Source organism: Salvia miltiorrhiza, chromosome 5, assembly GCF_028751815.1.
Source record: "Salvia miltiorrhiza cultivar Shanhuang (shh) chromosome 5, IMPLAD_Smil_shh, whole genome shotgun sequence".
In the NCBI taxonomy this organism is placed as follows: Eukaryota; Viridiplantae; Streptophyta; class Magnoliopsida; order Lamiales; family Lamiaceae; genus Salvia; species Salvia miltiorrhiza.
In genome coordinates, this window is record NC_080391.1 from 28,019,299 (window position 1) to 28,091,387 (window position 72,089).

The 72,089-nt window shown below is 37.4% G+C and overlaps 4 protein-coding genes, 1 long non-coding RNA gene and 1 other non-coding gene across 7 annotated transcripts in view; 2 read left to right on the forward strand and 4 right to left on the reverse strand.

The window, feature by feature from the left end:
• The window catches only part of LOC131026311 (vesicle-associated membrane protein 721-like), a 3,134-nt gene extending 805 nt beyond the window's left edge, over positions 1–2,329 (reverse strand). Inside the window, exons 1-4 of the mRNA XM_057956156.1 lie at positions 1,826–2,329; positions 1,101–1,242; positions 873–993; positions 386–448 (exon numbers count right to left, since the gene is read on the reverse strand). Coding sequence (XP_057812139.1) covers positions 386–448; positions 873–993; positions 1,101–1,242; positions 1,826–2,030 — 531 coding nt within the window. The 5' untranslated portion in view covers positions 2,031–2,329. The remainder of the gene's footprint in view (positions 1–385; positions 449–872; positions 994–1,100; positions 1,243–1,825) is intronic.
• A 24,653-nt stretch (positions 2,330–26,982) lies between these two features.
• LOC131026328 (uncharacterized) lies at positions 26,983–36,952 on the reverse strand. The gene is made up of 5 exons (XR_009102241.1): positions 36,533–36,952; positions 35,765–35,829; positions 27,438–27,560; positions 27,284–27,358; positions 26,983–27,196 (listed from the first exon to the last, which is right to left on the reverse strand). It is a non-coding gene; the product is annotated as an uncharacterized LOC131026328 (long non-coding RNA).
• A 564-nt stretch (positions 36,953–37,516) lies between these two features.
• Positions 37,517–38,925, reverse strand: LOC131025744 (uncharacterized). Its single transcript, XM_057955530.1, has 3 exons — positions 38,180–38,925; positions 38,073–38,079; positions 37,517–37,876 (listed from the first exon to the last, which is right to left on the reverse strand). The coding sequence occupies exons 1-3, from the start codon at positions 38,923–38,925 to the stop codon at positions 37,517–37,519; spliced, it is 1,113 nt and encodes a 370-aa protein (XP_057811513.1).
• Positions 38,926–42,226: 3,301 nt separating this feature from the next.
• TRNAK-UUU (transfer RNA lysine (anticodon UUU)) lies at positions 42,227–42,299 on the reverse strand. The gene has a single exon. It is a non-coding gene; the product is annotated as a tRNA-Lys (tRNA).
• A 57-nt stretch (positions 42,300–42,356) lies between these two features.
• Positions 42,357–46,978, forward strand: LOC131026295 (uncharacterized). The gene is made up of 16 exons (XM_057956120.1): positions 42,357–42,690; positions 43,435–43,479; positions 43,690–43,730; positions 43,824–43,905; positions 44,109–44,153; positions 44,305–44,361; positions 44,528–44,587; positions 44,660–44,787; positions 45,156–45,417; positions 45,505–45,571; positions 45,676–45,746; positions 45,848–45,937; positions 46,073–46,181; positions 46,274–46,365; positions 46,457–46,562; positions 46,658–46,978. The coding sequence occupies exons 1-16, from the start codon at positions 42,556–42,558 to the stop codon at positions 46,783–46,785; spliced, it is 1,518 nt and encodes a 505-aa protein (XP_057812103.1). The 5' UTR covers positions 42,357–42,555; the 3' UTR covers positions 46,786–46,978.
• Positions 46,979–66,236: 19,258 nt separating this feature from the next.
• LOC131026286 (exocyst complex component EXO84C) lies at positions 66,237–70,893 on the forward strand. 2 transcript variants are annotated; one of them, XM_057956098.1, is made up of 7 exons: positions 66,237–66,588; positions 67,252–67,346; positions 67,842–68,886; positions 69,138–69,662; positions 69,928–70,116; positions 70,255–70,391; positions 70,468–70,893. In XM_057956098.1, the coding sequence occupies exons 1-7, from the start codon at positions 66,484–66,486 to the stop codon at positions 70,721–70,723; spliced, it is 2,352 nt and encodes a 783-aa protein (XP_057812081.1). In that variant the 5' UTR covers positions 66,237–66,483; the 3' UTR covers positions 70,724–70,893. The 2 variants fall into 2 exon arrangements, with proteins under 2 accessions (XP_057812081.1, XP_057812082.1); XM_057956099.1 differs by lacking the exon at positions 67,252–67,346 and having other exon boundaries at positions 66,289–66,588.
• The last annotated feature ends 1,196 nt before the right edge of the window (positions 70,894–72,089 follow it).

The window sequence follows — 72,089 nt, forward strand, 5'->3', positions numbered from 1 at the left end:
AGTGTAAGATTTGCACAAAAAACGATGTAAGACCATCAACACATCAAGTTTAATTTGGGCATAGCATCAAGTTTTTATATAAAAGTGGGCATATTTAATTAGAAGTTATAAATGTGGGCCTTTTTACCCATCAACACTTTAATTCGAAGAAATGAATTTTTATGTAAAAAGATTAGAGTTGAGTTGAAAATTGGATAGTCACTTCTTTATTGTAGGACATGCGTGGAAAGAATTTTAAAGGCCAAGAGACAGACAATGCATCAGAGATTAGAGTCTCAATAGGAATTATTAAAGCAACCAGTATCACAGCCAAGACCAAGACTGCAGTGGCATCAACATTGATACACCAAACACAAAGCGCAGACACATACACACACAGATATACCTGATGATGAAGATTTTCAGTCTTATCCACAAGAAGCTCTATCTTCTCACCACGATCTAGAACCTGCATTAGATAATTACATGAGAATGAGATAGTATCCTACTTTCTAGATACAGCTATTGTTGATCAAACAAAAATGGACACTAATAGTTCAACACAAACAAGAAAACTAAAAAACCAAAAGATGCCCATAATCCTGCAGGCTGATAGTCATACTAATAGCTCTAAATAAAGCAATCAATCAACCGATAAGCTATCAAAACATATGAAATAGTAGTATCTTTTTTTTCTTCATTTTGTGTTGAGGATGATAAGTACATCATGCAGTCAAATGTAGATTTAACAAACATACCAAAATGAACATAAATAGTTCAACCTGCAAATGAGCTATGTGATGTCCCAATCAAAGAGACTGACCAAAATGCATTAATTGAACACACAACACCTTGAGTTCAGGTTGTACAAGATGCAACAGTGGCCTCTATACCTTCTCGATATTTTCCATCATAACACCTTTCACTTCTGAAACCTGAGCCTTGACCTTTGCGAATTTGCTAATCTCCTCAGGGTGCTCGATGCAGTATTGCATTTGTTCCTTCAACTTTGGCCTGCAATACATGTTTTCCAAAACAAAATATTTATATAGACATATTCAATCAGAGAACAAATACAAAACACACATTATATTTGTTACTATTGCTAGAAATTTATGCACCCAAATTCTTTGTTAAGGCCATTCGCAGGAGCTGTCGCAGCCTTCCCACCACCATATTTTGCTACAAAGTCGTCCTTTATGCGTTCTAGAAAAGCCATAGGAACCTGCCTTCCAGCTGACTCTTCAGCAACAACACAGTAAGCTGCATAGAAAGTAGAAACTACCAAGTTAGAGCTACAATTCAACTTGATTGCTAGATAATGCCCTTGTTTCTCCCACAGTATAAATCAGGTGCCAATTTGGCATATATAGCAACAATGAAATGATGACTCATTATGAATGCTTCAATCCCTTCGGCAAAGGTGGAGCTATATTAGATTAAGTTCCAAAATCAATTTTATGAATCAGTTAAATCAACCAGCGCACTGTAAGTATAAATTACATTTTGTCTCATGAATCATGAATCGTGTATACAGCAAGACATAGAAACTTCGGACTAACCATACGTCTGCCTTCAATTATTAAAGACTACAATATAATCAAGCGTGGAATCAGTGTATGAATCAACAGCTAACAAATTCACACGACCATATAACAAAACAATCGCGATCTAAGCGAGCAAATAGAATTCCAACAAAACAAATAAAAATCGAGCATCTTCCGATTCAAACCGATCAAAACGACAAACGGCATCAAAGCAACTAAGCTGTACGATAATAACGATGAACGAAAACTACAAACCGCATCAATCAACTAAGTTTAACAACAACGATTATCAAACTTACTGAATCCATCGTGAACGAGGTAATTGAAGGTGTGATTGTCGCAGTTGTAGGTGAACTTGTTGTTGGAGGCTGGAAGCTTCTGGAGGCACTGATAGGCTATAGAATTGAAGTTCCCGCTGAACTCCGTGTACTCCGCCAGCACCACCGGCGGCGTTCCACGCGCCACCAGCGCGTAGATCAGCGTCTTCCGGCTGTTTTGCCCCATTTTCAACTAAATTCAGAGTCGTAATTCAATTGGCACCGCTGAGTTAGGGTTCTTCTTCTCGGCCTTACAAATTCCTTCCTTGCCAGATCTCGAGTTGGATCACTTTAGTTGAATTTTAAGAGAGCGGAACCCCTTTTTCTGCTTCTCTCTCTACCGCTTTCGTTTGCTTTTGTATTTGGGAAAGTAGAGTGAGAGAGATAAACGAGACTCTCGACGCGGGCAACCCAATTAATGATTTTGCTCAACTTTGACAAACGTAATATTAATATATAATCCCCCTGCTTAAATATTTTTAGATACAATAAATCTATGCAGCCACATTGTGGCCACCCACACACTAATATAATAAGGATAATCTTGATTTATTTAATTTATTTTTTAAAATAAAAATAAAATTTAGTTATTTTATTATATTTTCTACATTGTACTTATTTTTTTAATTTTTTTTTGCATTTTTTATTTTTTATTTATTTTTTAATAAAAATAAAAAGTTACCAAAAAATTGCAAAAAAATAACTATAATGTATAGAATATGATAAAATAACTAAATCTTATTTTTATTTTAAAAAATAAGTTAAATAAATTAAATTATTTTCTACTTAAGTAAATTGTGGATAGCCACAATGTGGCTGTTTAGCATTACTCTTTTCGATAATCTTGAATTGGCAAATACTAACTTTGACTTCAACTTTTCCAAATTTATTGCTTCTTTCTCTTCACGACGACCTCGTCATCAGATTTAGGTATGGATCCATATACGTAATTTTATTTTAAAAGTTATGTATTATCCTCGGTGCGTAATTTCTTGAGATTCAACCTAGAATCACTTTATGTTGTAATTTATAAATATAAATTTAAAAATAATTGAAAATTTTATTTTTGAGTGATAAATTTTGAGTAAGTGTTATATGAAGGATTATCTTGTTGATAACGCCAAAATATCGATGTCCTTCAAGATTTTTGAATTGAATACAGTAAGCAATATATATTGATACATAACTTTTATTATGACAACAATATGCGTCTCGTATAAGAATAATCGTCTGATAATGTTACATTAGCTTCTCCACCACCAAGATTATCACCTCAAATAATTTATTGTTTGATAATCGATGAAGATTAATTTTTAAAAAGGGTTAATTACGCCAAAAACCATGAACTATACCCTAATTTTTAATTTTTCCATGAACTTTTTTTTTTTATCAAAAATTCCCTGAACTTAATGTGTTGAACAATTTTTCCATATTTTTTTCTCCGGTGAAGCTCCGGGCTAACTTGTCGCCTACGTGGTAATATCGAGCTGGCGTGGCGTCTATTTGGACTAAAAATTGACACTTGGAAAAACAAAAAACCATTATCTTTCTCTTTCCCCCTTCCATGTCCGGCGAACACCACCGCCCCACCAGATCCGCCGCCCCCTCTCTCTCCACCGCCCACCGCCTTCCCTCCTCCATGTCCGGCGAACTCCTCCTCCATGTCAGAAATAGTTACACATGTATTCTCTTCGTTTGCACGGTGGTGGTCAGGTTGTTGTCCAATCGAAGCGCAGAGGAGGCGTAAGAAGGTGGGGGATCTGGAGCTCTGCATCGACAACCCTATGGCTGTGCAGTCGCCGGACTTCGAGGAGAGGGGGTAGGGTTTACAGCAGGGCAGAGCAGAGTAGAGTAGAGCAGAACATAGTAGATCGGAGCAGAGTAGAGTAGAGTATAGTATAGAAGAGTAGAGCATAGTAGAGCAGAGCAGAGCAAAATAGAGCGGCGTTGGCTCTTCGCCGATAGTCGTCCGAGGGCAGAGCAGAGTAGAGTAGAGTAGAGCAGAACAGAGTAGATCAGAGTAGAGTAGAGTAGAGCAGAGTATAGAAGAGTAGAGCAGAGTAGAGCATCGTAGAGCAGAGCAGAGCAGAATAGAGCGGCGTTGGCTCTTCGCCGATGGTCGTCCGACCGAGAGAGCGAGAAAGGAGGGAAGAGAGGGGGCGAAAGCAGATCCGGCGCCCCAACCTTAATTTCGTCTCTCCCGTTTCCCCCACCCCCAAACCCTAATTTCACCTCCTTCCACCCGCCGCCGCACCAGATCCGGCGCCCTTGTCGCCGCCCACCCCCTCAGATCCACCCCTCTATCCAAAATCGAAGAGACATCAATTGTTGTGATAAGGTTAGCGTCTGGCGCCGCACGAGAACGGGCAATAGCAAACCAGCACCGCGCGAGGTCGCTGCTGCAAACCAGCACACCGCTGCACTGCATCTCCGGCACTAATCCTCCGCCTTCGCCTCCGCCAATTTCCTCCGCCTTCACCTCCGTCGAAATTAGGGCTCAGAAAGGGGGGCTGATGTTAAACAACGTCGTTTACCTCCAATTAAACGACGTCGTTTCAATTCTCTGCCAGCGATGCCATATCATATATCCGGTCACTTAAAACATGCCATGTCAGCTATGAATTTGGGGATTCTTGAAAGTTATGGAAAAATTGTTCAACACATTAAATTCAGGGAATTTTTGATAAAAAAAAAAGTTCATGGAAAAGTTGAAAATTGGGGTATAGCTCATGGCTTTTGGCGTAAAATCATTTGGCGCAATATATTTAGCAATTGTAGGGACTTCTATTTTATTTTTTGGGTGAAAATCTTGAGTTTTTTTTTTATTATTTGTTTATTTACCTCTATTAATTATCTAATATTTAGAGAGTTATTGTCGAAATGTGCTGACGTCAGGAACCCGAATAAAAGATAATGTTACTTTGTCCACGTCCTGAACTTTTATATTAATACTTGCTAATTATTCGAACTCGTCTAAATTTATAAAATATCAATAATCAAATATAACTTGTTACAGTAATTATTTATCCGTCTTATTAAAAATACGAATATTACAAAGTAAAGCAAAAGTAGTAGTATAAGATTAGAAATTCAATTTAAATTTTCAATTAGAAAAGTATACAATATGAAACCTGTTTAGATTATATATACGACTTGTACCCATCTCAAGCTCTATGTAAAATTGAATTCAAAAATTATATTTCAAAATTCTAAATATCCGGCAAACATTTTATTCTATTTATTTGCTCAAATATTTAGCATATGGAGACATACAATTCTACATTTCTTCCATTTAGGCCAACTTAATATTTTGTAAAATTAAATATTTAATAATTAAAATTAAATCATTTACTTAGTCAATTAGTGACATCTAATATGCTGGGGCCAAAATAATTGGTGACATCTTAGTCAATTAGTGACGTCTTAATAATTGGCCAAAATAAAATTTTCCATTTATTGGCCAATTACGGTACCCGTCTGAAGCTCCATGTTTTTTACCTCTATATACTTTTCATTTTTCAAATAATGATTGTCCAATAATGGGAGAGCTATTGTCAAAATGTGCCGAGGCCACAAATCCGAATAAAAAATAATATTAATTTGTTCTCATCCCGAAATTTTGTATTAATACTTCCTAATCATCCGAACTCATCTAAATTTATAAAATATCAATAATCAAATATAATTTGTTATAATAATTATTTATCCGCCTCATTAAAAATACAAATATTGCAAAGTAAACATTAGTAATTAATACTCCCTCCGTCCCATGAAGCGTGACCCATTTCTTTTCGGCACGGGAATTAAGAAATTGGTATTTTGTGTGTTAAGTGTGGTAGGTGAAAAAGTGAAAAGGTGAATAAAAGGTAAATTTTTTGCCATTTTTAGAAACAGGTCAAGCTTCGTGGGACAACCTAAAAAGGAAAGTGGGTCACGCTTCGTGGGACGAAGGGAGTAGTAAAAATAACAAAAAATTATAAATTAAATTTAAAGTTTAACTTAGAAAACTATACAATCTGAAACCCGTTGAGATTGTATATACTACCTGTATCCGTCTCAGGTTGTAAAATTGAATTCAAAATTTATAGTAAAAGTAAACTTAAAAGTAGAATTTAGAATAATGATTGTCATTATCATAAAAAGTTATCAAGATTGGAAATTCGGATTTAAGTTGCACGGCGCCGTATGATTTACATCAACGTTACATTTCTTCCACTACGTATATGATTTACATCAACGTTACATTTCTTCCACTACGTATAGCGGTGCATTGGATTGAGATTTCTGTAGGATTTTTTTAAAGAACTTTAAAAAGTTCATGAATTTTAAAGGACTTTCGAAATTCATAGACTCCGCGTAGAGTTTAAAGGAATCCATCAAAATTTTAAATTTGAAGCTCAGATTTCGTCCTTTGTATTTTTTTTTTTTTGACAAATTCATCAGAATCCATGAATTGTTAAAATTCATGAAATGTTGAATACCACCTGATTTTAAAAGACTTTAAAAAGTCTGGTTTGAATAACTTTGGATTTTAAAAGACTTTAAAAAATCTGAATTGAATACCTGTGAATTTTAAAGAACTTTTAAAAGTCTGAATTGAATACACCCAAACTTTCGAAATACTTAAAAATCCTATAGAATCTCAATCCAATATACCCCTTTAATGTTTTACAGAATAAAATATTATAGTACTCCCTCCGTCCCCAAAATAAGTTCCTCTTTGGGGACGGCACGGGTTTTAAGAAAAAATAATAAAGTGTATTGATAGTGGAGAAAAATATGTTATAATTAGTATTGGGAGTGGTGAAAAGGTGAAAAAGTGTTATAATTAGTATTGGGAGTGGTGAAAAAGTGAAAAGTATGAATAAATAAAATATTATTAGTGGTGGGGTAGTTGTCCAAAAAATAGAAAGAAAGAAAGAGGAACTTATTTGGGGGACGTCCCAAAAAGGAAAAAGATGAACTTATTTCAGGGACGGAGGGAGTATTTATTATAGAGTACGCACTCCTAGTGAACTAAATTCTGACAGCATGCTCTATCAACTTGCGCTTTAAACATTGTTTTAAGTTTGAATTTATTAAATTTATATTTTTCGAGTCATATCATATACACGCAATTAGATTGAATGAAATGAAAGGTTGATTGTTATACTTATATCGCATCGGCTCATTAACTAGTGAAAAATATAAAGTTACATTAGCCATATGTTGCAATTTCAGAGCCGTGGATCATCGAAATTATATACTCCCCCTGTCCCATTGATCTTGTACTATTTTTCTTTTTTGGATTGTCCCATTCATCTTGTCCTATTTTTATATTTAGTAATGATTTTACACTACAAACAATATGAATTTCACATCTTTATACACTTTTACTACACTAATTATACTCTCCTTAATAATCGTGCCCAAAAGAAATGAGACAAGCCTAATGAGACGGAGGGAATATTATAGATCATTTATGAATTAGTTGGAGTGTAATCGGTTGAAATTCGACGGATATTATATTATGTTATGATTTATAATTGATTTTTATGATTATAGCGTATGAAATAGTCATTATATATCTTTAATTAATTAATTTATTTTGGTCAAATTGAATTGGTGGTGTTTCAAATGATACCCCCTTCGTCCGCGATATCATTTTCATTTTTATTTATAGAACTAGGATCCACAAACTTTCACTCACAATAATAGTGACACTCAAACTCCACTCACTATAATATTCACTACCATCTACTACTATCCACCATTTTTTTTAAATCTGCGTCGTCCACAATGTGGAAACAATATTGCGGACGGAGGGAGTATTAATCACTTTTTTTTTAATTAGAATTACAAGAGATATCTAAATATAATCAAATAAGCAATTCGCATGCAGGCGTGGCCTCTACACCACACAAAGGTGGAAAAATAACCGCATTTAGGCTGAACCACTACCCACACAAAGGTGAGAACACTATCCTCACAAAGGTGGAAAACCTACATATCGTACGCAGACGAGATTCATCATAAAAAAATATTTATGTGAGATTGTAGATTTTTAAAAAAATAATAAGCTAAAAAACGTAAAAATTTGATACTTCCTCCGTCCACCAAAAATATAGCACATTTCTTGGGCACGGGTTTTATAAAAAAGATGGTTAGTGGAGAAATGATCCCACCATTATTTGAAAGGAGTGGTTGAGATTGAATTAAAGACGATGTTTTGTAAATAAGAGGTATTTGTATAGACAAAAGATAAGGAAAAGAAGTGGGCCCATGTACTAAAAAAGAAAGTGCCTTATTTTTCGTGGACGCTAAAAATAGTAATTGTTCCCCATTTTTTGTGAATGGAGGGAGTATAAGATTGATGGTGGACGATTGATGTACCACGTTGCTGTTAATCATATCATCTAAAGCTCATATGATCAAAATTGACCGTTGAATATCACCTCGTTAAGAGCTTGAAAGATCACAATTGACGCTTGGTCAAATTGAATTGGTGGTGTTTCAAATGATACCCCCTCCGTCCGCGATATCATTTTCATTTTTATTTATAGAAGAAGGGTCCACAAACTTTCACTCACAATAATAGTGACAATCAAACTCCACTCACTATAATATTCACTACCATCTACTACTATCCACCATTTTTTTTTAAACCCGCGTCGTCCACAATGTGGAAACAATATCGCGGACGGAGGGAGTATTAATCACTTTTTTTTAATTAGAATTACAAGAGATATCTAAATATAATCAAATAAGCAATTCGCACGCAGGCGTGGCCTCTACACCACACAAAGGTGGAAAAATAACCGCATTCAGGCTGAACCACTACCCACACAAAGGTGAGAACACTATCCTCACAAAGGTGGAAAACCTACATCGTACGCAGACGAGATTCATCTTAAAAAAGATTTATGTGAGATTGTAGATTTTTAAAAAAATAATAAGAAAAAAAATGTAAAAATTTGATACTTCCTCCGTCCACCAAAATATAGCACATTTCTTGGGCACGGGTTTTATAAAAAAGATGGTTAGTGGAGAAATGATCCCACCATTATTTGAAATGAGTGGTTGAGATTGAATTAAAGACGATATTTTTTAAATAAGAGGTATTTGTATAGACAAAAGATAAGGAAAAGAAGTGGGCCCATGTACTAAAAAGGAAAGTGCCTTATTTTTCGTGGACGCTAAAAATAGTAATTGTTCCCCATTTTTCGTGAACGGATGGAGTATAAGATTGATGGTGGACGATTGATGTACCACGTTGCTGTTAATCATATCATCTAAAGCTCATATGATCAAAATTGACTGTTGAATATCACCTCGTTAAGAGCTTGAAAGATCACAATTGACTTGTACTCAAACATGCTTTAATTTATAAATATAAATTGTTATAATAATTGTTATCTGCCTCAATACATATTTGAACATTATAGAATAAATATTAATCATAAATAATATGGATAATGAAATTTCATATAAGTATGTCGATAAATTTTTAGACATATCTTGAATGTGCATACTCATACGCATAAATAATAGTACTATATATATATATATATATATATATATATATATATATATATATATATATATATATGTGTGTGTGTGTGTGTGTGTGTGTGTGTGTGTATTCATGTAAGCATGTCGATAAATGCGTAGACCTGTCTAAAACGTGTATACTCGTACTCATCCAAATTTGAATAATCAAACACATTTAAATTTTTAAATATATATATATAATAATTGATTATCTGTCTCAATATAATCGAACATTACAAAGTTATATGCATTAATAATAGATAGTGTAAATAATAAAAGATTAAAAAAAGATAAAAAAATTCAACATATGCACGTCGATAAATATTCGAACACCTTAAAAATTTATGGAATTCAATACAAATCTTTGAAAAAAATAAGAAATAGAAATTAAGTAAATTATTTTTTCATTAAATGAATAAAAATTAAATATATAAATTAAGAATCTTATGAGAACTTAAGATAAATAGAAATGGTGAACAAATATAATGCCTTGTAATTGTAAATACATGAATTAAGGTGGTGTTTTAAATGTATTATGGAATTAAATACAAATAAAAATAAAATATACTTCCTTCGTCCACAATAAAATTTCATACGAGGGAGTGACACGTGTTTTAAAACGAGGTTGTTGAGTGTATTATGAATGGTGAAAATATGTTGTAATTAGTGTTGTGTTGTATTGAGAGTGGTGAAAAAAAATTGTAATTAGTGTTATGTTATAAATAGGATGAAAAAGTAACGGTAAATGAGATATTATTAGTGGTTGAGTACAAGACCAAAAATAGAAAGGGGAATTTTTTTTGTAGACGTCCCGAAAAGAAAATTTAGGAAGTTTTATTGTGGACGGAGGGAGTATAATTTTAAGAATTTATATTTCACCTAATTGAGTACGTCTAGCATATTTTTTCACAGTAGCAGGATCACTATGATTGCAAATGAATGGGAGTTGGGAGGGAAATCGATCACACGTCTCCCCATAAAATAGTGTTTGAAACTGTTGAAAACTCATCCTATAAGTTAAAATCCCATCAAAGTATGTGTGGTAACTGCCCCAGTCAGCCACGACTGAGGGTTAGCTGTGGTTAACCCGGGGTTCTGTCTCGCTGGGCTTCTTTCTAGTCAACCACAACTTACTATAGTTTATGTCTTCGCCCTCTTCTCTAGTCAACCACGATTAACTCGTCGGTCGCGATTGATTTGAATTTATGTTCAATTTCACATTTTTCACTTTTCACCATCAGTTTCTTCATTTCAAATGACGAGTACCTAAATCATTAAAATCACAATACTAAGCTCGACTTAACAAATTAAAATAAAAATCACCGGTAAATTACACAACTTTGCAAGAAACTTATATCTAAAATGACAAAAAAATAACTTACAAAATAACAAAACAACTCAGATGACGAGATCCGACCTGAAATCCAACTCCTTCAACAATCCAGCGTTTTCAACAGCAAACAACGCTTGCCAAAAAATGCATTGTGATGTTGGACTTCTGATATTTATTGACGTCCTACAAAATCAAAGAAAATAATGAGAAAATAAAAAACATGCCAAAACATAGCAGTGAGAGGGTAATCAATCACGCGCTTCCCCATCCTCGACAAACCTTTCTTCATCTTCCATCAAATCGAATTTCTAATTCATCATTGGAGGTCCAGATGAAAAATTGGAGTAAGAACATGGGAGGGAAATATTGTAATTTTACACAAATTGATTAGTTTTTTTGTTATATTTCATTTATCTATGTGAATATTTTTTATTTTTGTTATATGAGAATGGATAGCTTTATGCAATGACTCTTAATTAAGTTAAGGAGTTACAATGAGGACGTTCCAACAATGATTTCTAATTTTATGGAGGAGTAACACATGTGCCTGGTGCACCCTTTTCACCTGGGCACCACTTTGCTAAGTTGACAAACGAAATGAGTGCACCTTAATCTTGTACAAGTGACATCTTTTTGGAAATTAATATGTCAGTTGGAAATAATCTCCCAGGTAAAGCTCTTCCCTTGGAAGAGTCTTTCGGAATCTTTGCCAACAAAATTTGCTCTCAAGCGATGAGCCATTTTGATTGATCTAAATACGCTCTCTATTTCTCTCTCTAAGCAATCTATTCTCCTCGTGTATCATCTACGAAACTCTCGATTTGATTTCATTTTAGAGAGAAAGTTGGAGAGAGAGAGAGATAGAGCATATTCTATCTCACCATTCTCGCTCTATATTTGTAGAAGCTTGTTGGGTCCCGAAGGGTTTGCTGAACAGGTGTATGGGGGGGGGGAAGAATACACCAGTAGGCTATTTTTGCGGAAAACAAACAAACCAAACTTCAATTGAAAATGGTTGTAGACTGATACTGAGGTGACTTCAGTATTTTGATTTCAGTCAAGCACATAGCTATAACTGATATCCACGTAAAGCTTCAGTCTAGAGTTTGTAAAATATACTAGAATTACAAATCTTACTGACTATCAGTTGATTGGTCAGTTAGATTAATAACTCAGCAACGAAAATTTAAACTTAATCCAAATAGCCTTTAGAAAGTATGTCACTTAATAAAATCCTTAGTTACACTTTTCAGTTAAGCGAGTTCAGTTGTAAAGCAGACTTTAGCACAGAGAAAAAACAACTGAAAGCAAATAAAGAACACAAGGATTTTTACGTAGTTCGGAACAAGTTCCTACGTCCATGGCCAGATGATCGATCTGACCGTGCTTACGGGTGCACATCAAACCTTGAACTGAAAATTAAATTTTCAGTACCAACACACTGGGTTGGATTTCTCGCTCACTCTTAGCATGCTAAGACACACAAATGCCTTTTCCAACGCTTGGCTAAGATTTCTGGAGTCAGAGCACTGGTCTGAACTCCTCTCTACTCAAACACTCTTTTCGCTCGGTTGAAAAGGGGTTTGAAATCTTCCAACTAAGATAACTGAGAACAAGCTTTCAAGTCATCGATTCGAGGCTTAGGATGCAACAGGAGTTGCCTAGATTTCTAAGAGAGTTTAGGTAATCAGTAAGACTGATTTTACAACGTTTGAGTACTCTCTTCTTCGATTCAAAGTTTTGTCTAAGATAAGGTTGGTTTGTAATTTTGACAGAGGTTCAGCGTAAGTCTTTGAATCGGTGAAGATTGAAGGCGTTCTTCGAGCTCTATTTATAGGTGAAGTCCTGAATATATTTGTTGGAGAGATGGTCTTCAGGATTTCAACCGTTGTTCCGTGCTTTGGGCTGAGGCTTCAATCTTCTTAGCTCCTGATTGAAGGTTTGAATTCTTTTTGTCCTTGGAGCAGGGTGCGTCTGAATTTTAGCACGAAAAATGAAAGTTGGTGTACTGGAAAGGACGATCTTCATATCAGGTGCATTTAATGCTGTTGCAGGAACATTTAATGCTGGTGCTAGCGTTTCAGTCTGATGAAGAATGTTGACTGATATACTCAAGTTTAAGCTCCGTTGTTTACACATGTTTGCACGTGAGACTTAAGTTTAACTGAAGAATTAGTTAGAGCTTTTGTCCTTTGCTCGAACAGTCGTTGTCTTCAGTTCAATTGTCTTCCTCTTTAACTAAACGTCTCTAGTTCACGATGTCCTTCGCATCACCAATATCTTCCTTCAGTTGTTCCATCTTCAGTCGGGTTTTGATCTTCTAAGTCTTCAGTCTTCAGTTTCTTCGGTCTTCGACAAGGAGGAACCTCAGTTACCTATAAACTTTAGTTTAGCTAAAAGATTGAACTCTAACAGTTGAGTTCAAATAAATAGGCTAGTCTAGAGAAACGAAAACTAAGGATTTTGGGATCATCAAAACTGGTATATGATATTTCTTCTATTTCCCAACAAAGCTCACCAACATTGTTGGAGAATAAATCTTAATGTTATTCCACTGAATCTTATTGGTCCTGAGGCGAGTATGTTCAGGTGTATGGGGGGAAATATATCAGTTAGTAACTTTGCTCATTTTCTCAAAAGTATAGAACAGTTCAGCTGATAATGAGTTAGCTAGATAAATACAGATCAACTTGTTGAAAGCTATTCTACTGATAAATCAAGTTAGCTTACTCACAGCAGGTAGACTGACAGTTGAGGTTTATGTTCAAACACAAGTGTAGAATTTGGTGGTTAGCAAAATCTGCTTTCATGAAAATCTTTTGCACGTGCACAGAAACATTGACTTGAGTCAAACTGATAAGGTTTAGAAGTCATTTTATGTATGTGATGTTTGTGATGCATGAGGTCAGACTGCTAAAAGGTTTGACAGATAGAGCAAGATTGAACCTAAGTACAGATTGTAAAAACACAATCAATTTTCCTTTCTATAGGCCTTGTTGGTTTGTTGACAGTTGATTCAGCTAGTTAAAAACAAATTCAACAAGACAAAAGAGAAAACATAAAGTACAACACACAAATATTATAATGTGGTTCGGAGCAACTACTCCTATGTCTATGATTATGATAAATAGGGGAATCCCTTAACCTTGGATTCTTTATTTTATAGCTGCAAGTCAGCTTGACCAGTTAGATCACCTTAGACTGATCACATGGGTTACATGGTCGTGACCGTTGCTTAGCAATTTCTGTGGTTGCAATTCCGTTACTTAGGAATTTCCACGGTTGCAATTCATTTCCTAGCAATTTACACGGTTGTAATACCGTATGTAGCAATTTACGCGGTTGCGATCCCATTTGCTATTTATTGTTACTCTGTCAACTTTTAGACTTCACACCCGAAGCTTACTAATCAACTTCTTTTCTTACTTCAACACCTTACTTCTTCAGAGGGTGAGAGGTTAAGAAATGGTGGGCCTCCAACTATGTGAACAGATTGTTACAATGAAGAACAATTAATAAGGATCAATATGTTCAGTTATAGGCTTTGGATGTTTACATTAAAGAACGCTTAGTCTAGGAACTGCAAATGTATTCACAAGTAAGAACTTGAAATTTACAATGTAAAACTATCAGATTCAGTGGTTGTTTCTGCTTCAGATTCTTCATAGGATGGGGTTCCCTCCGGGTTTGTTGAGCTTTATTGAGCGTTGTACCACTCGTTGTTGATTTTTAGTTCTTGTGAATGGAGCTCCTTCCAGTTTCTTTTGGTCGACTCGTGGGCTCAGACAGGTGACCCTCTCTCTCCTTTGTTATTTGTTCTGGCTGCAGATTACTTATCCAAGATCTTAGATCAGCTGATTATTGGGCAACATCACATGATGTATAGGGCTGCTTATAGGGGTTTCCACATTTCCCACATTTCCTATGCTAATGACATTATCATCTTCACGTAGGTGAAGACTGAGTCCATGCAGCGTTTGGTTGAGTGCCTTCACCACTACTCTCCTTTCTCTGGGCAGAAGGTGAATAATGGCAAGAGCTGTTTCTACATTGAGGATCGTCACAGTCACTGGGAGCAGAGTATCAGTGATATCGGTGGCTTTCAGTGTGGTACCTTATCTTTCACCTACCTTGGCATCCCGATTTTTCGTGGTTACCGTTGTGCTTCTTACTACCTTAGTATCATAAAAAAATTGACGGATAGGTTCATGGTTGGTCTCATCATCATCTTTTTTTTTTGCGGTCGCCTGGCCATGATTCGGAGTACTCTCAGTGCCATTCCTCTCTATATCTTGCAGCTTATGGAGCCTTTTGTAGAGTGTCCTTCGGGAGTGGGAACAGCTGATTGCTTGATTCTTTTGGGGTTCTGTGGGAAAGCAGCGGAAGATTCACTGGGTGAGTTGGGAGTAGATTTGCATGCCTTTAGCGGAAGGGGGTCTCAGTATTCGCCGCTTCTCTGAGTTAGTTTGTGCCTTCATTTTTAAGCTGTGGTAGCACTTTGAGGCTTGGGAGCCCTTTGGGCTAGATACACATGGGATAAGTATTGTAATGGTTGTTTTCCTCAGTGCTCGCTTTATAGTGTGCATGTGAGTCCTACTTGGCGTCGTATGATGCACATTTCTGAGTCTACTCATTGTCATATTATGTGGTCTATTAGGAATGATAGGATCAGTTTTTGGGATGACATATGGTTCGGGGATCGCCCTCTGAGCTCATATTGTCATCCCGAAAATGGTCACACTTTTTCTCAAGTTTGTGATTTTTGGCATGACTTTACTTGGGATGATACTCGCTTGCATGAATTATGTGTTTTGCATGATATTCCTGTTGATTTGATTGACGCTCTAAGCCGGACGCCGACTGTTATGGAAACGGAGGATGTGATGCATTGGGATTTGACCAGCCACGGTGAGTTCTCGACTTCCTCTGCTTGGGATATTATTCGGAGACGGCCGCCAAAAGTTGACTTATTCGCTCGGCCAATCGTCGACCTTTCCGAGAGGTTCAGTGATCATATACGAAATTTAACAGATTAACTGTAACCTTGAGCGAGTGATGCACCAAAGTGTATCACGAATGTTTATGTCTTAATTTAACTAGCTTGCTGCCCGCCCTTCCGTACCACAAAAGGGGAGGAAAGGGCGGTCCACAAGCGTACTAAAACTTGTTCCTTTATTACCAACCCCGATTGACTCTAATAGACTGAAGGGAGTGATGGACTATCGGGTGATAGGCCAGAACGATATAGAGGAGTAGAATCGACTAGTAAGAAAAACTCCTAACTCTTAACTCTTCTAACTCTCTTATTTGATTAATTCTATGAAACCTTGTCTTTTAAGTCTTAGTTTTCCTAGTTTTAATTGCTGCTAACCGCTCCGACCATGAGGAACGAATGGAGTAAGGAGCTACCTTCTTCTTCCTTCTTCTTATAGCTAGGATTAAATCTATGAAATATTGACTTCTAAGTCTTCTTTTTCCTAGTGTTAACTGTAGCTAATATTTGCTAATATCTGGAGTGATTGTCTTACTCCCACCATTTCTGTTTTCTTGTGGCATCATCGTCACCCTGTTGATTCTCGTCTCCAGTCGCGGGGCATTTCTCTTGCCTCCATGTGTTTGTGTTGGCTGTCTCTTCAGTCTGGGTCTTGTTTGCATGTTTTCTTGTAGAGTGAGGCTGCTTTGATTGTTTGGCCTCATTTTGACTCTTGGTTTCCTTCTGTGTACACATCTCACCTCTTCACACGAGCACCGATATTGCACGTAGATTAGCTCACTGGCGGTGCGTCTTCCCTAGGAAGGCTAAGAGGCATATTTCTATTCTTGTTCCTTATTTGATTATGTGGTTCCTTTGGACGAAAATGAATATCCGTAAGCACATGGCTATTTTTTTCGTGCTTCTTACGTGATTTGGCAGGTTACCCATCATCTTCGTCTTCTTGTGGCGGCGGGGACACTTACCGACACTCATTGGCGGGGATGCGCTCCTCAGGTTGACTTCATGCCACCAGCTCCACCCGTGAGGAGGACTCTCCGTTCTATTATGGTGCGATGGAACCCTCCGGAGTCCCCTTGGGTGAAGCTGAACACTGATGGTTCTTACGACTCACAGACGCAGTGTGGTGCGGGTGGAGGAGTAGGTCGTGATTATACTAGAGCCCTCCTTATTGCTTTCTGCACCCCTTATGCTGTCACTTCCAGTTTTGAGGCTGAGCTAGCTGCTCTGCTCGAGGGTCTTAGGCTGACTATCACATTCTCGTCAGCTCATATTTGGGTTGAGCTGGATGTTGCGGCGATCGTTTTGCTCATGACTGATGGGCATCATGGTCATGCTAGTATCTATCATATTGTTGCATAGACCAGATAGCTTACTCGATACCGGCGGGTTCGTTTCACTCACATACACCGCGAGGGAAACATGCCTGCTGACTTTATGGCTAGGAGAGGGCATCAAGCCCAAGCGTTGACTATGTTCGATTTTATTTCGGCTTCCCATTATTTTCTTGCTCTGTTTAGGATGAATCAGCTTAGTTATCCTAACTTTAGATTCATATATCATGTTGATAGTTAGTTTGTTTTGGGTTCGTTCTTTTTTGATGTTGTTTTATGTGTCCTCTGGATATAGTCACTTTTGGGTTACATCTATGTATGGTTCTGATCTGGGTGGTTTCTTTTTTTCCCTATGGTTTATGTTGGGCGTTGTCACTTTTGCGCAACGTCGTGTATGGGATATTGGTCGATGCTTATTTATAGGTTGGGGGTCTGCCTAACCCATCATTCTTCGGGTGGTGTTGTTTTTTTAAAAAATAAAAAATAAAAAAACTAGTTCCTATTTTGACAATTGTTGATTTCTAAGGAATTAACCTATTTCTATCTATAGCAACATTGGGGAGCATCCTCTTTTGTGCATCTTGATCTCCCGATGTATATATAGTTCGAAGAATGAACTAGCCGTTGGAAGATAGACTTCTTCAAATTTCGATCTGTTGTTCTTTAAGGAACTTCTATTTGTAAGAAGGATTGACTGAGATGTTAGATCTGCACATTTGTAGTGTGATATTGATGTTCAGCAGTCTTTCATATACTTTCTTCAGTAAAGCGGGATTCACATTTCAGAAGCATTAAATGTTCAGAAGATTATACGCTTCGAGGTTGACTTTGCTTTAAGCTTGTTGACCTCAGGGTTGATGTGGCATAAGAGAGTTTGAGCACGAGTAAGCTTGATTTCCTTTAGTCAGTTAGCTTTTAGATGAACTGATGCTTCCATTAGTTTTGTGTTGTGAGCAACAAAGTGTTTTTACTGGTGGCTTGGCACGAACCATGATCAACTAGCCCTTGTTGCTGATCCTTTAAAAACCCCTTTAGCTAGATCTTTTGTTGGGATCTCTTGTCCGAGCTTGATCTCCAACTGGGATTATGCAACATTCGACTTCTTCAATAAACTACATCTGCTTAGAATACTGGATATTCTTAAGCTTTGTTTTGGCCATCAACAAGCTTTAATTGTTGGGTTTTGGCATTAATCAGAATATGTAATGTTTCCAACAATTCTAGTAAATGGTTTCTTTACATTAGCTAGATCTTATTGTATCTTACATTTGGTTTTAAATCTATGGCAGCCCGTGTGCAATATTTGATCAGGATTTATTATTTTTGCATGAAAGTTATCAGCTTCTTTACATGGATGTATTTGATCTGATAATTTTTCGAGCTTTAATAGAAAAAATACAAGTGATAAGAAAATTGATGTGGATTTAATCAAATATGTGAGTGTATGTTGTCAATTGTTATGGAGGTGAGTTTATGTTCTTAATCCTCTTCAATTCACAAACAATTCGATGGATTCATAACTGAATCGCTAATAGTGGTTGTAAATTCGAGTATTAAAGATCGAATTCACAAGAAACACTATTTTTCTAGTTGTGATCAATCAAGCTTTAATACTCGAATTCACAACTGAATAGCTAGTGTTGGTTGTGAATTCAAGTTTGAAAGCTTAAATTCACAATTAAAAATAGTGTTAGTCGTGAATTCGAGCTTTAAAGTTCGAATTCACAACCAACACTACTTACAGTTGTGAATTCAAGTTTTAAAACCCGAATTCACGACTTGAAATATTATTGGTTGTGAAATGTAGATCAAAAACTTGAATTCACAACTAAAAAATTAGTAGATAATTTTTAAGCTTTTTATGTGAAGTGTAAAATGGTATGTGACTACTTTCGATTGTTTAGGATGAATCAGTTTGGTTATCATAACTTTAGATTCAAATATCATGTGGACAGTTAGTTTGATTTTGGTTTGTTCTCTTTTGATATTGTTTCTTTTGTCCTACGGATGTAGTCACTTTTGGGCTACATCTATGTATATTTTTTATTTGTCGATTTTCTTTTCTTCCATGTGGTTTATGTTGGGCGTTGTCACTTTTGGGCAGCGCCATATATGGGATATTAGTTGATGTGTTATTTACAGGTTGGGGGTCTGCCTAACCCCTCACCCATTTGGGTGATTCTTTAACAAAAAAAGTGACGAGCCCAACTTTTGTGCTATTTTTCTTATCGCGTCTAACTGTAGATAGAGTCTTTTCTTGTATTTTTGTGTGTGTTTTGTGTTTGGGAGGACATTTGTCGTGGCAGGGGGCTGAATTGGGCACAATTGAGCGAATTCTATGGGATCTGGGAAGGTGTCCCAATAACCAAGCCAAACCAAAGTCCATAGAATTGGATGCATTTCAAAGAACGAGAGTCACTCACACCAATCTGTTGGGCGCGATGTTGGTCAAGAGGATAGTACCGTTCATAGAAGGAGCTTTATTGTTGCCAGGGCAAGATGGAGCTGAATTATGGGAAAGCGTGTTGAAGCCAAAGCTATTTCCATCGAACAAGATGTTGGCCTGACTACCGCTCAAAAATAGCTTCCACCACAAAGGACATCGAGGGTAAGACATGGAAGACAGATGAAGGAAATGTGAACAAGAAGCAAAGCAGGAATGGCTGGCGTCTGGGGTAGGACGCTGACGTGGCGGATCGAGTGTGAGAAGGACAAGATGCAGGGAATATTATTTTACCCCACGCGCATAATAGATATACTCCTCATTCCGCATATGCACGGATCTCGGGCAATCTTATCTAGAGAGAGACTAGGGGTAAGAAGACTCACTCTAGGGTTGCACCTAGACACTCCTGTTTGAGGCGGACTTTCCCAAGCCCAGCCGCGTGTTGGCCTTCGACCCACGTTAGAATTCCTTATAAATATCCTGTTTCATCTCATTTCTAAGTGTGAACACATGTAGATAGAGAGTCGGGGTGTACCAAAGATAATTTGTTACTAATTTTCTGCATTTACTGTTCTTAAGTCCCGTTTAGGGCAAGACATTTTACCTTAGCTTTTGCTGGCAGATTAGCATCCTGCCTTATTTTCCGTTAATTGTAAGTTTCTTTTATTTTATTCTCATGTCTTATTTATATTTTGTTTTCGTTATTTATTTTATGTGTGGCTAAGTCTTTAAATCTTGGCAAGATGATGTAGATATGATATAACAAATCATGAGGTTGAAATTGCGTGCTGAAAAATAATTACTTGTGTTTTCCCGATTTGCTGAGCAAGATAACAAAGTGTCTAATCCGACTTGATTAGTTAACAAGCCAATAATTAATTGAGTAGAGTTAGATCACCAATTAATCAAGATTATATGGTGTGTACGATCACTGTGCGTCTTGAGAGTATTAGAAGACATGAGAGGTTGAAGTAGACTACGGCCTGCCTTAGTCAATATCAGGTCTATCTAGGGCTCAACGCTTCTTGATTTAATTTTATATGCTGAGGTGTCCTAGTATGTGGTTGGTCAAGATGGTTTATTGGCATAAGGTGTCCCTTGCCTTTGAATGCAAGTAAGGATAGATTTTATTACATAATGGAAGTGCACGTAACAAGTGAGAATGGGGCACATGCCATCGATATAATGTAATGAATATCTTGACCAGTGAGCGATAGTGAGTGATTATCCAAAGATTCGACGTCTTGACCAGATTGCCTTTTATTTCTAATATCTTTTATCTAGTATTTTCAGTTTTCTTTTATTTATTCAAGTCAAGTGAGTCGTGACCACGATGATAGTCCAAATCATCATTTTCCATTTTGCTCGTGACAATCGAAATACAACTACACCAATTCCCTATAGGATCGACCCTAACTTATCACTTGCATTACGCCTGTCTCGGGCAAGGAGTATTGTAAATTTATTTATTCGTAAGTTGGACTGACAAATTCATTAAGACTGAAGTTCAGCTTCATTAGTAAACGTAGCTAATTTTTAACTTTTTTTTTCTTCTTCTTCTTAGTGGATAATTTAAATTTTACTATTTCAAATTGGCCATTTTCAAAGTCCACTCTAACTCTTATTTGTATTTTACTTTTTATTAGAGGATTGGCTTCGGTGATGGAGGTTGCTGGATTCTGTTGGGTTAAGAGAGACTGGAATTCTTGTGGATAGTCCTCTTGTTATGTTGGGCTTTGTCAAGCTTTGTAAACATTAGTTATTTAGTAATGCAATATCTTATTTGGTTATATATATATTGGAGGAAATTCAATTTAATTTTCCTATGAATCTGTGAAGGGATAATTTTCCTCCAATATTTTGGTCACATCAATATCACTTGTGAAGGGATACATTTCAGATTTACTATGAATCTGCTTTCAAACCTTTTTTATTTTTAATTTAATTTCCATTTTCCCCTCCAACAGTTTACTTTCATATTGCATTTACTTTTAGTTTAATTTTTAAGACTACATTGTTAGAGATAAACAAACAGTGGAGCATGTCTTTTAATTTAGTGTTGTGCATGTTTTAATTAATTTCATTTTTCAAATTAATTTAATTATTCATTAATTTTGGTACAATTAGTGACTTTAATTTTAATTATCCATTAAGTTTGTGCCTTCAATCTTTAAATTTAAACACATTTCTTAATTATAATTATGCATTAAAGATATAACACTCAATTAACTAATCACTTTATTACTACACTAAAAATAGGACTCTTATTCCACTCATACTTTACTCAATACATTTCTTAAAATCATATCGTCCAAAAATGAGTACTCATTTCATGGATGAATGGAGTATAACTTTGGCTAGTCTCATGTATTAGCACACAATTTATTTATGTAATAATTATATATATATATATATATATATATATATATATATATAACCAAATAAGATATTGCATTACTAAATAACTAATGTTTACAAAGCTTGACAAAGCCCAACATAACAAGAGGAATATCCACAAGAATTCCAGTCTAAAATCCAACCTGCAAAGAAACTCTAGAAACGAGATTTATGGGGAAAATATGAGAAAATACTAAATCTAAAAATAAATAAATAAAACCTATAAGAATTGCAATGGTTCTAATATTAAATAAATAAATAGAAAATCCAAAAATTAATAAGAATTCCAGCAATCAATTAAGTCAACCCTAGCTTAATTATTCTGATCATTGATGCAAATATAACTTTAATTCATGCAAGCAAACCAGTTATAACCACCGAAGACGCTTCTGACGTAATCTTATTTCTCCTTAATTATTCGGTAATCAGGAAGACGCTTCACTAATTACTACCCTAATCGACTGACAACCGTAAGAGACGCTCTATAGATTTAATGAGTCGACAACATTAATATCTAGAGAAACCCGATTCAAAACCAATAAACTCTGACGCATGATTATTGAATTAAGACTGCTTTTCCCTTGACCCTGATGTGTCAATTTACCACTAATCAAATCTAAACAACAATTACGGATGACCGATTCAATTGGCTGTATAATTATTTCTAACCCACTAAATATTGCGCACTACCTAATGGATTAAAACAATTAATGACGATAAACACGGAGAATCACAGATACAAGCATAAATTAAAGTATAAGAACAAATTAGATCTCACAGAATAATCTTGCTAGTGCTTCCCTAATCGTTGATGGAATAAACGAAATTAGCTAAAACTCATAAGAAAATAAAACAAGAAAAATAAAAATAATAAATTGCGAAGAATGAAAGAAAAGAAAAACTTGAATTAATTTGCTGAAAAATCACGTCCCAACTGCTCTGTTCCAAGTTGGCGTGAACAAACGATGTCTCATTTTTTTTCCTATATGATCTCCCTTATATATAATATTAAGGAAACAAAATTGAAACCTAATCTAATACTACTAACTAAGTAAAGTGGCGCAAGGCCCTAACAAAATAAAAGCTTAATTCAGCCCACAACTAAAAGAATAAAAATTGGTCCACTAAAAGACAAAATAAGAGTCAGCCCACAATTATCTTCTCGTCAATCTTCAATTTCGGACATTCCAGACGGTATGGGCACACCGCTCAGCCTGTTCGCACAGCTCTCTCTTTACAGCTTCACAACTTCCAAAACTCTTCTTAAAAATCGAAGCTTTTCTCCCAAACCTATAAAAAATCATTAAAATAATTTATTAGTTCCACAATTAACTCCAAAAGATAATAATAAGCAGGAACTATGCATTAAAATCAACCAAAAACATTCAAAATATACGTATAAAATACGCCCAATCAAGAAGCAACGGTGGCTAAACAGAGAAAGAGAAATTTATCAACACTAGAGTGCAATAAGGTAGCTCAATTTCTTCTTCAAAAAAGCTGCAACGGAAAGCTGAATCATGGAGCTCAGAAAGTGGCTTCTACATCTCAATTTACCATATTCTCAGTGTGGTCAATAGCATTGCACGACCCTCTATGATGAATAGAGATCATGGTACCTTCACCACATGGCTTGGAGAGACGATTCTTCTATGCCTGAATGGACTTGACCGTGAATTAAGGCGTATCCCAATGCACCCTTCTTGCAGCCTCAATAGTAGAATGCAAGTACGGATTTTTTTTTTCCTTTTATGATTTGCAACTTCTTGTTCGTATAAATGAAATCCTTATATGCTACCCTCACTTATTTTATCTACACCTTCTTGATAGTTTAATTGGTGTATAGGGCTGTCGATCGGTTCGGGTTCGGTTACCCATACCCGAATTTTCGATTACCCGAACCCGAAATTGCCATATTTCACTAACCGTTCCCGAACCATTTTAGGTGTTCGGTTACCCAATAACCGCTTCGGTTACCCGATTCGATTATTTGGGTATCCGAAATACCCATTTAAAAAATTAAAATTCAAATAATTTACTAGATAGAGGATTTGAACCTTAGTTTCTAAAAAATACACAAAGCAACTTATCCACTAGACTAAAGCTTATTCTTATACTTTAAATATATCATAATTTTATTTTTACTAAGACTCGATTTTTTAAAAAATAAATAAATTAATTAATGAATTAATAATTAAAATATGTATAATATATATATTAAATAATTTTCGGTTATTTTGGTTAACCCGTTTCGGTTATTGGGTTAACCGATACCCGAAATTTTTCTAAAAATGATACCCGAAACCGAACCGATAACCAAAAAATTCGGTTATTGGATACCCAAACCCGCAAATTTCGGTTCGGTTAACGGATTATCCAAAACCCGATAACCAATTAGACAGCCCTATTGGTGTATAGGTTCTTATCCCAATACAATATTTTCGATTCAAACTCATTAAGAATATCTTAAATTAACATCATCATTAGTTAGAATGACATAAGTTGAGATTTTAAATTAATATTAAAAGAATATAAGTAACGACTGTTATTTTGGTCATTGGATTAAAATAATAAAAAAATATTATTATTACGATTGCTATTTCGATAATTATTTATTACTTTATCCGTCCTAATTCAATAAACCAAAAGGCTTGGGCGCAGATGTTAGAAAATAAATATTTTATAATAAAATAGGAGAGAGAAAATAATTTTTTTTTATGATATATTTGTCTAAAAAGTAGAAGAGAGAAATGGAGATATTGTTTTTTAAATGAAATGAGAAATAATTATGTGTGGACCACAATGACATTTTATGTGGGGATATTTGTTATGTATTGACTTTTCATTTTAGAAAATGACTTATTGAATTGAGATATCTGAATAAGGCACCGTGACCTATTGAATTTTTTTTTTAATCAGACAAGAGAAGCTATATATAAAACCAGGTACCAGAAGTACCAAAACGAGAGAACAAAGTCAGAGAAACAAAGAAGAGGAACAAGGACCGAGAGGGAAAAACTCCTCAAAAACCAAAAACACGTAGCAAAAGGAACACCTAAGCTGGAAAACGTGCAGCCAAGAACCAACTTCTAAACTCCTGCACCTGAAAAAACTGATTTGAACCGTGACCTATTGAATTGGGAAGGACAGAGTATTAAATACTCCCTTTAATGCCTTAAAAGTGTGCATCACTTTTGATGACACATTTTTTAATAAATGTTAGGTGAGTATGTTGAAAGTGTAAAATGGGACCAATTGTCTTGTAGTATTATGTGGTGAGTAATATTCAAAAATGAAAAATGCACACTTTTGTGGAACGTACCAAAATGACAAAAAAATATACATTCTTATGGGACAAAGTCATGAAGAGAGTATAATAAAATATTTTCAAATAATTAACCACCGAAATATCGATTGTTATATTTTTATTTAAATAAAAATATAAAACAAAAAAATTAACTGGCCGTTGAACTTATATCACAAATAGATCAATAAAATTATAAAATAACATATATACTCACTCCGTCCCATTATTTATGGCACATACCTTTTCGGCACGGAGATTAAGAAAAGTAAGATTGTAGTGTAAAAGTGTATAAATGTATGTGGGCCCATGTGATTTGTAGTGTAAAAGTGTGTAAAGGTATGTGAGCCCATGTGATTTGTAGTAAATTATTACCAAAAATATAAATGAGCCATTTAACTTGGGATACCCCAAAATAGAATACATGTCATTAATAGTGGAACAGATGGAGTATTATTTAATTATCGTTAAATATAGAACTTAAAAAAAATTGAAAATTGATAAATAAATATCAATTGTAAATCGATCGTGAATACTACTTTTTTTTCCACCATTAATTTCAGTCATTATTTGCGTGTTTTTTTTTGTTGAGAATTACAAGACATATCTATTATACGCCCTCCGTTTCACAAAAATATGAACAATTGGGAATGACACGAGTCTTAAAATGTTAATTGAGAATTATTGTGAGTGAAAAATGAGTCTCACTTTATAAAATGTTATGAGAGTAATGAGGAAAAGTAGTGGTGAGTCATGATGATTTTTTTTGTAAATAAGTGTGAGAAGGAGGGATAAAAAAATAAGGGGGTAGTATACAAAAATGGAAATGTTCATGTTTTTGTGAGACACCTCAAAATGATAAATTGTTCATGTTTTTGTGAGACGGACGAAGTATAATCAAATAAGTTACCTGCACGTAGGCAAAACCTCTACACCACACAAAGGTCATAAAATAACTGCACGCTGGCGAGACCACTATCCACACACAAGGTTGTTAAAAAACAGAGGCGTACTTGAGGTGTTTTGTCTCTAAAAGGCAAGGTGTAAGCCTCGGACTTAAAACAAATAAAAATTCCAAAACATTATAAAATCAAAATAAAGCAAATTAAACAATAGATAATTAACCAAATATTAACATAATAACTTATAAATCATAAAAATATCACAATCAAGTCATAAAATGTTCAAATTCAAGCACCATAGTCGTCTTAATTCTTAAGTCTTAAGCTTAACCCCACTTAAAGTCCTAAATACTTAAGTATCATAGTGATATACTCATCATTGCCATCGTCCTATTCCTCCCATTCTTGCTCCTCTTCATCGTCCTCATCGTCAAGCAAACATATGTGGCCTTTACCTAAATTATAATATGTAATGTTAATATGATATAAATAATTAAATATATGAAATTAAAAATCAAAGTTTCACTACTAGAAAAACTCTCGATGTGCATCCGCAAGTGTCAAAAATAGACATGTCATCTATACCCTCTAAATAAGATGACGCTTAAGAAGCATCATCTATGCGCTCATAGATGACGCTTTTATAGTATAGATGACACTTAAAAAGCGTCATCTATGAGCGTATACATGAAAAAGGTGTCATATATATGATAAATACATGACACTTGTTGTTTTGATAGATGACGCTTTAAGCATTATCTAAGATATAAATAGATGACGCTTTTTTATGTTTTAGATGACAATTTTTTACCGTCATCTATTATTTTCAAATTTTATTTTTTTTTTGAATTTCCTGTTCTAAATTTTGAAATATAGTAAATGTAACATTTCAACACAAAATTCAAATCCTCAATAACATATCCATACATTAATTATCCAACATTAACAATCTTACATCCATATTATAGCACAATATCCTAAAAGCTTGGGTTAATGTTTGAATCCACTCTAAACTAATACAAACAAAAAAAGCTCGAAATAGTAGCCGTTGGAACATCATATCCAAAACTAACGAAGGTCTTCATAAACCAATATTGTCCTTTCACTTGTCAATCTACAAAGCAAAATAGTTTAAATAGTTATATGCATTATTTAGATATTATAATAGTGAGATATAAATATTATGAATTATTTCACAAACCTCATGGATCACACAAGAAGCCCAATCCTCACGAACCTCGTCAATCTCACATTGAGAATACACAGATTTATGAAACTGGAACAACATAAGTGCAAAACATTGTATTTAGTAATTATAATAAACGTTAGCAACAAATAAAATGCATTTTTGTTACCGGTTTAGTCAAAGAAATGGAGTCATCACTTTCGCCTTTACTATCTCCTTCATAAACCTCATCACATAAAACCCGCATTGCTTTGAATCAGGTTGCACAGGACCCTACGTTAGCATGTATAGCCTGTATAGGTACAATTTAGAATAATAATAGAAGCGTCATGATTTTTCCATCTGAGAAACCCTAGCCGTCACCATGCAAACTTCGTCGACGGCCGCTACTTCGCCGCCGGTGATGCAACATGATCGTGCGGGGTTGAATCTCCCTCCCGTGTCCAACAATTTTTTTCCTTACCGTCATGGCTGCCATAACAGTACAAACATGCTCTCACAGCCTAGGGTTTCTGCGCCTTCTAGTTCGGTTGATGTTAGCGAGACTTTGGCGACGGCGTATAACCGGCCAACGTCTCCGAGGAATGCAGCGGAGGGGACCTTGGCGACGGCATCTAACCGGCCAAGGTCTCCGAGTGATAAAGGGAATTTGGCGACGGCATCTAACTGGCCAAATTCCCGGTCGTTTTCTCTTTCGGGCCAAGAGCTGATCATGGAATCTGACTTCCGGCCAAGTTCGAATTTGCGTGATGAAGGGAAGAATCATGTGAACGCTGAGGAGGTTCTGGGGAGAAATTCTACTATGGTTAAGAACAATACGACTAGGAGCACTGTGGGGCTTGATAACCCTAGTTCTTCAGAAGCGGGTCGCCAATCTTATGCGATGGCAACCGTTCCCAAATCGACAAGGAGGCCGGAAGTTTTTGCACATCGCTTCACGGCGCTGAAAGCACAAGGTTCTGATCAAGGTTTTATTCTTAAGCTGCCAGCGGAATTCTGTAAAACTCGGCAGGAAGAGTATAAGTTCTCCTTGATTGGGCGTCTTCTTCTCAAGAAAGGAGATAAACCGAGGCCTTCTTCTGAACTGAAACAGGAGCTTCAGACGGTTTGGAAGATTTCTACGGCCTGGAAGCTTATTCCTATGAGCAAGGGTTTTTTTACTCTTAAATTTCAAAACTTGGTTGACAAGAAGATTGCTCAGGCTAGAATTACTTGGGAGCTGTCCCAGGGATCGCTTCGCTTAAGAGAATGGACGAAGGGCTTCAATCCGTATAAAGAAATTTCTTCACTTTGCCAAGTTTGGGTTCGTATTTATTATCTCCCAGTTGAACTTTGGCATCCTGAAGTTTTTACGGCTATCGGTAATGTCATTGGAATGGCTATTAAAATGGATGGGGCTTCGGCTTACGGAGATGTTGGACATTTTGCCAGAATTTTGATTGAAGTTGATCTTGCGCTTCCTCTTCAAGAGTACATGCATGTGCAAGGGGATGACACTTCTTATTATGTGGAATTTTATTACGAACAACTACCTTTGTTTTGTTCTCAATGCAAGATTACAGGGCATAGTAGGGATAAATGTAGACGTTTTAAGCCGGTTGAGAGTACGGTTAATTAGATTGATATGCATGCTGGCGCTCCACCTACTAAGCAGTCGAAAGTTGCTAAGATAACTGAGAATGGACCTCCGAATGACGTGTTTATTCCGGCCAAAAAAAGTGTCTCATTGGAGACCAAGAGATAAGCCTGTTTCTACACATGCTAATGGTTTTGAGATCCTTGAAGAGGAGGAAAACATTACGCGGGAGAAGAAAGTTTCTAGCCCTGATTTACTGGAGAAGGTTTTTCCTCACAAAGATGGGATAGTTGAAGATTACGAGTCTGATAACGACGACTCGTCTCTCTCTGGGAGTCCTAGTCCGCGTACGAGTGAAAATGTGCAAACGATTGGAGCTTCCCCGGGAGAGGGTTTCGGTCTTCAAGCTGAAATCGATGAGACTTTGGCGACGGCATCTATCCAGCTAAAGTCTCAAGCTCTTACAGAAAAGGAGAAGATGTTGGCGACGACATATAACCGGTCAATATCTCCTATAAGCACTGGAGAGAAGGAGATCTTGGCGACGTCATCTAACCGGCCACAATCTCCACAACCTCTGGAACTGGTTCAGGATGATAGCAACAAGACCTTGGCGACGGAGTCGCTGCGGCCAAAGTCTCAGGTTGGAGGAACGGAGGAGCGGTTGGCGGCGGACTCCTACCAGTCAATATCTTCTCTTTTAAGGGAGGATTTGCGACAGCCTGGTTTTGTTCAGGAGGCGCCTTTAGGAGCGGGGGTTTTGTCTAATAGGAATTCTGGAGTGAATGAAACTTTGGCGACGGAGTCTAACCGACCAAAGTCTTCACAACTATAGAAACAGGCTGGAGCTGATCCGGACGCTGAGGTGCAGGTGGCTGAGGTAGCTCGTCAAAAGAAGATGGTTGCTCTGGAGAATAACATGAAAGTGCAGCGGGCTAGTGCGCTGGTTTCAAAAGATCAAGTTAAAAGGCCGCGTGGGCGATCTCCTAAGTCTGACAGAAAACCTCCTGCTGATGATGGTATTAAAAGCAGGTTGAGAAAGCCGCAGGTGATGCCTAATCCGGAATCAGTTATGTTGATTGACAGTAAGCTTAAAGCAGCGTTTGATGCTGGGACTCAACCGAGGGATTTTATGGTGGATTTTAGTGGGTCTCACAGTGCTCGATCTATGAGTAATATTGCTTCGCAAAGCTGGGCTGATGAAGTGGAAGCGGCCAACGCCGCATCTGAGTAATTTTTTGATGAATATCCTTACATGGAATGTACGTGGGTTCACGGATGAGTCCAAACGCATCCTTTGGGAACACTGTCACACTTTTTCTCCGATGATTGTTGGTATTATTGAACCAAAGTCGGACTTCAAAAAATAAACTTCTAGTTTCTGGTCTTCTATTAATCTTTTGCCTGGTCATCAGAATGCGAGGCAAGACAAGTGCTAGAATATTTGGATTTTCCATCATCCTGATGTGGATTTTCGGTTAGTTTTTTCTTCTGATCAAGTGATTATTGCTGACTGCTCTTGGGCCTATTTGGTTTTTCGTGTGGCGGTGGTTCATGGTGCTTCAAACTATGTGGAGAGACGGCTGCTTTGGGCTGATCTGATTAGGTTCGCTTCGGGTAGTATGGTGATTATGGGCGACTTTAACGCTGTCAAGGGAGCTCACGAGAGAGTCAGCAGCCATATGCCGGAACAGATCTCTTGCCGAGATTTTTGCTCGTTTATTAGCGATATTAGTTTTATTGAATCCTCCATTGTGGGTTTGCGTTTCACTTGGTCTGGTCGTCGTTTCATGCCGAGCCATGTGGAGTCTCTGCTTGATCGTGCCCTTTATTCGGATTCTTTCTCGGATTATTGGTTTTCTGTTCACACTCAGAATCTTGCTAGGGTTACGTCTGATCATTCTCCTATTGTTTTACAATGTTGCTTGCCTCCTCAAACGCGCCGTCGTTTTTTCAGGTTTCTCAACATGTGGGTTTCTCATCCCAGTTTTTTTAGCATGGTGGATGCTTCTTGGTCTCAACAATTGGAGGTTTTGTGTCCAATTTACTTGGTTATGGTGAAGCTAAAACGTCTTAAACGGGCGTTGCAAAGCTGGAACAAAAACACTTTTGGACATGTTGACAACTTTGTGACTGCTGCTCAGAAAGAGTTGATGGATATTCAGATCAATATTTCTTCACAGGGATATACGGATGAACTTTTTGACGAGGAGATACAAGCGCAGACGAATATTAATGTGGCGCTCTCTCAAAAGAGCAGTTTGTTACAACAAAAAAGCCGGGTGTCTTGGCTAAATGATGGGGATAGAAACACAGCTTTCTTCCATGCTTCGCTGCGTTATAAACATAAACCTTGTAAGATTCAGTCTTTGATGATCGATGGAAATATGGAGATGGATCAAGACATCTTTTTACTGATGATTCTGGCTCTGATGTTGGAATTACAGCTGTTGAGGCAGTTATTGAGCATGTGGTTTCGGATGAACATAATGCCATTCTCTCGGCAATACCAACTGATGAAGAGATTTCTGCTGCTGTTTTTGGCTTGGATTCCAATAGCTCCCCAGGTCCTGATGGGTTTTCTGGCAATTTCTTCCAGGTTTGCTGGGACATCATTAAGAACGATATCTGGAGGGCTGCTCGCGCTTTCTTTCTTGGATCTTATCTGCCCACGGGTTGTAATTCCAGCACAATGGTTCTCATTCCGAAGAAAAAGACTGTGGTTTCGGTTTATGATTTGAGACCGATCGTTCTCTCCAACTTTTATTCAAGATTATTTCTAAAGTGTTGGCTGTGAGGCTCAGTTCTGTTGCTTCGATTTATGTCTCCCAGAATCAGTTTGGTTTCATTCATGGACGCTCTATACATGATTGTATCCTTCTGGGATTAGAGGGTTTCAACTGCATGCGTCGCACGGGGCGTGGTCAGAACATGGCCTGCAAAATTGACATTAGGAAGGCTTTTGACACCCTTCGTTGGGATTTTTTACTGAATGTTCTTCGTACTTACGGGTTTGATGATAAATTTATTAAATGGATTGACATCATCCTCCATTCTGCCAGGTTGTCCATTCTTTACAACGGTCAGATACATGGTTATTTCGGCTGCATGAGAGGTGTTCGGCAAGGCGATCCTCTCTCTCCCATTTTGTTCGGCATTGCTGAAGATGTCCTTAGCTCCTTGTTTATAAATTGTGTTGATTCTGGTCATCTTACTCCTATGGCTATGACTCGCAATCTTCCGTTTCCCACTCATCTTTTATACGCTGATGATATTCTGGTGTTCTGTAAGGCTTCTGTTAGAAATGCTAAGACGATTAAGAAGATTCTTGACTACTATAGCTGGATGTCTGGGCAAGTTTGTAGCAATGAGAAATCGCATGTTTACTTCTCTTCCAAAACTTATGCGGTTTCAAAGCGTGCTATCTTGCGCGAGCTGGGTTTTGTGAGTGGCAAAGCTCCCTTCAATTACTTAGGTGTGCCTATTTTTCATGGTCGCTGCAGAGCCTCTTTTTTTCGACCGATTCATGATAGAATTATGGCAAAATTTTCTAGATGGAGAGGGCGGCTTCTTTCCATGGCTGGTCGCCTCTGTTTGGTCAAGTCGGTTATTTAGAGCTCTGTGACTCACTCTATGTTGGTTTATAAATGGCCGAGGTCCTTGATACATGAACTTGATGAAAAGTGTCAGAATTTTATTTGGACCGGGGATATCACGAAGTCCCCGTCTTGCTCGATTAATTGGAGCCGAGTATGCGCTCTTAAGGAGGAATGATGGTTAGGTGTTCGTTCGTTCTCTATTATGAATAAAAGTTTCCTAATGAAGATGGCTTGGAAGGTTATATGTGGCAAGGCCTTCAGTTTTCAGATGCTTCATTCTCGCTATTTGGATGTGTTTGGCAGAGTGAGGTGTGATTCTGTGTCTTCTTCTATCTGGCTGGGCTTAAGGGATGAGGTTAGTGCTCTGGTTGATAACTCTTATTGCTACGTTGGTGATGGTACAGCCACTAATTTCTGGTGCGACGATTGGTTGGGCTATAAGATCATTGATAAATGTCGAATACCTCATTTTGTGGCGAATCTTCTTAGACATTCAGTGGCTGACTATTATTATGATGGTATTTGGCATTTTACTCAAGAGTTTATTAATAATTATCCGGAGATTGTTGCCGACATTTTGCTTTTCCCTCTCGGCAATGATAAGGATGCTCGTTTTTGGAAGCCTTCTCTGCACGGCAAAGTCACTGCTGCTCTTGCTTTTTCCAATAATTGCCATAGGTTTCCAAAGGTTAGCTGGGGCTCTTGGATTTGGAAACCTTATATTCCGGTGCGCCGATCTTTACTCTGCTGGAGAGTTCTTCATGAACGTCTTCCTACTTATGATCGGCTGATCAGACACGGAATGATTATGCCCAATCATTGTGTCTTTTGTCTCGCTGCGGATGAGACCATTGATCACATTCTGTGGTCCTGCAGCAAGATTCAATCTATTTGGCTGGAGTTTTTAACTTGGTTTCAATTCCCTGAAGCCATTGTTGCCCCCGATATTCATAGTTTTTTAGTTCGTGCTTGGGGCCGAAAGTTCAGTTCTCAGCTGGACTGTTATTGGAGAGCGGGTATCATTGGTATCTTATGGGCGATCTAGTCCCTAAGGAATTCTTGCATCTTTGACAATGCATGGTTTGATCATAGGCATGTCATTAGGATTGTTAAAGTGTCTTTCAAAGAAATGGAAAATAATTTCAAGCTTGGGCATATGGATAATTCTTGGAGAGATTATACTATCCTTCGGGCTATTGGAGTTACCTCGCGTGCTGCTCCTCCGATGGAGTTTTTATCTGTTCATTGGTGGCCCCCGGCGTCGCCTTGGATCAAGGTCAACACGGATGGTTCTGCGATGGGATCCACTGGAAATATTGCTGCTGGTGGGGTTTTTCGTGACAACTTCAGTTGCGTTCGCGACTGTTTTCATTATAAGGGCGGCGTGGGGTTCGCTTTTGAAGCTGAACTCCTTGCAGTTATTAAAGTTATCTTGATAGCTCACGATCGGGGCTGGAATCATCTATGGATAGAGTCGGATTCTACGTATATTGTTCATTTGCTTTCAGAGCGCTCTACGGCTGTTCCTTGGCGCTTTGTGGCTTCTTGGAGCAAAGTCCTGATCATTCTTTCTGGTTTTCATATTCAAGTGTCTCATATTTATAAATAAGGAAATAAACCAGCTGATATTATGGCGAACTATTCAAGAGAGGAAGGGTGGTGGCCCCATGCCATTGAGGAAATTAAGACTGCAGCGAATCTGGATATGGCCACTCATAGCCACATCCGGCGGAGGTGATCGCGTGTTCGAATGGTGCGGTATTGTTTGGTTGTTTGATGGCGGTGGTGCGGCATGACTGCGCGTTTTGGGGTTTGGTTTTGTTGTCTTCTGCTCGAACTCAGAGGGTCGGATAGCGGTTCCGGAGCGTGGCAGCTCTGGTTTCTGCTGCTTTCGAACGAAGGGCCGGAACTGACTCTGCGGATCGGATACAGCTCGGAAGTCTCTCTGCTCTGGATTCGTACTTGGGCAGTTCCAGTTGTGGAGATTTGTTGCTTGTGTGGTGCAGGCTTTCTATCGAGCATTTGGTGCACAGTTCGAATTTGGTTCAACCCTTTCATCGAACACTTGGTGATCGGGCTTTTTTCTGGCGTTGGAAATGCAACTGCCGAGATTTTCATCGATTTCCTTTGGGAGGGTTCTGGTTTGTGGGGTTTTTCCAGCGACGGGGTTTTGCCGATTGTGTTTTTCTTTTGTCTTGAACGGATTTTTGGGTTTGTTTTTTGTGGAGAACTCACGGCGACGGCGTATAACCGGCCGTGTAGTTTTCCTTATTTTTTGTTTATGTTGTTTTTGCTTCCGGCGACGGCGTCTTACCGGCCGTGTAGCTTGTTTCCTTTGGGTGAGAGCCGGGATAGTTTGGGGACGATGGTTAGGCCGGAGTTCCGGAAACTTTCCCTTCCGCTCTTCACCCTTTTTCTTTGTTTTGTAGACGAGTACACTTTTTCCTTTTTACGATTTTTCCCTCTGGGTTTTCCGTAAAAAGGTTTTAATGAGGCTCGGCCCTTAGTCTGCTTCTCTTGTGCTTTCAAGGGTTTTTTTAGGTTTTTTCTTTTCTTTTTTTTAGTAATATCGCAATTTAATAAATTAGAATAATAATATATGTTACATTTCCTTAAAAGTAAACAAAATCAATCTCAAGTTTAATAATCTACCAAGTTCTTGACAAAACGATTCCATAATTTCTATTTTATACCAAGTTCTTGACAAATTCATTCCCTAAATAGAAATTTCTATTTTCTACCAAGTTTTCAACAGCCCTATTCACAAATTCATCACCAACAACACCAACAACAATATGTCAAACAAAATACATTATTGCCAAATTCTCTTATTCATACCCAACAGTTTTCTATTATTTTGAAGTTATGCCTACTAAACAAATCAAAGATAGAGTTACACAGCTGACAGCACAAACTAAATTTGTGATTTATAAATTTCAAGGTATAGAAAGATCTAAACTATTGAATTAAACAGAATATTTATCTGCTGTCATCTCTAATATATGATGATGTGTATATATATATATATATATATTAAGATGAGATCTATGTATATCTATAATATGGTGATATTGTGTGGGTGAAACCATCTTTTTCATTAACACCAGATATTTGTTACACAAGAAATCTAACATTCTTAGCAAATAGAACATCCATAGCTCATTGCAACTGAGCTCATAGCAAATAGTAATGCAGCAACTTCTTTAACTAAGTTGTCTATTGAACTCTTTACAAGTATAGTGCACCAACAGCAAATTACAAGTTATCAGAAACGAGCATCTCAAGAAAAAGCAAGTGAACAACAATAATTTGGGAACTTACTTCAATTGTGCAGATTGTTACGATTATGGGGGTGTAATGAATCCAAATAAGGGTTGATGAATGACCTGAATTTATATGAAGAGTCAGATGAAAGGATACATGAAGGTAGCTTGCTAAGAGCAAATTAAAACTCTTTTTTGAATCAGTAAAACACAGATGAAGCAGGACCATCAAAAGCATGGGTTTTATATACTTCAACTTTCTGAATGATCACAAAGAGTATAATTGGATGATTGACGGAGTTATCATTTGTCTAAATTCTAAATTTGATGTATGTGCAAATTGGCAGCTGGATACTTTTCTGCAATTTCAGCTGGATACTTTACTATTTTGGTGTGCAGGATTTTCCGTTATGACTGAAAGTCTGAAATTTTAACATAGTATGATATTATCTTACAAATAAGAAAGTTCTTTTTGCATTTTCGAAAAATATACAGAGGATATATTTTTAATCAATGATTAGTAATTCAATTCAATTTATACAATGCTAATGTTGGTAACCAAAGCTGTCATCTTCAATGGCAGCATAACATATTCCGATAAAGACATGAAAAGCAAGCGAAGGGACATGAGATGAGCAGAGGAAGAAACTCAATGTAAACGTGGTCCAAACCATAAATTTCAATTCTACCTATTGAGTTTTACAATGGTTGAAACTTCACAAGGAAATCTCAAAAATGTGCAGCACATAACAATAACAATAATATGAAATCAATTGTGTATTATCAAACTTAGAATCTTAGAAGAGGAAAGGAGAGTTTGCAGTACCTGTTTAGTCAAGCCAAGGGAGCGACGGCGACGAGCTTTTGCTGCCTCACCGAAATCTGAGTACAGGTCGTGGGGACACAGAGGGCGGTGGCACCGTCGGATTCCAGTAGTGACAGCAGGGAACTCGCGTCGTCCGAGGCAGCAGAATGAGAGAAGCTCCGGCGTGAATGCTGCTCAAGAGTCGTCGTCAAAAGCTGGTGGTTGAAATCGCGTCGTCGGAGGTGCGGTGGTGGTCGGAGGTGCGGCGACGGTCACAATGGAGAAGGATGCGGTGGTGGTCGGAGGTGTGGCAATTTCAGACTAGGGTTTGCTAAGGACGAAGGGAATTTCTGAGAATGAAAATGGTTTGTTCGCTAAGGACGAAGGATAAGTAATTAAATCAGTTTTGTTTCTTATCCAAGGCGGAAATCTGGGTTATTAATATATTTCGAATAGTTTTATCAACAATATAATTAGATAGTTTTATTTCAAGGTCATGGGTTCAAACCCCATGGGAAGCGTTTTTAACACATTTTTTTCTTTTAATTTTATAAAATTATTTCATCATAATTTTTATAATAAAAATTGACTATATCAAAATTTAAATAGTTTAATCAGTAATAATAAAATTATTAGAAACACTACTTAAAAAAAATCTTATAAAATTTTTAATAGTAATTATAGATTAAGGATTTAAATGTTAAAAAAAATTAAAATAAAATAAAATTTTGAACAGCACTATCATTCATGACGCTTTTCATAAAGCGTCATCTATATTAATTCAGAAACACGCACATAGATGACGCTTTTCATACAGTGTCATATATGTTATGAATAGATGACACTTATGCATGACACTTCTTGTACAAGCGTCATCTCTTTCAATCTTGATACTTCATACATGACGCTTTTTGTACAAAGCGTCATCTAAACCAAAAATGCGCTCATAGATGACGCTTTTATAAAAAAAGCGTCATCTATCTACTGTCATCTATGTGCATTTTTCTAGTAGTGTTTACCTTTGTTAGTTATGCTCTTTTTCTTTCTTTTGTTACTTCCACGGCCACGAGGCCTACGACTTGAAGGTCCCTCCTCAATTTGCAGCACCGGCACATTATCAAGAAGGTCTTGGAATTCTCCATCACTCATGGGTGTGGTATTGTTGCCACTCGACTCATTGTCTTGAGTCTCATTGTTGTCCACATACCATTCATCATCGAAGGACAAATGTTCTACTTCCAAGGGGTCTACATCACCCTTAACCTGCTTTTTCCAATGTCGGTCTCTCAACTTCTTATTGTACATGACGTAGACTAAGGAATTCAGCCTCGAAGTGAGTAGTTTATTCCTTCTCTTCGTGTGCACCTATAAAATTATGTATATTAATATAAGTAATTATGAAAACTTAAATCTAAACTAAATTAATTTGTTAAAGTAAAAGTTTAATACCTAATTGAACATGCTCCAGTTACGCTCACAAGCTGATGCCAAACATGTTAGACTCAATATTTTAACAGCAAAGCTTTGAAGCCCCGGAGTTTCATCTCCAAATTGAATCCACCAGTTTGCTGTTATTGAAGCAAATAAACAAATAGTTAATAAACTATGAATTCAGCTTATAAATCATAATCAATTTAAATAATTAATAAACTATCACTTAAGTATTACCAGATGTTCTTGTCGAGTAAGTGTCCAATGATTGCTCTATCCCAAAAAGTCCTTGTTTCCCTTGAAACGCATCCAATTGCACATTTGTCCTTTGATAGGTCAGATGAGGGAATTAGTTTCTCCATACAAGACAGCAACCCCTTCTTAATTTCAATATGATTTGAGAAATTATCGGCAGATTGGAATCTAGGATTTAGAAAGTGAGCTGCAGCATGTATATCGCGATGCAATTGATGTTCCCACTTGGCATCAATGATCTCCCAGATTTCCTTGTACTTCCCAATCTCATTTCCCAAATTTTTGGCAATATGCTCTTTTGCTTCATCCATTGCATCATATATGAATCCCATTGCCGGCATTTGCTCACTATCCACCATTCTCAACACCTTTACCAATAGTCTTGTAGTGGTAAGAGCATATACAACACTGGGCCAGAATGTATTGTCATTTAGGATGATCTTTTTTATCGCCTTGCTTTCACTTTTGCTTGCCCATGTGCTCTTCGCCCAATCTGTAGAGGTGAACATAGCTTCCAAAGATTGCTTTGCCTGAAGCATACTCTCCAAAGTAAGGAATGTCGTGGCAAATCTAGTAACCGATGGGCGAATCAACTCTCTGTTGGTGAATTTTCTCATCATCGCCAGGATAAAACCATGATTATAGATGAAATTGCTGACTTTCCTTGCCTTCAACAATGCATTTTTGTGCTGAGGTAGATCGCCAATTTTCTCAAGCATCAAATCCATGCAATGGGCAGCACATGGTGTCCAATAGATATGCTTCTTTTTCTACGTCAAAAGCTTGCCGGCAGCCTTGTAGTTGCTCGCATTGTCCATCACAACCTGCACTACTAATTCATCTCCAACTTCTTCCACAATCCCATCGAGGAGCTCGAATAATAGGTTGGCATCTTTCACAATGTCTGAAGCATCAACACACTTGAGAAAAACGGTGCCTTATTGATCAAGAAGTTGATTAAGCTTCTTCCCTTCATATCCTTCCAGCCATCTGATAAAATGGACACTTCCATTTGCAGCCAAGTCTTTCGAACATCTCCAACATATTTATCGGTGGACTTCACTTCTTCCTTCAGTATCCAGTTGCTCAACTCATAGCGCGAAGGAGTTTTCAATCCTCTACCATATTCTGCAATAGATCTGCACATGCCCACAAATGAGGTGTTTTCAATGCAATTAAACGAAACTCCATTCTCAAAGAAGAATCGACCAATGTCTTGACACACTTTTCTTGTCAATTCTTGGGAATGAAAAGAATGTGGGGGTGGGGGGGCTATAGCCTGTGCTGGGCAGGTAGCTTGTACATCCTCAACGTCGGGATGTACAAGAAACCTATCCATCGGTCCTCTGAGACTTCGAGTATCCGAACCACCATTACTCATCGCACTCGAATCATAATCATAGTATGCACCGGCAACAATTTCATTCTCAAATCGTTGTCGCTTCTTTTGCTTAGTGTTTAGAGAATTCTTCAAGTAATCATCAATTACTTTTTTCACCTCTGGTGGCACATTTGGACATGGCTTTGCATTCCGATGAGTATGAGCAAGATGGTCTTTCATTCTTCTCACTCCAGCCGTAATCAATTGTTTGCAAAAATTGCATTCACTATAGAAATAACTCTTATTCCCTGGTAGTGACTTTCTCGATCCATACTTACAACACGGATCACTCACTTTTGGTTCTCTCGAAGCCATTCCTACATGGCGAATCAAGGACCAACACCTAATCTACAAAGCGATAAATATGGACTATACCTAGTGTGAGTGATCGGAGAAGGCAAAGTAAACAATCGGAAAACTCAGAACAGGAGAAAAGTAGTTGTTGTATTCGAAAATAAGAGATAGCGTAGCCTACAGTGCACGAGCTCAAGGCTTATTTATAGATTACATGGGAGGGTAAAACAGTAAAATCGGCATACACGCATGCGCCTTGCGTGGTCGAGGGTATGATGGTAAATTCGTTTTTACAAGGGAGACTTCCCCGTACTTCTGGTGATTCCTCTGGCGAAAGTGGCTTCTCTGGCGAGAATGACTTCTCTGACGAAAGTGGCTCCTCTGGCGAAGGTAGCTTCTCTGGCGAGTATGACTTCTCTGTCGAGTGTGACTTCTCTGGCGAGCGTGACTTCTCTGGCGAGAATGGTTCCTCTGGCGAGTATGATTCCTCTGGCGAGGATGACTTCTCTGGCAAGATTGGTTCCTCTGGCGAGTATGATTCCTCTGGCGAGGGTGACTTCTCTGGCAAGAATGGTTCCTCTGGCGAATATGATTCCTCTGGCGAGGATGGTTCCTCTGGCGAGTACGCTTCTTTTAGCGAGTACGATTCTTTTGATGAAATCTACCCCGCTGCTCCCCGTGACTCCACTGGCAAAGAGATTCCTCCGCTCTACACATATTACTCCTCATCACTACATATCCAATGAAATAAAACAAAAAGTAAATCCTAAAGCTTTTCTCTACAATATGAAACAGTTTAATACAGCCTATACAGCAACTTAAAAAAAAGACGTGTTGCTGTTCTTATTCACTTCTTAAGAGACTTAACTTGCATGTAATGTAATAAGCATGTTAACTAAAAAAAAAACATATTGTTGACTTGTTGTTCTTATTCTTAACAAATTACAGACTTAACTTGCATGCATGTATGTTATAAGCATGTTAACCAAAAATAAAAATAAGACATGTTGTTGACTTGCATATTAAAAAAAAAATACATACCTTAGTTGCAGCCTTGCTGGCGCCGAAAACTGGTGGAGGTTGGTGGCGCCGGAGGGTGCTGAGTGAGGAGTGAAGAGAAGAAGAGAGCAGAGAGGAACATAAAATGGCGCTGGAGTTTTTAATTTTTTTACTTTCTATTTTTCAGTTTTAAGTAAAATTAGGGTTAGGTTTTTCTTTAATTGATATAGGCTTAGCAAAAAATAAAAACCTTTAACCTAAAAAAGCCCAAAACAAACTTAATTTGGCCACACATACAGAGGCGTGCCTTTCACCAGTCGAGGCTTAAGGCGCGCCCTGGGCGTGCGCCTCACAATCAAAAGGCTTAAGCCTCAATTTATGCATGTAAGGCTTAAGCCTTGGGGCGCTTTGTCCACGCCTCAGGCCGAGGCGCGCCTCATCGATGCCTTTTACAACATTGTCCACACAATGATGGAAAAACTACACTACGCACAGATGAGATTGAATTCAAGACTTGTCAGGCTTTCACAAATGAAAGTTTTTGAATGTGTCAATTTTGTCACTTGAGTTAAGACCTCTACACCACACAAATGTGATAAAATAATTGCACGCTGGCGAGACCACTATCCACACAATGATGGAAAAACTACACTACGCACAGGCGAGATTGAATTCAAGACCTTTCACAAATGAGAGTTTTTGATTGCGTCAATTTTATCACTTGAGTTAAGCCTCATTAGCTTCGTTAATCGTGATTGTTGATCAAGCATTTTCTAATAATGCTAATATCATATTGTATTAATAATTTAAAATTTGACAACTTTCTAATTGTATTCACATGAGTCCATGACTATTGAAAATATAAAAGAAGTATGTTAGTTTTTTTTGCCACTCATGTTTTTCATTTTATTATGCATGACAAATAAACATCATTACTTCCTAATTATGGTGTGTTTACTTTGATAGAAAATGTTAGAAAAAGTACATTTTCCATCATTTTCATATGTTTTCTATGATGGATAATTTTCTCCGGTCAGGCTGGAAAATTTATTCGGGCAGCTCTTTTCACTCATTTTCTCACAAATGTTGGATAATATTATCCTATTAGGAGGGTGTGAAAATATTTTTCAACATTTCCAATTTGTTTATCCATTTATTTCTAACAAAGTAAACACATAATAAAGAAAAGGAGAAAAAGATAATATTATCTCACATTTTCTTATCCATCATTTTCAAATGAAAATTTTACTACCAAAGTAAACACACCCTTAGTATAAGATAAAGTTAAAAAATCAATACATAATAAAAAACACAAAAGATAGAAAGGAAAGAATGAAAGTAACAAAAGATAGAAACGCCGTCTGTGGGAATCGAACCCACGACCACGTGGTTAAAAGCCACGCGCTCTACCAGCTGAGCTAAGACGGCTACATGATGTATAATTGAATAAAATTTAAAAGAAAAATAGGAAAGGAATATCAACGACCTTCTCACACTTTCTAGATTCTTACTCCTTTCAAAAATACCCGTTGGTTCTTCAACTCTCCGCCTCCTTCCCCTTCCTCCTCCCCCCGACTCTCTCTCTCTCGACCCAAAGAGCGAAGCCAGATACAGTGTAAAAGATTTGAGGAAGCAGTTATCGAGAGCAAACCTAAGTAATTGTATTTTCGAAGTTAAACTGTCAATGGAGACCAATCCAATAGCGCAGAGCAAGCCCCAAATCGTGGACGTGGGTTCTGTGGTGGAGGCAATTTCGGCCGATGATTTCGACGCCCCCCTCTACGAAGTCGAGAGCCTCTGCATGCGCTGCCGGGAGAACGTATGTTTTGTTTGATTTTATCAGAATATTTGTTATTTTAGAGCATTGGCATGTGCAAAAGCATTGTTTTTGGAATTCTTGTGTTATTTTTTGTTGCTGGTATTGCTGCTCTGTGTTTGCTATATCAATTTCCTGGCGATTCTTCAATATACATTATCTAGAAGTGGTACTAGGGTGTCTCAAAGCTGCAACGTTGGGTATTCTCTCTCTCTCTCTCTCATATATATATATATATATATATATATATATATAAATTTATGCTGTATGGTTGTTTGCGTTGTGACTTGTGAGGAATGGCGTACAAACTGTTGTATGTTTGCTGTTCTAAATTTCTGAACTTCACATGTCTGTAGAATGAGTTGTGTAGGTTGCATGGTCAAGACTCTAACTTTTGAGGGTCTTAACTCGTGAGTTTGGTAATTTATGTTTCTTGCTATGTTTGTTTTCTTTTTGTGTAGCTTTGATAGATTCAAGATCTCATCTTGTTGTTGTTCAAGTTCTTATGTTTTTTGTCGATTGTTTTTGGACATGAGTCCTGTAAATTCTGTCATGGGAAACATAGTTGTTTTTTGGTTCCTTATTTGTATGAGGCTCTTAATTTTTATGAGTTAGATTACCTCTTTATATTTCCCTCCATTCTATGTGTGCTTTTGTGTGTTTGTTACGCGTAGTGCAACAGTTGAATAATTGATCCTATGCAATGTTGCTGTTTACCTTTTCATGTTTTTCTTTTTCTCATTACAGGGGACAACTCGGTTCTTGCTAACTGTAATTCCACATTTCAGAAAGGTATTTCATTGAGCTATCTTGGTCGGATTTTTCATATCGGAGATTTATTTGTCTTCTCAAACTAACCATACAATTACTGTGAAAGACCAAAATTTGGTGCAAATTGGAGTAACGAATTCTTCCCTACATTTTTTATGTTTGGAGGACTATCTATCTTATAATCTACGCTTCTTCTTTCCCTTTTTCATTTTTTTATATCTTGTGTTACAGATATTGCTGTCAGCATTTGAATGTCCACATTGTGGTGAGAGGTAATTCAAACTAGAAGGGTACCCAGCCGATAGTTTTTCTTCTGAGTTGGTAATTCGTTGATTCTTATTCCCTTTTGTGCCTTCTGTCTCAAGGAATAATTATGTGCAATTCGCTGGTGAAATCCAGCCTAAAGGCTGCCACTACGTACTGGATGTTCCATCAGGTGATAAAAAGGTTGTAATCTTGAGGACTTGGATGTTGTCAGTTATGCTTTTTGAATGATAGAATGGGGCCATTTGAAATGCTCCAAGTTCTTTCTAAGAGGTTTCTTGTTATGCATTTTATGGTGTTCGATATTTGTTTTAGGTTTGATATTAACCACAGAATCTTGGACCTTGAACTATAAAGATTGATAATGCTGATATCGTTATATGCAGATGTTCAATCGTCAAGTGGTAAAATCAGAGACTGCCACAATCAAGGTACTTCTCTTTCCCACTTTGCTGCTTCACTACTTTTGCTGTCTCTCTCCAGATGCATGGATACATTATCTTGTATATAGTTATTCATTCAATGCTTGTCATACATGTTGAGGCTTTTCTGTTTGATCTCATTCTCATGTTGATTCTGCAGATCCCTGAATTGGAGTTTGAGATTCCTCCAGAGGCTCAGTGTGGTTCTTTGTCAACGGTATGCTATAGGCATCTCTTTAACATGGGAATGGACTCTAAAAGTTGACTTCTCTTTTGGTATCTGGTGCACTTGTGTTATTCAAATTAGTTATGGTTCTCCTGTATTTCAAAGCTAACCTGCATCATCTTTGCTTATTTAGTATTATTCCCTGATGCACTTTTAGGTAGAAGGGATTCTGGTCAGAGCTGTGGAGGGATTGGAGACCCTTCAGGAAGAGCGGAAGGTATTATTTGCTCATGTGTGCTTGTTTACTGTCAGATGTCAGCATCCTAATATTTATAACCTTTGGTTTCAGAGAGTAGATCCTCAGACGGCCGAAGCAATAGATAAGTTCTTGGTGAAACTGAGAGCTTGTGCATCTGGCGAGTCACATTTTACATTCACCCTTGATGATCCTGCAGGAAACAGCTTTATTGAGAATCCGTAAGAGATCCTCTAATTCTTAATAAAATTTATGAAAATGATATACTCCTTCCGTCCCATTTGACTTGGCTTGTATTCCTTTTCGGGGTTGTCTCATTTGATTTGGCCTGTTTTCTTTTTGGGTAATCAGTTTACATTAATTAAATATGGCACCACATCCCTTTACACTACAATCTTACCCCCTAAATAATCGTGCTGAAAAAGAAATAGGCCAAGTGAAGTGGGACGGGGGGAGTATAATATAACTCCTTTAAATTAATCTCAAACGTTATTATGTGTGGCAAATATATCTTATGATCACTTTAGAAACAAATTGCTGAATACACAATAACTGTTTTTTATATTTTTAATCATGCAATCTGAAATAGGTGTGCTCCATCTTCTGATCCGTCATTGACTATCAAGTTCTATGAGCAAACGCCTGAACAACAAGCAGCATTAGGGTATGTTGCAGACCCGTCACAAAGAGAAGTTGGGGTAGAAAACAACTTAGATGGCTCAAACAATGTTTCTCTAACACAGGAGGAACCACACGGCTCGGTTGGAGCAAGAGCTGGCCGCCGAGCTATTGCACAGGGTAACAGTGCAGAAATAGCAGATGCTTTATTTCGGTATTCAGCTCCGGAAGAGGTACATTTGCTTGTTTAGCAAAGCAAAACCAAGTTTGTATGCTATACTATGTTTTGGAGTAATTATCATAACTCTTTGTCATCACAGGTCATGACTTTTCCAACAACTTGTGGTGCTTGTGCCGCGAATTGTGAGTGTCGCATGTTTATGACAAGTATCCTTTCCTTTGAATTCGGGGTTTTGTCAACCCATTGCCGCATTTGGACATTAGATTAACCCATTTTGTCATATCAAAGTTGTTAGCTTAACTGCAGACAGATATCCCTTACTTCCAGGAAGTGATTGTTATGGCTTCCACTTGTGATGGCTGTGGTTATCGTAACTCGGAGGTTTGCATCACTATATGCCTTAATGGATTTTGGCCTATGAAAGAAGTTAGTTCCTTCTGCGACCTCCTATCATACCGATGATTTGTTCGTCTACTTTGCAGGTCAAGCCTGGTGGTGCTATTCCCGATAAAGGGAAAAAGATAACTGTTCATGTGAAGAAAATCAGAGATCTTAGTCGCGATGTAATAAAGGTATGTAGCAAGTTTTAATGCCATTAAAGGCTATTTAACAATGTACCTGGTCTGAATGACTTTGTAAACCATGAAAAAAACATAGCTTAATGTGGTGTCTTCTATTCCTACTTATATCCTCGATCATTTTATTAGTCGGATACAGCCTCTGTAAAAATACCAGAACTCGAGTTGGAACTGTCTAGTGGCACATTAGGCGGACTTGTTACGACTGTTGAAGGCTTGATATCAAAGATTGGTGAAAGTAAGTTTCTGGTTTCTCCTTAGCCGACTAGAATATCTTATGCATCAGCTTTTCTCTAACTTCCAACGCTTATTGTCAACTCGCAATCGCAGGCCTTGAGAGAGTACATGGGTTCACTTTCGGCGATAGTATGGATGATGCCAAAAGGAGCAAGTGGAAAGAATTCAGGGCAAAAATAGAGCAGGTGCAGATTCTTGAAACAATAACGTCATCTAGCATGCTTGTATCATTCATTATTTGAGTTCAGCATTGATTTCTTGATTTAAAATTTGCAGCTTAAAAGGTTGGAAGAACCTTGGACTTTGATTCTTGATGATGCTCTGTCCAATTCTTTCGTCGCCCCTGTAACCGATGAAATGAAGGAAGATACCCAGTTATCATGTGAGTTTGTCTTCATTTTGCATTTTCTTTTGGCTCTGGTGGATTTCGTTTCCCCCATTTGTGGTTTCCTGATCTCGCCATGTGCTCATGTTCAGTCGAGGAATATGAGAGGTCGTGGGAGCAGAACGAGGAACTGGGTCTTAACGACATGGATACGTCTGCCAGTGATGCTGCTTACGATTCTGCAAATGTTGAGCCAAATGAGAAGAGTGATGATGCATGATTCTTCTTTCGTCTGACATTGATACGATACAAATTTTTGTTATTTATAGTGTTTTTTGTTTTTGTTTTTGTAACATTATATTTTGTTGGTTCTATTGGGTTTTGATTTCTGATATTGCGCTTGTACACATCGTCACGTTGTAATAGTAAAGTTGATCTGGACTGTTTTTAAGTAATTTTCTTGTCTTTGATCAGCTTTAATGTGTGGTGCATATATATGAATTCAGTATATCACTTTTCATTACACTATTTTTCGAATTTGGTTGAAATGCTTTTTTCGTCACCACTATATATTTTCGTATCATCATTTACACATACAAAGATTGAACAGAAAATCACATGACTTGCGTGATCGCAATACCTATGAGATGATATAATGTGTACTATCGTGTAAAATTTACATTAATGTTTTTTATATATTAGGCTAAGAGAGGTGGTGGGGTTTGAATCTTAAACTTGTTTGTTTAGAGAATACCGGTATCTATCTATTTCAGTTTTACAGACATTTTCTAATCATGCTGACGCAAAATAAAATTTCGTCAGTTTCAATTTTATTGAGAAATTTATATTGCATCCTAAATAAAGTTCCATCGGTTATTCTTTTATTGATACTTTTTAAATCGAGACAGACTCAGGAGAAGAAGGGTGATTCTATTCATAGTCACTATTTTATTCACTACAATTCATTTCTAAAATAATAATAATAAATACTTATTTTTTTTTTTTTTGATCGGGCAAAGTCATGTTAGAGGTTAGTAATTAGTTTCCCATCCACTCCAAGAACCACCTTATCTCTCCCATTCACCAAATCCACCTTATATCTCCAATCTCCAATTCGCTCCCAAGAGGGATCGAACCCGGGTCACTTCACTTAAGTGAGGACCCGGTGGCCAGTGGGCTTCTATAGTTCATAATCCTCCATATATTAATACATTCTTGTATCCTATAATATTATATTTTAATAAAATCTCTCGCATTGTATAGCAATATCGTTCCTGCCTCCTGGTGTCATTTCTCCTTCATCTATTCATCTCTTTTCGTTCTTCCTTTCTCTAGGTTCTTTTCCGGTCGAATTGCCTCTACTCCACCTATTATCCATCCATCTTGCCTCTTCTTCCGTCGAGAAGTGGGCATATCAAGGCACCCAAAGCATTAATTAGACAAGAGGGGAGTCGCAGGAGATGTAGAAGAGATCAGTCCCCAACGGTAGGGATGTCAATTGAGCTAATTTATTGGATTTTGGACTAACCCTATTGGGCTGTTGGTTATTCGGATTGGAACTTTTTCAAGTTATAAGACTACTTTTTTAGTAACAAAAAAAAGACTACTTTTATTGATGACAAGTCATCAATGAACATAACTAAAAGACAATAAAATAAAATGTTAAAATTGAAAACAACCCACAACCGATTATTGTAAAGATTGCAGACCAACTTTAGTAACCTTTATTCTTACTTTGACACGTGGCACAACTTTGTCTCATGTGTCATCATTTACTTAATAATTTTTTCATTAATTTTGTAACTATTTTATACCATTACTTTTGTAATTAAAAATAGTCACATAAAAAAATGTCAAATTTGATTTCTGCTCTAGAAATTTTTTAATTGCTAATTACGAATATAAATAATTTTTATATATTTTTTAAATATAATAAAAATCAAATGTAAAAAGTATATCATAATAAATAATAATATAAGTAAATATATTTTAGGTTGAAAGAGGTCATTGATAAAACATAAGGTTGTTAAATTATAAGTTGTGTATGTGAAAGAGAGAGAAATGATTTTTTTTTTTGACACTTTGGGGGAGGAGGAGCGGTGGGGTTTGAACCCTGAACCTCACTGTTTGTAGATAGGAGTTCGCACCGCTTGGTGTCCCCTTGGGGACAGAAAGGAATTTTCTATTAAAAAGTTGGGTTGGTATATGTTGTTGATAAACAATTAAACATAGTCTAAATTTTCAACCATAACTCTAAAGTTTCGGGCTAGTCCATCGGGCTTAAAAAAGTTATAAAAAAATTAACTAATATATTTATCTTGATAATTTTATATTTATAACAAATAAATACACATAAATAAGTGATATTTCAATATCGATTTACATAATAACTACTATGCAACTCTTAGAGGGATAATGATGCATACATTTTTCTTAAATGATTATCATTTTTAATTTTTTTGCATCTAAATATTTATGTTAAATATTAGATTAAAAATACAGAGAAGTGAAATGATGAGTAAAACATTCGAGCATTAAATCAAAATAAATTTCACAAATCTTGGGGGGAAAAAATCCTTATTATACTAATTTTCATAAGCAAAGTAGTGAAGTTGAAAAATCAAATAACGAGACTTTTTTTTATATAAAATTAGGCGAACACATTGTTTTCGGGTCAGCCCTATAGAGCTCGTGTTATTTTTGAGTCGCCCCTATCAGGTTGCGGGATATTTTTGGGCTAACCTTATCGGGTTGAATTTTTTCAACCCTAACTCTCTCAAATTATTAGTCTATTCGGGCAAATTCACGGATTTCGGACTGGATTAACATCCCTAACAACAACGTTATCCACTTTTGAGAAGGCTAGTGATAAGCCTCCCGCACTTTTATTCCTTGATGGCTCGGTTCATCTTGCTCCTTAACTGCAAAGATTTCTTTAATGCCTATGTATTTTCATGCTCGCTGTTAAAGTATAAGCTAAACTCATAATGAAGATGAAGTTCATGTGAAAAGATAGAGAGAAAGACTGATTTTGATTATTGAAAAAACTCAACTAAGAATTAAAGATTGAAGCTCATTTATAGAGCAGTTACCACTGAAAGCTGTAGATACAACTAGATACAACTATAGATACAAAACTAAGTAACAAACTAATTAACTAATCTATGAGCTGACATGGAGCTGATTAGTTGAGCTTAGTTTTAACTTAATCTAATACACCCCTAGCAAGATTAAGTCTTCAAGAGTTCCACAAGATTTAATCTTTGGCGTAGATAACAGAACCTGTTTTCTGACAAAGGTTTAGTAAAGAGATCCGCAACTTGATCCTCGAATGGAACAAAACCTACCTCAATGGTGCCATCAAGAACCTTCTCCCTCACATAATATATATACACATCAACCTCGATGTGTTTAGTACGAGCATGGAAAACCGGGTTTCCAGCAAGAGCAATGGCACTAACATTATCAGTCCATAGGCGATGAGGGGGAGAGGGGGAGAGATAGATATACCTATTTCAGTACATAATGCATGTAACCACACAACATATGTGGTTGCATTTCCAAGGCTTCTATATTTTGATTCTGTGTTGCTTCGAGAGACAACCTCCTGCTTTTTAGCAGACCATGTGATCAAGTTATCACCAAGAAAAAGACAATGGCCTCCTGTGGAGCGGCGATCTTCTACACAGCTCGCCCAATCAGCATCGGCATAGCTGACCAAATGAGATGAGGACGATGGTTTGAATACCAGACTGAGTGCAGCAGTTCCTTTCAAATATCTAAGTAACCTTTTGCAGGCAGACCAATGATGATCAGTGGGAGTTGTGAGAAATTGGCTCAGCTTATTGACAGTGAAAGCGATGTCCGGTCTAGTGAGGGTGAGATACTGGAGAGCCCCGACAGTGCTCCTGTATAAGGTGGAGTCAGCAAAAGATTTTCCCACAGTCTTTGAGAGTTTTGTGGCTGTTGTGATAGGGGTTGAGCATGGCTTGCAATCCACCATCTTTGTCTTCACCAAAAGATCATGAATATACTTTGCTTGACAAATGGAGTATTGATCGTCTACTTTCTTAACTTCAACACTAAGAAAGTAGCTGACACAACCAAGATCTTTCACAGAAAATTTGGAATGCAAAGTATCAACAACAGAATTTATAACTTGAGTATTATCCCATGTGACTAGTATATCATCAACATAAACTAAGATAAGAGTCAGAGATGTTCCATCTTTCTTAAAGAATAACGTGAAATCAGACTAAGACCTGGTGAAGCCCATAGAACAAAGTTCAGACTTTAGAGTGTCATACCAGGCCCTAGGCGCCTGCTTTAAGCCATATAATGATTTCTGCAAGTGACAAACATAATCAGGATGTTCTAAGTTCTCAAATCCAGCTGGTTGAGACATGAATATAGTATCTGTGAGTGCCCCATTTAGAAATGCATTATTAACATGTATCTGTCTTATATTCCATCCCCTTGTAGCAGCAAGAGAGAACATAAGCCTGATAGTGGAGTGTTTAACCATTGGGCTGAAAATTTCTAAGAAGTCAACACTTGTTAATTGTTCAAAACCTCTAGCAACCAACCGAGCTTTTAACTTGTCCAAGGTATTATCAGGATTTAACTTGACTCTAAAAATCCATTTGTTGCTTATAACTTTCTGGTCTGGAGTAGGTGGAATGAGGAGCCAAGTACCTTTGCCCAATATAGCATCAAATTCTTTTTTTATAGCAGCAAACCACCCTGGATCTTGAAGAGCCTCTTCTAAGGATAAAGGTAAAGAAGGAATGGATGATGAAGTTGTAGGTGTAAGTTGAGCAAGTTGAGCAGGTGAAGTGATAGCAGCATAGTAAACTTTTGGTTTATGGATTCTAGCCTTAGCTCTAGTGGTCATAGTGTGAGTGTTGAGTGGAGGTGGAGATGGGGAAGATGATGGAGTAGGAGAGGCAACTGGAGACTGATGCAGTTCTGGTGATAGAGGAGAAGGTGATGGAGTAGGAGAGGCAGCTGGAGACTGATGTAGTTTTGGTGTGGGAGAGTGATGAAAATATGGAGAGTGTGATGAAATGGCATGAATTGGAGAGTGAGGAGGACTGATGTGAGGAGGAGATGAGTTCGGAGAATTTGATGGACTGGAGGATTGTGAAGTGACAGGTGTTGGTGTAGGATGTGATGCAGGAACAGGCAGGAAAGGCAAAGAGGAAGTGAGAACCCTATTAACTGAAGAAGAAGTAGAGGTAGTATCATGTGAAAATAGAGAAGTGTAAGGAAACTCATGTTCATCAAACTGAAGGAATATTAAACTGAATTAACGTTCCGCTTTGCCCGATGATCGTTTCTTGGATTATTATTAATTTATCATACAACGATTAATCCTAACATGCTCCTATGAATTTAACAGCTGCACGTTGGAGTTCAGAAATACCTGAAGAATTCCTAAGAATTCGTCAATCTGTCGCTGAACAGGTCAGCCAACTTCAACGCTCCGTTTGGCCCCTCAAACGTCCTCCAATCGTATTTTGTGCAGAAATACGACTTCTTCGTCTTCGAGAGAGCTTTCCGTGGCCGCCTGATTCGTCTGAATCGGAGTTCTGTGGAGGAAGTTATGGCCGTTTTACGGAGACTGCCAGAACTTGGTTTCCTGCGAAAATCTGACTCCAGCTCTGATCTTCTCGACTGTATCCCGCTCAGCTTTCACCGTTGGATGGACAACGATCTATGAAAGTCCCAAGAGAGAAATAAGCCCCACACATTTTTCTTCCCTGCGCCCCACAGTTCTCAAAACCCTAATATTTTATCAGTGTGTTTTCCTGAGAGCTGACAGCTGTATTTAATTAAAATTAAATACGTGTGGGCACAGAATTAGTGTAGGAGGCGTTTTTCTCTCCTTCTAGGGCTAGGAGACATTGGGCCAGTCCAGGGACCAGATACAAGGAATAAAGATGGGCCTCAAATAAATTAATTTATCTATGGTCAGCCCAGACCATAATTAATTTATAAATATCAGTTCATTCCACTAGAGAACCGATACTGACTTACCCCTTTATTGCCGGTGATGAGTCGGGGGGCTTGTATTTAGACTTATTAAATCTCCGTATTTAAAATATCCGACATCCATTAATTAATTAGAGCTCTGACAGCTTAAATTAATTAATCTCTTTATAAATCCTTAAGCAGTACCACTCAAACTTTATTATTACGCCTGAACTTAATCAACCTGCAGGGTTTAGCGTAATAAACCTTATTGAGCTCCTTAAGGGGATGTCATTATCCTATACCGGATACGGGTACTAATACAGATAATCAAATATCATATATTAACCGCTATCACCCAAGATACAGAGTACTCGAGTTAGCATTTAACTCTCGCCCATAGTAAGTCAAAGTGATATACGAATTAACATATATATCTGAATACTTATTAGTATTAAGATTTATGAGTCATCGAGATCTTGATTCTTCACTTAAGTCAGATAGAAGAATACATCTCAACTGTTGGTCCTATCAATACGTAATGACGTACCAGTATAGACAAGTAGCCAAGACAAACTACTTCCATCTATACTGCAGCCTAAACCAATAACTTATCCTAGAGTTATTTCGGCTGTGATCATATTATATCTCTTAAGGTTATTCCAATTATATGGTCTTCTGTGATCTACAACACACCATATAATCTACTTATATAGAGATAAAGAACATACATATGCAATCATGAACACAATCAGATAGGAGATTAGATAGTGAACTTAGGAAACATTGTATACAAGCATAAAACGTTCTTGCTTTCAGTATACAAATCCAACAATCTCCCACTTATACTAAAGCAAACTTTTAGTATACAATGCGTCTATTTACCAATCATCTAACACTTCTCCCACTTATACTTAAAGTTTCCTAAGTGGGTGGCATCAATCTGGCATCAATCGCATTCCCATCTTTCAATGACCATTTGCGATAAGCCTTTTGTGAAAAGATTAGTAGGTTTCTCCAATATGTGAGAATTTATTCATTGAGCACAAAAACCTCGATTTACGAATGATCGTATAACTTGGTACTTACTCTCCATGTGTTTAACCCCTTGTGGTTCTTGGATTCCTTAGAGTTCGCAACTGCACTTGAGGTATCACGAATGTGATGCTCCCACGCAAACTAGGAATTACCCTTAGATCCTGGAGGTAGTGGTCAAACCAAAAGGCTTTACCTCCCAAGAAAAAACACATAGCTCGAGGTAATTATTCTTTGTTCCGGTCAGCCTGGAAATCCGAAATCATATAATCCAAAAAGGAACTAAACTGTCTAACTGGTAGACTATCCTTATTCTCTAGTCAGGGACTTGAGAATATAATTTACCACAATTCAGTGTCCTTAACTAGGATTATACTGATATCTTACAATCATGCTAACTGCATAGCAAATATAAGATCTCGTACATAGTAATCCATACATGAAGCTATCTACTGCGGAAACGTAGAATACTGCCTTCATTTCCTCAACCTCAACAGGCATCTCAAGACATAGTCTTTAGATCAAGGAACGCCATATCTAAAAGGTAGCAATCCTTTCTTGGCGGTATTCATACTACAACGAGTATTCTCAGTATCAGTGTAAGACACTCGAGATAAGCCCAACATCTTTTTCTAGTGATCCCTTATAACCTTGATCACAAAGATGTATACTATACCTCCTTAGTCTTTCATCTGAAACTGTTCGGATAACCATTACTTTATGTCCTGACAATAGCTCCATATTGTCGCCAATTAGGAGGATATTATCTACATAAAATGCAAGATAAACCACATCACCGATGACACGAGAGCGATTGACACGAGATGCTTCTCTCCCTCCCTCACGTAACCTTCAGGTTGTTGCGCATGGATGTCCTTCCCTTTTTCAAGGAAATATATATGACATCCATTTGCCAGACCTCGATGGTTTAAGTGAACTGCTATGGGTAAAATGATCCGAATGTTCTGAGCATGGTACTGGCGAAAATATCATCATAACCTATACCCTCACACTGGGCATAACCTTTCGCCACCAGTCTAGCTTTAAAAGCTACGACCTTGCTCATTCGGGCTTATCATTCTCTTGTATACTCACTTGCAACCTATGGCTTTACGGCATTCTGGTAGCAAGATTCTCTTAGTATACAACCATATTCTTAATGGATTGCTCCATTGAGGCGTGCCAGGAATCTACATTCTCGTCTTCCACTAATTCCAAGTAGATATCTGGGTCGATTCTCTTATATTCACTACCAGAGACTGAATCCAAAGATTCTCCCAAGAATATAAATCGATCGGGTTGTCCCACAACCCTCCCACTACAATGGATCTGTGGTGGCACATGTGTGTCAACAGTGCGTGCAGTGTCTTGTGGTACAAAACTCTTGCACACTTGGCTTGGGTGATGGAATCGCCTGTCTAATGTCTTCAATTTCTTGAAGTACACTATCTGACTTGGATTAGTGATTACTCCCATAGTCCACTTCTAAGAACCGTGTGTCATTGCTAATAACCACCTTCTGATTCTTTAGGACTAATTGCAAAGATACATAACTCATCATCGAACATATTTTTCCAAGAGTGACCTATTTCTTCTCTCCACCACACCATTTTATATAGGGATTACATGGTGTAGTAAACTGGGTTGGAATCCCAAACACTGACAATGAATCAGAAAAGATCATTCCTAACACATTATTGGCCCTTTATCCCCTTTGTCATGAATGACCTGGTCTCCATCTTTTCCTCTATACAGGATTCGCAGGTTCGAAATAGTACAACCTGGATTGAATCCAATGTACTTATTTAGACACGAGCCTTTGGATCCTATTAAGATAGATGTGACCTATTTCTAGGGTATCAATATATGTGTAAGATCCTCATGAGAGATTAGCCTTAACTTTTCTCTTTCTTTTGTTTGATGATGTAAATGCAATATAAAGGTATTTTGTAGACAAGTTATAGTATGAAGAGAGATGTTCAAAATACCAGAATAGACAACTTTGTCATTTCTTATGATAGAAACACCACTATCAAAAATGACATAAGATCCATCTATTCAAAATTTTGGAACATGATAAGGAACTCTCAAAAACTAAACTATGTCTTTAGAACTTAAAGACAAGGCTTCAATTGCAACAACTGCGACTCTAGTCACGTTGCCTATGAAGACAATCATCTCATCACTTCTCAGCTTCCTTGTCAGCCTAAAAGCCATGCAAGGTGCAACAATCATTATCAGTTTCTCTCGTTATCCACTACTCACAACTGAGTAGAAAACGAGCTGACATGTCTCAGTTACTATAGCAAGTGAAGTACCTTAACCCTTTGCCTTGAGTATTGAAAGAAGAAATTTCCAATACTCAATCTTATCACACCACTACTCCCACTATTTCCCTTGTCTTTCTTGCCCCTTGGACCCTTCTTCTTCCCGTCATTCGACGAAGAAGATGGCTCACCTTTGGCAATAACAAGTGCTTGCACATCTCTTTCCCACAACTTCCTTAGCCGTAACTAGAGTAACTCAAAAGAAGTATCTTTCTTGCTCATAACAGCATTTGAGGCGGAAGTTCTTAATTAAAAGGCTTGGGAAGAGAGTTCAGGATAATATCGACTTTTGCCTCACCGTCGATACTCCCACTGAGCAAGTCAAGTCCGTCAAAATTTGCATGACATGCTCGTGCACTGAGCTGTACTCACTCATAAAAATAACAAGATTACTCTCATTAAATTTAAATGAGCAGCTCAGTCCGACTCTCCGAACACTTTCTTAAGATTCAGCATGATGCTAATAGCATCATCCATGCCCTGATGTTGGAGCTACAAGGTTTGTGACATTATACTCATAATAAAGCATATAGCCACATTATTCGTCACATGCCACCTTTTATGCAGTTCCTTTTTCCCATCAGTTGTCTTATTGTTCGAACAAATAGAACGTCGAGTAGTAAGCAGCACAAAATATGTGTTTAGTTTGTGATAAAGATAAAAATCCAAAACTGCGTTTCCAATTTATATATGTGGACCGGTTAAAAGACTTTGTGCAAGAATAAATAAACATTAAGAGACATAGACATATCTGAAAGTAACGAACATAAAGCACATAATTCGTAACAATAATATTGTAACCTTTTGATAAAACAATATTAATGAAACCTCCAACGGCTCAAAGAATCCCATGTGCAAGCCACGTTGGGTGGACGTTTACACATGAACTCCTCAACCAGACTATTTACCTAGTCATTTAATTTCCATCCATGTCAACTTAACCTTTTGACAAAGGAAATTAATAGTTGGCACCTTAACTAGACCATATCATCATCAAGAAGGGACTCCTTTGGGAGTTGTACATTGTACTTGATATGATATCTAAGCAATGACCACATTTTAACCTTGAAAATTAAATTCTCGAAATTAGCATACTCACTCGGACCATGCCGCTTTCAATTTAATTTTCTTGGTTATCTTATTTAATTCCATTCTCCAAAGTACTTGTGAAAATTACACAAGTAAGCCACGTTGGGTGGACGTTTACTGCATAACTCCCACTACTTTAATGGTTTAAATATTTTTTATAGAAACCTCTTCTGACAAACTTATAAAAAACAAATATGAAGTAAGCCACGTTGGGTGGACGTTTACTCACATTGCTAATCACTTTGTCTAGAGACCGCATGTGGAGGTCTACATAATTTTAAGAATAAAAATTAATAAGAAATAACCACAATTTAACTTTGAAATTAAATTCTTGAATTTGACATACTCACTAGGACCATGCCGCATTCAATTTAATTTCTTAGTTATCTTATTTAAAATCCATCCTCTAAAGTACTTATGAAAATCATACGAGTAAGCCACGCTGTGTGGACGTTTACCGCATAACTTCCACTACTTTAATGAATTTAAAAATATTTAATAGAAGTCTCAACTTAACAAACTTGTGAAATCAAATATAAAGTAAGCCACGCTGTGTGGACGTTTACTTATATTCTCAATCACTTTGTCTTGAGACCGTTTGTGGAAATCTAAATAATTTTTAATCATCTATAAAATTATTAATACAGCTTAGTCTTTTTCTTTCAAAAGGTTTGTTCATGCTCAAGCACATAATCCTAAACATGCTCATCTAGAACGCAACATGTAAAACATGCTCGCAGAATTCTAAAACATGCTTAAGAAAACGATAAACCTACTATCATGCTTGTCTAAGCGCAGTTAATAAAACATATTAACAAGCAAAGACGAGCAAAAGCAAGTAAAGAGCATAAGGGATTAACAACCACGACATGCAAAGAACATAATTAAAGAATTAAAATTCTTCGTGACCCATTCGTAGAAACCCAACATCTATTCTATTACAAAAATAAAACAGAAAAGAAAAGGCTCAAAAACGTAAAACCCGGCCCGAACAGCTTCATCAGGCCCGTCTTTGAAAATAGGGTTTGAAAATCGGCCACCTAGGGTTTGGAACCCTAGGCGCCGCCGCCTCCCTTCCTCGACAGCCGCTGGACAGCGCCGCCGCAGCAGCTCTCGACGTGCATCGCAGCACCCCGGCGTGCATCCCGGCACGAGCAGCGGCCCGGCGCGGCACCCGCCTGGCTCGGCAGCAGCTCTCGGCGCCACCAGCTGCAGCAGCAGGCGCGCGCAGCCACCAGCAGCGGGCTCCAGCGCGGACTGGACGGCAGCAGCGGCAGCGGCAGTGCGTCGCCTCCCGGGCACGCCGCGCGCACAGCGCGCAGGCACTGCCCCCATCGCTCGCCTCCTCCTCGCCTTGACCCGCGCCATCAGCAGCGGACTCCGGCCCCTCGGCGTGCAAGCAGCAGCTCGGCAGCAGCGGCCGTGTTACGCCGTCCGGGCACGCAGCGCGCGAAGCGCACATGCGCAGCCCTAGGCGTGCACCGCCCCCACTCGCCCCAGCCCCGCCTCGCCTCGCCTCGGCCTCGCCTCGCTGATCCGCACGAGCAGCAGTAAGGACGCACGATGCCAGCCCGGGCGCGCGACGCACAGCGCACAAGCGCTCGTGCGCGCGCGGCCCTCGGCGCCGGCGGCCTTGCTCGCTCCGTGCCCGTTGGCCTCCGTTCCACCAAACACCGTTCCTCGTTGTTGATTCGTCGTCATCCTCGTTTCGTTCCTCGGTTTTACAGATTTACAACGGAAAAACAAATACAATTGAAATCCTAATCTAACCACGGATTTTCTCGTGGTGAAAAACGATTACAACGTCAAACGACGTATTCCACGAATCAATGAACCACGAAGAACAACAGCAGTAAAAACAACGCACATTATTAATCGTACATAAATTAATAATAGAGCCAAGAAATTAATCCTGGGCTCTGATACCAATTGAAGGAATATTAAACTGAATTAACGTTCCGCTTTGCCCGATGATCGTTTCTTGGATTATTATTAATTTATCATACAACGATTAATCCTAACATGCTCCTATGAATTTAACAGCTGCACGTTGGAGTTCAGAAATACCTGAAGAATTCCTAAGAATTCGTCAATCTGTCGCTGAACAGGTCAGCCAACTTCAACGCTCCGTTTGGCCCCTCAAACGTCCTCCAATCGTATTTTGTGCAGAAATACGACTTCTTCGTCTTCGAGAGAGCTTTCCGTGGCCGCCTGATTCGTCTGAATCGGAGTTCTGTGGAGGAAGTTATGGCCGTTTTACGGAGACTGCCAGAACTTGGTTTCCTGCGAAAATCTGACTCCAGCTCTGATCTTCTCGACTGTATCCCGCTCAGCTTTCACCGTTGGATGGACAACGATCTATGAAAGTCCCAAGAGAGAAATAAGCCCCACACATTTTTCTTCCCTGCGCCCCACAATTCTCAAAACCCTAATATTTTATCAGTGTGTTTTCCTGAGAGCTGACAGCTGTATTTAATTAAAATTAAATACGTGTGGGCACAGAATTAGTGTAGGAGGCGTTTTTCTCTCCTTCTAGGGCTAGGAGACATTGGGCCAGTCCAGGGACCAGATACAAGGAATAAAGATGGGCCTCAAATAAATTAATTTATCTATGGTCAGCCCAGACCATAATTAATTTATAAATATCAGTTCATTCCACTAGAGAACCGATACTGACTTACCCCTTTATTGCCGGTGATGAGTCGGGGGGCTTGTATTTAGACTTATTAAATCTCCGTATTTAAAATATCCGACATCCATTAATTAATTAGAGCTCTGACAGCTTAAATTAATTAATCTCTTTATAAATCCTTAAGCAGTACCACTCAAACTTTATTATTACGCCTGAACTTAATCAACCTGCAGGGTTTAGCGTAATAAACCTTATTGAGCTCCTTAAGGGGATGTCATTATCCTATACCGGATACGGGTACTAATACAGATAATCAAATATCATATATTAACCGCTATCACCCAAGATACAGAGTACTCGAGTTAGCATTTAACTCTCGCCCATAGTAAGTCAAAGTGATATACGAATTAACATATATATCTGAATACTTATTAGTATTAAGATTTATGAGTCACCGAGATCTTGATTCTTCACTTAAGTTAGATAGAAGAATACATCTCAACTGTTGGTCCTATCAATACGTAATGACGTACCAGTATAGACAAGTAGCCAAGACAAACTACTTCCATCTATACTGCAGCCTAAACCAATAACTTATCCTAGAGTTATTTCGGCTGTGATCATATTATATCTCTTAAGGTTATTCCAATTATATGGTCTTCTGTGATCTACAACACACCATATAATCTACTTATATAGAGATAAAGAACATACATATGCAATCATGAACACAATCAGATAGGAGATTAGATAGTGAACTTAGGAAACATTGTATACAAGCATAAAACGTTCTTGCTTTCAGTATACAAATCCAACACAAACTTCATAGTATTAGCTATGTAGATTCTTCCTGTAGTACTGAGACACTTATAGCCTTTATGATGATTACTATACCCTATGAAAATGCACCTATCAGACCTGTATTGTAGTTTGTGGAAATTATATGGTCTGAGAAAAGGATAGCAAGTGCATCCAAACACGTTGTAGAGAAGTTGGTAAAGGGGGAATTTAATGATGTCCACTGCAATGTCAAATGCATACCACCAATACTCTAAAGGTGGGAAAGCTTGGGCTAAGAGAGTAGGGCCAACATCAACTATATGTTGATGTTTTCTTTCTGCTCTTCCATTCTGATAGTGAATATGAGGACAAGGATGTTGATGAAGAACTCCTAAGTCTTTAAAAAATGAACCTAAGCTTCTATATTCACCTCCCCAATCTGACTGAAAGACTTTTATATCACAAGAAAACTGACATTTGATCATTTTAAAGAATGCCTGAACTGTAGATGAAGTTTCAGATTTTAGAGTGAGTGGATAGATCCAAGTGAACTGCGTGTAGTCATCTACAAAGTGTAGATAGTATTTGTATCCCTGCGAAGTTGGAATATGTGATGGTCCCCAAAGATTTGAATGAACTAATTGAAAAGGTTTGGTGGTTTTCACAGGCTGACTTGTATGGGATTTTTGATGCATTTTACCTAGGTTACAAGCATGACAGACACCAACAGTAGAAACTTTAGCATGTACCTGATTTTGTTTGAGAACATGAGATAGAACAGATGTATTTGGGTGCCCCAATTTTTGATGCCACAAAGTTACAACAGGTATTGTTTGAGTAATGAGATTACAAGAAGGGAAGCTACTATGCTCAAGCTGACTAGCATCTAACAGTTTAGTACAACTTGATTTATTTGAGCAAGTAGACAATTTATTGCTAGGTACAGATAAATGAAAACAAGACTGAGGAATAGAAGTGAACTGACTATGAGCTTTGACATATTTGGTGCAGAGAGTAGAGAGGTCAAGTTGGTACAGTCCCTTGTGAAGTTTGCCCTTCAACAGAATTTTGTTGCTGTCTTGTCCTTCACAAGACAACAATCATTGTGAAATTCAAAAACAACATTGTTATCATTGGTAAACTGAGATATACTTATCAAGTTTTTGGCAATTTGCGGTACAAGCAGAATGTTATTGAGTAATAAAGAAGTATTTTGAGAGGGAATATGATAAGATCCAATAAAGGTTATAGGTATAGTGTTACCATTTCCAATACTAAGAGCCTCAGAACCAAAGTAGGGTGCTGGCACTTGAAGGTTATCGAGACTAATTGTGACATGATTTGTAGCTCCACTATCCACATACCACAAGCCTTCCTCTTCATCAAATTCAAAATCAGATGATGACTGCATATCTGTAAGATAAGCTTGAGGAGTAGTGTTAGTAGTTGAAGATTCTACACCTGTAAAATTGACATCAAACCTCTTTTAACATTTCAATGTTACATGACCAGTACGGCTGCACAACTGACAATCGTGGTTAGAACTTGAATACGCCAGAACGCATAATTGGTTCGATCCAATCGTAGGATCATGGGGTGTAGATTTGGTAGATTAGAGGTTGCAGAAGCTGTGGCCATTGGAGAATTTTGGATCGATGAAAGAAAAAACAGAAATGTGTGGTTGAATCACGAAAATCGCAGATCTCAATCAACATACAACAACAATGAAAAGAGATCAATTAATAGATCGAAAAAAATTGGCTCTGGTACTATGTTAAAGTATAAGCTGAACTCATAACAAATATGAAGTTCATGTGAAAAGACAGAGAGAAAAACTAATTTTGATTATTGAAAAAACTCAACTAAGAATTACATATTGAAGCTCATTTATAGAGCAGTTACAACTTAAAGTTGTAGATACAACTATAGATACAAAACTAAGTAACAAACTAACTAATCTATGAGCTGACGTGGAGTTGATTAGTTGAGCTTGGTTTTAACTTAATCTAATACTCGCTTCATCAGCATATCAACACAATTTCAAAGGATTTGATTTTCATCTTTTTATGCTTCCTATAATATTTGATTTTGCAAGAGAAAGAAGCTATCGAGAATATATTTTTTTATTTTTTCTCTCCACAGATTTTATGATTAACATTTCTTAGAATACAATGGCTATATGGTTGAGGGTTTATCAGGAATTAAATTTAAAAACAGTTAGGAAAAAAATAGTAGTATTTTTATTATATTTTATTATTTTTTAAAATAAAAAAGCTGTGAAAAGTAAAAAGAAAGTTATCAATGATGAGATCTTAGATTGATTTGTGGGTGTTGATTTCATGTATTCAATGACTGATATTTAAATTCTTTTTACCAGGATTCGAATCCTAGAGGGAGCGAAAATTTTACCAATTTTTTTTAATATTGTTATTCATCATTATATATTGTCCTATCCATTGTACTCATGATCTCACGAAAAATATCAATCTCACTAGAGTGCACCTTTATATATATATATATATATATATATATATATATATATGATATTGGAGTTTTTACGTATTTTGCATTAAAAGTTCAATTTCATTTTTAAATAAAAGTGTGCATCAACAAAAATGGATTATGTTGAATCAAAATAAAAAAGGTGAAGGTTTTCTTGGATCCTTGGGTGCCGACGTTGCCAAACGGTCGTGTTTTTGGTCGGGCTTCGGAAACTGACCTGACTCTTAAGGTGGAGCAGCTTATTGGTCCGGGGCGAGTCTGGAATGAGGCGCTCCTTCGTGATATATTTTGGCTGCATGAGGTGGAAGCTATTTTGACAACACCAGTTGGAGAGTTTGGATCAGTGGATAATCTTGGCTGGAATTATGATCAAAGAGGTATGTTTACTGTCAAAACAGCCTATCTCTTGAGCCTGGGTTATTACGATAAGTCGCCGAATCAGAGTGAGCGTGATCGGAAGTGTTGGTCGCGACTAGTATGGAGCGCTCCTATACCGCCGAAGGTACGTGTCTTCATGTGGAGAGCTCTGAATAATTTATTCCGACGAGTGTTAATTTAAAATACCATAGAGTGCCGGTGGATGGTATTTGTGAAAGGTGTCATAATCGTTGGGATTTCACGGAACATGGTCTCATTTTCTGCCCTTTATTGAAGCCGGTGTGGAAAACGTCTATTTTTTGGAGAGTGATGAAGCAGGGTGAGGGGCTACCGCTGATTGATATAGCGGAAATAATGAGGGAGAACTTTACAGAGGATGAGTATGCAATTTGGTGTATGGTTCTTCATAGGATTTGGTGCTTCAATTGTGAGCTTAAGCATGATAAAGCTCAAATATACCATCTTCCTTCCGTTGATGACTGTCAAGCTGCTATTGCGAGCTACCAAGTTGTGTGACCTACGCTATCAGTGGAGAATTTGATGGCCCTGAAGCTTGGCCGAAAGAGCTGGTTTCTGCCGCCAGCTGGGCGGTTCAGGTGCGACGTGGATGCCCTCTTCGATGCGCAGCAGAGAAGCTATGGTGTGGGGGTGGTGGTGCGTGACCACCTGGGAAAGGTTCGACTGGCAGCTGCAAAATCGACTAAGGTTAGTTCTAATTCTCTGATGATGGAGATTATGGCGGTTGTTGCGGGTATCACGTGGTGTATTGAGCGTGACATCTTTCCTATTGAAATTTACACGGACTCTATGATGGCGGCACGGGTGATGGCGTGCCCGGAAGAGGAGGAATGTTTCTTGCCAGAGGATATTTTAGATATTCTTACTGTAGCCCGTTCGTTTATTCTTATTGGTGTTAGACATATGTTTAGAGAGGCGAATATGGTTGCTCATAGTCTTGCGCAATTTGCGCGTTCTTGTCCGCGCCCAGTCTGTTGGGTCACCGATTTTCCTCCCTGGCTTTGCGAGTTGTTTTCTGCCGACTATCCGTAATGATAAGGTTACGTTTTCTGGTTCAAAAAATAAAATAAAAATGGGTTATTGGTTTAAAAAAAAATGGGTTATGTTTAGTTGACCGTATTTGCCTCTCTTTTTCTACTTTTTTTTATTATTATTTGTTTTCTATTGTGATTTTTCAATTTTGTTCTCTTTCTTTTATTTTTGTTTTTCATTTTTTTTATTTTTTCTAAAATTGTACATTTTAAATAATAAAAAATATATTTAATATACATATCAAATTAAGATCATGAACTTTAATTTGATATATATCTATATATATATATATATATATATATATGTGTATGTATAGGGAGAGGTTCAAATAAGAACCACTAATAAAATAAGAACGGAGAACCATTTTAAGTCATTCGATCATCAAGATCTACGGTGGATGCATCATCTTGGTGGATGGATGCAGGTGCTGGGTTCGAATCCTGAAGGGAACAAAAAAATTATTTTTTTCGGATGCATTAAATTTAATAGTGGATGCATTAATTTGTATAGCAGATGCAGTAATTTTATTGGTTCTTATGTTCTCACGATAATTGTGGTTCTCACTATAACCGCACCCTGTATGTATATATGTAAATCATTTTCATACAATATTTGAATCTCCCGAGGCCCCAACTTTATGTATTATAAGATTTTTCATAAAATATTTAAATGGCTTTTATTTGTAAGTTACCAACCTTCATAAAACTTTTATTAGTCTATATATTTATTAATCCGCGATTTCTTATTTTCAAGTTCTTCTCATTCTTAAAAAAATGAATACCGTTGAAGTGACTGAAATTTGAAAATTGTTTTATTTTAGCATATTTTCATTCTTTACAATAATTTAATATAACATCATTAGTTAACATCCTTAGATTTTAATTTTAAGATCGACATGTCATTCATCCATCAATATTATAGAAGATCTTTTGCTTTCACTAATTTTATTCAAATCTGATAAAAAAATAACACTTGAAAAATTCTATGACCAAGACACCAAAAAGAGAGACAACATACTTAAATAGAAACCAACAACGAGGAAGATATCTTTATCTATTTTGTATATAATTTAAAATAGCCTTGCAACAATTTTGAAGTTATAAAGCATTCCCAGCAGGAATCCTAAAATTATGCTCCTATATTCCAACCTAAAGCTTCCCTATTTAATTTTAGGATATCGATTTTATAAATGCAGACACCAGATCTCCTATTTTCTACATAAAAACAATAATTATGTGTGAGCCCTACTAATTATAAGCTTAAAATAAATTTAGGGTGGGTGTAAATTTAAAATTGAATTTAGGTAGGTGTAAAATTTTTTGTGGGCCCCATTCAATTTAGGGGATCTGCTGAATGCATTTTTTTTTTATCTCATTTTCAATTATTTTAGCCTAAATTTAGAGTTAGTGATGCATTTAGGTGATCTGCTGAGAGTGCTCTAATGTATTGCTCCATTTCTCATCTTAAGAAAACCAACGTCAATTACATATATTTAATTTTTTTTAACTATTTATAATTTTATATTGATATCCAATATTTATTTTAGTAGTAAATTATTGTTTTATAATATATTTTTATATTACCACTATAAATTATATATATAAATTTTATATTTATTGTACGTAATTTTTCATAAATAACATATTTTGGTATTTTATGTAATTTTATTTTTGTAAATTTATAAATTTATTTTATGTATAGTACGAGAGCACGTATTAATGTATTTCATCTGTCCCATTACAAATGTCTCACTTTCTATAAAGAAATGTCTCATTCCATTTTTGGTAATATATTATCTCTCTATACCTAATATTTAAATAATTTTTATCAATTCACTTTATTTATTTTTTACATATTTCTTAATATTCGTGTTCAAAAGTAATGTGACTTTTGTAATGGGACGGGAGAGTCCATGGGGCCGAATAAAGCCTGATATTTAAAACTATTACAAGTCTGATTGGGCCGAATAATGCCCGAATATTTAAAATTAATTAGCGCTGGATAATAAAAATTGCAATAAATTAGACAAGGAAAATAACACAAAAATTCTTCGCTCTTTCAAACCCAAAACCTCTGTATAAGCAAAAACCAGAACCTTGCTGTTAAGTGCTCGATTTCTCCACTTGTTTTCCGACATTGCTGCTACTCTCGCTGTGGCGGAAGCGTCTTCAGTTCTCTGCAACTCCTCCGTGAAGAGCAGAAGAAAGAGAGGATGAAAATGGTAGAAAGCAGCGAAGAAGAAGATGATTTCCCCTCAATGGAAAGCGTCACGCCTCAGTCCAAGATCGACACAGTTTATCAGTCTAAAACTGAAAAGGTTCAAGGAAAAAATTTCGAAATTTTGAAGCATTATTTGAATCTCTTTCACTTCATGATTTAAGGAGTTGCTCTAATATATTTTTTCTTAGCTAAATCTGTTTGACTTAAGCTGATGATGTAAGGGAAAAAAAATGAGCTTTTGGAAATGGGGTCTGTCTTTTTTCCTTTTCTTTTTGTTCTGGAAACGAATTACTTGATCCAGGAATGATTTTGATGATTCTGGTTGTATTCTTTTTCTCTCTCTCTTTTTTTTGGGGCTAATTTCTTGTTCAAGCTGATGTATTGAATTGTCTAGAAACTGTTTTCTGGTTGTGTCTTTTGCTGTCCGATTTCTTCCTTCCTTTCTTTTTTTCTTTTCTTGAACTGATCTTCCTCATCAATTTGTAGTTGGGAATGTGTTATTTTTTCTCTTGCTCTCTGGTATGGGGGTGGATGGATTTCACTTGGATGCACTATGTTTAGAATTTTGTCAGGAAAATTATCCATTCAAACCAGAAACACTGACAAAATTTGTTATGTTTGCTACCGAGTGCTAGTAATTAATTTTCTTGTATTATTGTTTGTGTCTATGCTCATGGTCTTCCCAGTCTTCTTGAGAGTGATGTGAATACTAATTCTCTCCCATTTTCTTAGTAACAATTTGAAACCTAAATTGATGCAGGGCATCAGAAAGATCTGTTTTGAGCTATTGGATTTGAAAGATGCAGTTGAGAACTTGTGCAGTAATACTCGCACAAAGTATTTGGCCTTTTTAAGGTGTGGGAGAAATGACTGGATTTCTGCTTGAAGACAGCTATGTTGTGGTTGATGTTAGATAGTAAATGCTCATTTTATTTGCAGTTGCATGCATTCTAGGTTTCTTATGTGTGCGGATACTGGATATCCGCCAATGCTACCCGAATAACATGGGATGACATACATATGCATGTTTTTAAGATTTATAAAAAAGAGTCTATTGCAATGCTGAAACATATTTTGTGTTTTAATCTTCAGAATGCATTTAATGTGAGCCTCATAATACCATGCACTCTACATAGGAATAAGCCAAATTGGCAGTAATCCATCACTTTCCCATAAGAAGATTTGGTTCCCAACTAATCTATTCGACCTAAGGCTGTTGTAATCTCTATCTAGTACCACACGATCCTATCTTCTACTAGTTATTATCTTGCAATTAACCAATGTATGGTGGTCATCCACCAGTTTACAGCTGTAACTTCCTTATTTATGCTTAGCTTTTGGTAATTGTAGGTTATCTGATGAAGTGGTTGAAATGAAGCATGAGTTAAATGAGCTCCAAAAGCATATATCTTCCCATGGGATTCTTATCCAGGATCTAATGAGTGGCGTGTCTCATGAATTGGATGAATGGAGTCGAGCTGGTGGAGATCTCTTGGAGGCTGATGACAACTCTCTAACTAATGAAGCTAATGGTATATTCTCAACTGAAGTGGAAGATCGACGGATGCTATTTTTGGAGCATGTTGATGTTCTACTGGCAGAGCATAAAATAGAGGAAGCTATAGATGCAATTGATACAGAAGAGCGAAGTTACCCCGAGCTGAAAGGATCAGGGGATAGTACAACTGACGAAAGCTCCTCTTTCAAGTCTGCTCTCTCAAAGAGAAAAGCCAGGCTTGAAAACCAGCTCGTTGAGATTAGCCGACAACCCTCAGTTGGTATTTTGGAACTGAGGAAGGTGCTATCCAGTTTATTGAAGCTTGGGAAGGGCCCCTTGGCACATCAGATTTTTTTGAAATCTTATGGCTCTCGCCTCCAGAGAAGCATAGAAGATTTTCTTGCACTGTGCCCTTGCTATCCAGAAACATATTCTGCCACGTTATCCAATCTTGTCTTCTCTATGATTTCATTGGCAACTAAAGATTCTGGTCAAATGTTCGGGGATAATCCTCTTTACAGTAATAAAATAGTTCAATGGGCAGAATGGGAAATAGAATCGTTGGTCCGATTGGTCAAGGAAAATGCTCCTCCTTCCGAGACATCTTCTGCTTTGCGTGCAGCGAGTGTATTTGTTCAGGCTAGTCTTAACCACTGCTCCGCCTTGGAAATGCAGGATCTGAAGCTAACAAAGCTACTTCTTGTGCTTTTGCAACCATATGTTGAAGAAGTGCTTGAATTAAACTTCCGAAGGGCCAGAAAAATGGCTCTTGATTTGGTTGGAAGTGATGAAACCATGCCTCTATCTCCTCGTTTGGCATCTCCTCTTTCTACTTTCGCAACCTCATCTGATCGTATGCTTGTTGATTGCGGTATGAGATTTATTTTTGCTGTCAAGGTGAGTTGAAAGACAATGAATGTCCTAACATTTATTACCATTATCATCTAATTTTCATTTTCACCAATTGTATGTTTAATCTTTCTACCTTCTGCACGATGGGGCATTTTCTGATCATTTAAAGGTTAGTGGTCAGGAAGGGAGCTAAAAGCCATGATATTATGTTGTAATCGATTAAAGTAACATATGAGGAACATAGGTTATATGTGAAACTCACGAGATCTAACCAAACCATTTACTTGTGTGTCCAGGAGATAGCTGAGCAGCTAACTCGCTTGGTCATCCTGCACTTTGGAGGAAACATACTGACGCGTATTTCACAGCTTTTTGATAAGTACGTTGAAGTCTTGATTAAATCCTTAACTGGTACCACTGAAGATGACAATTTGACTGACCTAAAGGAGCATATACCTTTTAAAGCTGAAACAGACTCTCAGCAGCTTGCATTATTGGGAACTGCATTTACAATTGTCGAAGAGTTATTGCCTATGGTAGTGTCCAGAATCTGGAATGTGTTGAGTGAAAGCAAAGAAGCAGGAGATGGTCTTACTGAGAATGTAATGCCTCCTATTAACAGTAGTATCGATCCTAAAGAATGGAGGCGTCAGCTCCAACAATCTCTGGATAAACTAAGAGATCATTTCTGTCGACAATATGTTTTAAGTTTCATTTATTCAAGAGATGGTGAGACCAGATTAGACGCACAGATTTATATTGGTGGAAAAGGAAAAGATTTACTTTGGAACTCTGATCCTCTTCCTTCATTGCCATTCCAGGTAACCATCTTTCTCCAATTTTAAAAGTATTCATGTGTGTTTATATATAAATGCTTCATCGACTGGTCGGATTCGTCCTTGACCGTTCATCCCTTAGTTATTTGTGAATTATTTTGGCATTTCAAACTGCAAATTTATGTGAGTGGGAGTAGTGTTTAAACTAACATCTTGCTTTCATGCACTTGCTTTTTTCAATTTCAAAAGCTACCATTTTTGTCTGCAATGAGGTCTGTAATTTGCCATCTGCATCAAACATTTTCTGCAGGCTTTATTTGGGAAGCTGCAGCAACTGGCTGCGGTGGCTGGAGACGTTCTGTTAGGAAAAGAGAAGATACAGAAGGTTTTACTGGCGAGATTGACAGAAACAGTGGTGATGTGGTTGTCGAACGAGGAGGAATTCTGGGGAGTTCTGGAGCACGAGTCAGCTCCTCTCCGCCCAGTCGGGTTGCAGCAGGTTTCTAAACATTTCTAACTGATTTAGTAACAAAAAAATCTTCTCGACTACGAAGCACTAATGCTGATGCATGATCTAGACACTAAGATAGTTTGATGTGCTAATTGAAGATTAAATAATCTTACATCTCTACTGCAGTTGATGCTCGATATGCACTTCACTGTTGAAATTGCACGGTTTGCTGGCTATCCATCCCGACACCTCAATAAGATATCATCGGACATAATTGCCCGTGCTGTCAAGGCATTCGCTGCTAGAGGAGTGGATCCACAGAGGTAATGGTATTTCCCCCCCTTAAACCTTGCTCAGTAGTTTATATTTCCGGTACCGACAAATTTTTGCTTCCAACAGCTCTGTCCCTGAGGATGAATGGTTCGTGGAAACTGCAAAAGGTGCGATAAACAAGCTTCTGATGGGAGGTTCTGGTTCAGATGTATCGGAGGTTGATGATGAGGAAGACGACGAGCACATCATCATGGACGACGAAGTGATCTCAGACTCAGATAACTCGCCCTCGTCACTGTCGTCAGTGGAGAGTGAAGAGTCCTTTGCTTCTGCGCAAATGGAAGAATTGGAAAGCCCTGTGTTGACTGATTCCGAGAATTGACACTCTACTGAGATGTCTTGTAGAGACAGACGAATGTTTTTACGGTCCAGATTAAATGTGAAACCATAGTATTGATGGTCTTAGACACTCAAGTTTTTTCGGACATGCAGTCAATGTTGTAACTTGTAACTATCTCTATATGTATGTATATTTGTAGCATTTGTTGTTTAGCCTGTTTTAGATTATTGATGTTGTTTGATGATCTTCTACCAAGTGAGAGGTAAGTATATGTATTCTTTGCATAGAGCTTCTATTTTAAATGATGATATTATGGATATAGAGCAACTTTCTTCTTGAATCTATAATATTCCTAGGTCACTCAAACGAGTACCCATTCGAAAATGACACATGTACTGAGAAATTGATTGAGTGTGTGAGTGTGGTAAGAGTTTCACTTTTGTTGTGAGTGAATTGTGTAAGTTACATTAATCAAAAAAGAAAATGTGTATTTATTTGGAGGACAAATCTATACAATACTTATATAAAAGAGGAGTTTTTTCCCTCATTTTTTATCTCACTTCTACCACTAATTTTCTCTCTTTGCTTATTCCTTTTTATTTTAATTCACATTGCCAAATTTGATTTATTAAAAAATATTTAATATACATCTTAAATTTATGTTCGTGACAAGATTTTTTAAAGCTTGATTCACAACTGCTAGGGTTATGCATACTGAAAAACATACTTTAGCTGCTTGTCAATTCCAAGACTATGACAACTCAATTTCAAGATGCAGAGCAGTGTAACAAGGCTTGAGCCTAATTGCTTGAGTTAATGGGCCCAAGTGCTAGGTTTACTTTAGTGCTTATAAATAGGACTTTCATTATTAGACTTAGGGGGACTCTCTTTTCACAAAATCATCTTGTAAATGTAATGATTCGCTTAATATAGTGAAAAAATCGGACAAGCTCCCATAGATGTAGATCTTCATGATCGAACTACATAAATCCTCATGTTATTTTTTATTTTTAATTATTTTCCCGTTGAGATTAATCTCACGCTCAACAATAATGGATATAATATGAAAGGAGTTTAAATTCTATTGGGAGACATTATCTTTATGCGCTAGGAAGTGCTAGGCATCCCTAGCTTAGCCCAACAACCCCTATAAACAGGGATGAAGAGAGAACAAAATCCCTACACCACAAGGCATAAAAATTGTTCCCCCTTTAAGGATCCAGACGATTTTTGTCTTCAAAGTTCTAGACAATTGTTGCTTCTTCTTCTAGCTATTAGGCTTGTTAGATCGTTGTCCATTCAATGTTCAAGCCATATGGGGAAATAAGCTAGAAGATTCTCAAGTAGAATCAAACAAATTTTTGTAGGAATTAGTGTTCGCTTATTATTTTTACCACCACAAGTGTAC

Coding starts and splice junctions, on each gene's coding strand:
- LOC131025744 (XM_057955530.1), bottom strand. CDS start 38,925: ATGGATTTGATGCTTGAGAAAATTGGCGATCTACCTCAGCACAAAAAT.
- LOC131026295 (XM_057956120.1), top strand. CDS start 42,556: ATGGAGACCAATCCAATAGCGCAGAGCAAGCCCCAAATCGTGGACGTG. Junction 45,572..45,675: donor GTGTCGCATGTTTATGACAA/GTATCCTTTCCT, acceptor AACTGCAGACAG/ATATCCCTTACTTCCAGGAA. Junction 46,563..46,657: donor GGAAGATACCCAGTTATCAT/GTGAGTTTGTCT, acceptor GCTCATGTTCAG/TCGAGGAATATGAGAGGTCG.
- LOC131026286 (XM_057956098.1), top strand. CDS start 66,484: ATGAAAATGGTAGAAAGCAGCGAAGAAGAAGATGATTTCCCCTCAATG. Junction 68,887..69,137: donor GATTTATTTTTGCTGTCAAG/GTGAGTTGAAAG, acceptor TTGTGTGTCCAG/GAGATAGCTGAGCAGCTAAC. Junction 69,663..69,927: donor TTCCTTCATTGCCATTCCAG/GTAACCATCTTT, acceptor CATTTTCTGCAG/GCTTTATTTGGGAAGCTGCA.